We start from the raw sequence: 72,089 nt of genomic DNA, 5'->3' as shown, positions 1-72,089 counted from the left end.
TGAATCTGCCAGGAAAAGGACGTGTGTCTATACTGTCTTAATGCACGGCGAGTATGAAAGTTTGAGTGGCCAAAGACTCTCCAAGGATCACAGATGGAGAATTGCAGAGATTAGTTGAGTCTTAGGGTCAGAAAGCCTAAAAAAAAAATTATCAAACAACCCCTACATCCCCACATGTTGTTTGGGAGGGTTTAAAAAAAAAACCTCCTCGCTCATCCAAAAACAAATTCCAGCAAATGTAATTGTCAGACACGACTGGATCTTCAAACAACACAGGGTTCTGTGGTCAGATGAGACTAAAACAGAGCTTTTTGGCAGCAAACACACTAGATGGGTTTGGTGAACACAAGGATAAAAAGTACCCCATGTGTACAATTTAATATACCATTGGATCTTTAATGTTGTGGGCATATTTTTCTGCTGGAGGTCCTGGACTTCTTGTTCAGATACATGGCATTGTGGATTCTATCAAATATCAACAGATAAAAAATCAAAACCTGACGCCTTCTGCTAGAAATCTTATAATGGGCCGTGGTTGGATCTTCCATCAGGACAACGATCCAAAACAAACATCAAAATCAAAACAAAAATTTGTTGTGGAGCACAAAATGAAGCTTCTGCCATGACCGTCTCAGTCCCCTGAGCTGATGAGTGGGCTGAACTGAAGAGGAGAAGCACCAACATGGATCTGGGAATCTGAAGGATCTGGAGAGATTCTGTGTGGAGGAATGGTCTCTGATCTCTTGTCAGTTATTCTCCAAACTCATCAGGCATTATAGGAGAAGACTCAGAGCTGTTATCTTGGCAAAAGGAGATTGCAAAAAGTATTTAATAAAAGGGTTTCAATAATTGTGGCCAACGTGTTTTGGAGAAAAACATTTATTTCATAATGTGATTTTCCCCCCACTTTCAATTCTTTTACTTCAATGAAAGGTTAGAATTTTGCACATTTTTTGAATGAAAGATCACAAGGATAATCGATGCAGATTTATTTTTTACAGCCCATTTTGATCATATTTACCAGGGGGTTCAATAATTGTGGAGGGCACTGTATAAGAAATTTCAATCAGCATTACTGGCAGTTACTGGAATGTGATTTCAGTAACAGGCTTTCGAACCCACTGTCCATTCTAATGGACAGACACATTTGAAAAAATCCTGATTTAAAACTTGCAATTCTACAATCGTTTTTAACTTTAATTAATAAGTTCAATCTTTCTATTTTACATACAAACTATGAAATACTGGCAAACATATATATTTTTTTTTAAATAAAACCATATAAAATGTTGCTTGCTTCTGTGTTTGGAGTGAAGTGCTGCCATGCTTCTCTTCAATGTAGTGTTTTTTTTAATAATTACTACATGCAGAGCTTTACTGCCATTTGATTGGATGACAATCTCATGGACTGCAGGCTTTAAACTAGGTGAAATGCTCCAGAAGTAAAAAAAAGAAAAAAAAAGAAAAAAAAAGGGGGTTGACATGTGATGTCCATTGTAATAGACCCAGGGCCCTAAAGGGATAAAATGTTAACTTTTGAAAAATTTAAGAATCATACATTTTCAACATCTAATTAAATTGAGCAAAATCAGTGATTTTTTTATTTCATTATTTTGTTAGTTTAATTGATTTATTTTTGTACGGATTATTTTGGCTCTTTATAGCTCAAGTCTGTAATAGTAACATTGCAGTCTTGTTACTCTTGTATGATATAATGGCAGCTCAGAGTCACTACGAATAACTTTCTGAACAGTCTCCCTCAGGAAAGAGGGTGGGATCAAAGGAAAAGGGAAGCTCGTTTTAGAAGGCTGGGCAAATAGCTGGAATTCCGTTTCCGTTCCTGTTCCTGGGATTTTACGCACTCCCTCAGCGGGGGAAATCACATATTATTTACACTTTCTGCCCCTGACTGTTACTGATGGCTTCTTCCCCGCAGAAATCTCCGTCTTCTCCCAAGTCGCCAACTCCAAAGTCTCCGTCCTCCAGAAAGAAAGATGACTCATTTCTGGGAAAACTTGGTGGGACTCTGGCCAGGAGAAAAAAGGCGAAAGAAGGTAGATTGAGCAACAAAAAAAAAAGTCTATTTTGCCAGGAGTGATGTTTTGCGCGTTTAAAATACTGAACAGCTGATCTAGTCATGACCGTTTTGCTTGAAAGTGGGCTAAAAGTTGCCGCATAACTTCAGAAGTCGTTTGTTAACACTGTCAACATCTCTGTTTCTTGTGTAGGCTTTATTTTAAAAACCTCAAAAGAAACGACAACGGGGTGTGTTTAAAGTAGCGAGAAATATAATGTTTACACTCTAAAGGTTGGGCAGCTTTTTAGCGATGTTCGGACGAATCGCTCTTTTGAGTCGGATCTTTTCAGTGAATCATTTCACTAAATCGGCCCTTGCGCTTCTCTAACGCAGTTGAATCGACTCATTGAATCGAAAACCTTCTCTTTTGAACATGTCTAGCTCGTCCTAAAACCGATAAATTGTCAATTGATTTGATTTGGTGGCGAAAATTAAGTTATTTCAGAAAGGCAAATAGCAGAAATGTTAGATTTAGATCTAAGAGTTAGATTATGCACCAGAGTGCAACTGTCAGCTTGCAACAGTAAACATTTGATTTATTTTCTCTGTAGGAAAATGTAATTATAAACAATCAAAGACAAACCTATACTGTGAGCTTTGAGGTTGTTGCTTCTGTTGTAGCTGTCAGACCGCATTATTTCTTATTTTGTAAATAATCGTTTAACAGTGGAATTCCTACTACAATACCCATGATTCTGCAGAGAAGCTCCACCAATCAGAGAATGAAGACAAGCAAACTGCACCAAAATAACTCTTTAGTGCTCGCCCACTCCCTTGAAATTAGTCAGTTTATATATATATGTATGCAAATTTTGCAATAAATGTTACATTTATTGTTTTTGTATACATAACCTTTAAATCAATGGTTTTATATTTATCCATTGTTTTATTTCATTTGTCATTTGCAGTGCTTCATGGGATTGTAGTTCTTTCCATCATTAAAGCTGTTAAGTACACGGGAGGTTATTCACCTCGTAATTCACCTTTTGTGATTCACCTGGTAGCTGTTTGGTTTGGGTTTTGGCTTCTAACTCTTTAATGAAGACTTTTTTTAAACCCCTGTTGGAAAACTACTTCTTGAAACAAGGCCACTGAAAAAGTGAGTGGACGCTGTTGCACTCTACTGTGCTCAAAACATAAACTGATATCATAAATGTGTCACATTCACGCAAAGTGGTTCATTTAAGATTTTAACATTAGTTATTCCGAAATTTATTAGTCATTTTTTATGCTCCATTTTGGCAAGTAGCACTTTAAAGTATTTACCTTGGAGGCATGATTATAAAAAACCTTTCAAAATATTCACCCACACCTAAAAATGACTGAGTCATCGAATCGTTCTGATGAAAACCTCTAAACTACAGTCTTGAGTAGCAATAATCAGCCTTTTTATAGTCTAAAAATCACACCTTGGCACATTATAAAGTGTTCTTAAGCTCTGTCTTCAGCTAACACTCAGCTTTGGCAGTGTTGTTCTAACCATGTAAGGTATTCTGTCTGGACGGGGCTTGAGATTGTTATTGTACAGGAATGAGAACAGTCATCTCAGCCTTGAGACAAGAACAGCTGCGAAACTAGACCGCAATACCCAATAATAATCCTGACAACTTCTGGTGATCCACATCCTTAACAAATAAAAAATATATTAGTTTTGTTGTTGTCCTCTTATCCAGTAAGTAAATTAGTCTCTGTGCCGCTACCCATTACATTCAAGTGTTTCTTCTGGGTTTGCACGATTCCCCGAGTGCACTTCTGTAATGATTGCACGGCATCTATCAGCACTTGCAAGGCCGTTTGAGAGGAAAACGCAGCTGAGCCTTCGGATTCTCTGACTGCCTATTGCTCCGTCTCATATTCACCCACGCATAGGACGAGAACTGTGATCTGGATGGGTAATTGATGTAGGATTTGATTTTTAAAAGAGCTATTTCACAAAATGCAGTGCATTTTATGTTCATTGCTTTAGTTGCAATTGAAAATATAAATTACACAGGATTACTGCTACAACTTAAATGGTTGGTGAATTTTTTGTTAATAAAACATTTAGTCACCTTTCATGTCACTCCTATATACTCCTATATAAAAGAGAGATCTTCTGGTGAAGTTCTTGTTAATGACTAATATTTCTGAAGAAATTGTGGTGCTCATTGTTAAACATCCTCCCAGGCAGTCACCCATGTTAACCTCATCGCTCCCCATAATACAAGTTACATGACATCTTTGTCGTGCCGTTGGATTGGATGCACCCCTCGTGTCAGCGAGAAGAAGCAGCAGGAGAGCAGCTGTGCGTGAGGTCGAGAGGGTGTTGATTAATAGGATATCGTCCTCCATGGGAGGCCTCTGGAATCCAGCACAGGATGTTCGCATCCCCATAATCAGCGCTGTAGACAGTGATGCATGCTGGGTTGCTGTTGGAGCGAAGAGCTGGAGTCTCGGGTTTTTCTCAGAGGATGCTGAGAATGTCGACGTTTTCCTGAAGTCTAATAAATATAGGATTTTTTAAACATTTTCATCTGAAAATGAGCTGTGATGATAGTGTTGTGGGTGGTTGCCAGGGTGTTGCTAAGGTGTTTTTTGTCATTTCTTGGTAGTTGCTTATTGAAAACTTATCATGATGTCTCTAGTGGCTAAATATTATTATTTATAGCACAAACAATAATATTTAATTTAAAGCTGCAGTCTATAACTTTTTTTGTGTTCAAAATGTATCTAATGTACATCATGAATGCGTTTTTCCAAACCGTGTTTTTGTCTTATCCTGAATCACTACGGTAAACCTATAATAAGTGTTTATATTCGGATTTTAGACTGGTACGGGTCGTACCGCTGTGGAGTAGCCCAGTACCTGCGTGACTCGTCATCATAGATATAAACAGAGAGAAGTAGCTCCGGCTACATTGTTTTTCAGCAAGACGCATGCAGTTCTGTTTATTAACTGCTAGAGCGCCAAAAGTTACAGACTGCAGCCTTAATATAGTTTTATTGTATTTATTTAATAGGGTCGTAAGATTTTTTTTTTTATGTTTTCGAGAGAAGTTTCTTATGCTCACCAGTTATGGAAGTAAAATAATGCCAAATGTTTTTGAAATAAAAAAGCCTGTTGAATTGCACTACTTGAAAAAAATAGGCATTGTATTAACCGTGCTTGCATTTTAATGCATTGTATTTTTAGGGCTTGCATTTTTATGGGCTGAAATTCCACATGGTTGAATATTTAAGCTGTGAATATTTCAATTAAAAACATTTCAAACACATTTTCATTATTAAAAATTCAATAATCCATATTCACCTTTCATATTTCACTTCCAAAATATTCAAACTGTTTAAAAATACAACCTATAATATTCAACAGGCAATTTTCGGTCCATTTTCGGCCCATTTTATTTCGCTTTGCAAATTCGCTTCCACAAATTCAGTGGTTCAAATTCGATAGTAAATTCAACATTGACATCCAGGAACTGCAGGAAAAGCAGTAGATTGCCGAGCATACTCTCCATCTGCTGTTAGTCAACCTCACCAGCAGGGGGTGCAAAAGCGTGTGTTGTTGACGAAGACCAGCAACAGTTAGAGCAAGCCATTCATTCATAAAATGAAAATGATTATCTGTGTCAGTATATATGCGGAGGAGATGATAAAGACACAAAAGCTGTGTTTGTTTCATTCAATAACTTCATTGTTACTTTCCCTGTGTATTCTACATGTCATCAGCTTTCTCTACCATGAACAGGATTATAATCGGTTTCCCTCAATATAGGCTTCCTCATACTTGAGGATTAAAATGTTTTTAATTGAAATATTCACAGCTTAAATATTCAACCATGTGGAATTTCAGCCCATAAAAATGCAAGCCCTAAAAATACAATGCATTAAAATGCAAGCATGGTTAATGCAATGCCTATTTTTTTCAAGTAGTGCAATTCAACAGGCTTTTTTATTTCAAAAACATTTGACATTATTTTACTTCCATACCAGTTTATTTGATCAAAAGTAGTAAAAACAGTAATATTCTGAAATATTATTACAATTTAAAACAACTCTTTTCTATTTGAATATAGTTCAAAATGTACTTAAGCTGAATTTTCACCATCATTACTCCAGTCTTCAGTGTCACATGATCCTTCAGAAATCATTCTAATATGCTGATTTGCTACTCAAGAAACATTTATTATTATTTCATCACGGAGACGTCTATTTGATGTGCGTTTACATCTGGAAGACATATTTTTTAGAGTGTTTACTCATCTGCAATATGTCTATAGGACGTTTCCCATCAGATGTCAAATAGACATTTAGAAAATGTCTTTTAAGATGTTTCTGATTTAGAATGTATGTAAAACTGACATCTTAAAGACATCTATCAGATGTTAGTTAACAGCAGATGCTTTCCAGATAAAGTGATCTTTAACAGACATCTTGCAGACTTACGTGTGCTAATATCTGGGATATTATCAATGTTGAAAACATTTGTGCTGCTTCATATTTTTTCAGTATTCTTTGATAAATAGAAAGTTCAAAAAACAATTATTTGAAATGGAAATCTTTTTAAACCTTATAAAACGGCAATGACACAAGGAATAAAACACTCAATTTCATTTCTCTTTTTTTTTTTTTGGCCACTGTATTCAGAAATAATTTTTTTACTTCTCACCCGATGTGTCCTGTCTCCTATAGTATCGGAGCTGCAGGAGGAGGGGATGAACGCCATTAATCTCCCGATGAGTCCCACACCTTTTGAGCTTCATCCTGAGGACATCATGCTAGGTACTGAACCCGTAGCCTGATCGCTCAATTGAGGCTCCCTCAGGTTAATAATAAGCCCTTACACCTTCCTCTCCCTCTTTCTGTCTGTCTCTTTCCCTCACAGAGGAAAATGAAGTCCGTACTATGGTGGACCCAAACTCGAAAAATGACCGAAAACTCCAGGAACTCATGAAGGTTTGTGTTTAAAGCCAAAATGTCAATTCTGTGATCATTTGTTCTCCCATATGTCTTTCCAAACTACACCCATGATTTTGCCTAAATTAGGTGCTTATCGACTGGATCAATGATGTTCTGGTCGGGGAAAGGATCATTGTGAAGGACCTGGCTGAAGATCTCTATGATGGACAGGTTCTCCAGAAGCTCTTTGGTACAAATCTCTGTTTATTTTACTATATGGCTTCTTCTGATTGGTTTTATTTGACTTGACTTAACCAAGTAAGTTCTACCTGGACTCCTTGAGATCTACCCCACATCCCTATTCTGATTTGGCCTTGTGTTTCTGTCCTGTAGAAAAGCTTGAAGGTGAGAAGCTAAATGTTGCAGAGGTGACCCAATCTGAGATTGCCCAGAAGCAGAAGCTGCAGACGGTTCTGGAGAGGATCAATGACGCGCTGAAGGTCTCCACCAGGAGCATCAAGTGGAACGTCGACTGTAGGTCCCTAGAGCTTCATCATGATTTGTTCAAATGATCCTAAATAAGACAAGACAAGTGTTATGTGATGTTAAATATGGACCTGGCTTAAAGTGTCCACTTAGACATGCTGTGGTGCACAAAATGGCTTTACAACAAAGTAAGGTCTGTTTAAAATGCTATTGATGGGTGTTTCTCATAGCTTTGAGTTTCAAAGGCTTGGAAAACACTTAAGGTGATGCAACAGTGTTTTTTAGTGGATTTCAATCACTCTACTTATGTGGAAGAGACACTAAAGAGATTGCAGTTCATTTTATGAGGCAGAAAGATTTATGCGCTATTGATTTTCATATTAAATGGAGGAGAACATCAATCCTGTGTCCTTAAGTAACAATTCACAGATCTAAGGCTACTTCTCAGCTTGTTTCGTGCCAATACTGGTTTTAATACATTCAAGGAATGTTAAGATTTAAAGTCGGCATGAAATGGAAGTTGCGATAGTCTTTTCTTCCCTATTCTTATGGATATCTGAGTGAAATGACTAAAATGTAATAAAAATGTAGGACAGGACTTAATTTTGCCCATCGGGAATTGATTGGATGGTTGTGGTTTTCTAATGCTGTGATGTCATGTGAGTGACAGATTGCTCCACCCTCGCACCTGTAAACGCGTCATTAGAGGGAGGGGAAATTTTGAGCAAATTTTTATAAAATGATGTGCACGGATAAATCATTTATATTAAACAATGCAATATTTCATAAAAAAAAAAAAGAATTATCAGTTGATTTCATGGTGACTTACTTTTGTTTTGTTTTGTTTTTTGCTAGCGGTTCACGCTAAGAGCATTGTGGCCATCCTTCACCTGCTGGTGGCGGTTTCACAGCACTTCAGAGCGCCCATTCGCCTCCCTGACCATGTGTCCATTCAGGTGGTTGTGGTCCAGGTATGTAAACTCTGTTTTAGGCTCTTTTTTCTTTTTTTTTTCTTTTTTACTGCTAATAAATCTTTGTTGTTATTTACGTTAAAAACCCTCCCTGATGAACTTTTCATACAAATTCTTCTCACAAATCTCTACAAAATCAAATATTAGGTCAATTTGTTGATGTTGACATACCAATTATTGTCAATATATTTTAGGAAAGAAATCAAGTCAGAAAAGAAAGTGCAGATGAAAGCTAATTAGCTTTACTTTCATCTGTATTTTGTCATGATTCCTTTTGATATTTTCTTGCTTTACTTCAATGTAACAAATGATAATAGTCAATATTTTCTTGCAATCATTGGATACAGAATTAAATATGGAGTTCTTGTTAATTATCCTAAATATCTAAAGCTAATTAGCCTCAGTAACTAATGCTAGCTTGCTGATGTTGATGCTGTCATTTAAAAAAATAATCATTTGTTTTGCTCTCTGTATTGTCTTCCTTTTGATATTGAGTCAAATACAGATGGTTGCAGTCCTCAAAGTTTCTATAGTCAGTGAAAACTTGGAAATATTGGAAATCTCAGATTTTTTACAAGTTTTCATTGACTATACATATACTGATACTATACATATACAAATATGTATGTATGTGTATATATATGTATGTATGTATATGTGTATGTATATGTGTATGTGTGTGTGTACATAATTAAATATAATTTTTATGATAATGTTACATTTTATATCATATTTAAACTATTTAAACTACTAATTGATTAAATCTTTCTAAATGTGTGTGTGTGTGTATAATCAATAAAAAATTGAAATATAAATCATAAACAATTTTTTTATAAAATTATTCTTAAGAATCAATATACAGAAATCACAAACAACTGGGAAAATCATAGAAATTAATGGGGAAAAAAGTGAGAATCCTGAATGCCAAAGTTTTTTTATTTGCATAATTTTACAGTTCATGTAGGAGAATGGATTATATTAAAATAAGTGGTCTCAAATTGCATCGTCCTGTAATTCTCCCGTTGTGCCTGACTAGAGGAACTCATTGTTTTCCCATTACAGATATTTTGATATCAAACGATGGTGGTTTCTTAAGTCTCCTAGAGAATTCTGATTCTTGGTGATATGATATCCAATCTGTTCCCTTTTTCTTTTCCTTTAGAAACGAGAGGGCATTCTCCAATCCCGTCAGGTTATGGAGGAGATCACTGGCAACACCGAGTACGTCAATGCTGCATCCCTAATTTCCAAATGTCACCCCCATGTGTTCATAAATGTGCCAATATCAGGGTTTAATGATCTTTTGCATCTTTTGTAATGATTCCTTTCATATGTTTCAATCATTGTGCAGTAGATCACTGATTACAAGATGGCGTCTGGGTTAGCCTATAGCGCTGTTTTGTCACCCTTTGTGTGGAAACACACACACATACATATGTTCACAGCTGACTGTAGAGCGGTCCAGCAGGCACCTGGCAGCTGGGGAGATAAGTGTGTGTTTTTGCACGTGTGTGTGTGTGTTTGTGGAATACTTCCTGAGGCTGTTATCACACACACAGTAGCTGCTGCTGCCCAGGCTGATGGCTGGCAGGAGTGATTAGAGAGTGAGAGGGAGGGGGCCTCATGGGGAGAAAGCCCTGTCCAGGGCAGTCCCAGACTTGCCTGATCAATTTGATCACCCTTCCATACACCCAAATAGCAGCTGACTTTTTTTTTCTTTTCTTTTTTTTTCTGGATTTCAGTGACTGTAGCATTACGAAAGATAAATGACCTCCCATGCTGTACAAGAGATGAATGAAATGCATAACATGCAATAAAGCACTGATATTAAAATTCTTGCCAATACCGATAAGCCAATTTATTTTTTTTCTGTTATGACCAAATGGTCGATATTAAAATTCTACGCAATTGTCTAAATAAATTTAAAAAATGCTAAAATTGGATATTCATTTTGAGATTTGCTAAAGATTTCATTAAACTATTAAATCGGTGTTTTTAAAGATTAACTTTAATCGAGCATTTAATGATAGCAAAGAGGAAATGAGCATGAACATTTAAATATGCAATATAAAAAAAACTCCTCTAATATCGGCCAAAGACTGCTATGTTACCTATATAAATATATATATATATATATATATATATATATATATATATATATATATATCCTCTAGAGTAGCTGCAATTATCATGTGATGTTTTTCTAACCGCATGTTCAGTCATAATTTAATAGATGTGTTCTTTGTTCATAGGGCATTATCTGGCAGGCATGGTAAGTATTATTAAAATTGATATCATTTAGATGTTATATACACTACTATTCAAAAGTTTGGAGTCAGTAAGATTTAAAAAATATATACTTTTATTCAGCAAGGATGCATTAAATTGATCAATACTTGACTGTAAAAACATTTATAATGTTTTAAAAGATTTTTCAAATAAATTCTGTTCTTTTGAACTTGAAAAAAAGTATCCTGGTTTCCACAAAAATGTTAAGCAGCACAACTGTTTTCAAATTGTGAATTATAAGAAATGTTTATTGAGCGGCAAATCAGCCTATTAGAATGATTTCTGAAGGATCATGTGACAATGAAGACTGGAGTAATGATGCTGAAAATTCAGCTTTGCATTACAGTGAAAAATTACATGTTATAATAGCTGATATTAAAAGTTAACAGTTCTTTTTAAATTGTAATGTTGTGATTGTAATTTCTGATAGATAAATGCAGCCTTGGTGATGTTATAAGAGAAAAATGAAAATCTTACCAACCCCAAAACTTTTGACTGATTGTGTAAATGTTTCAGTTGTTTTCTAATACATGGATGTATTCTTCCATGTAGAGCGTGATGCTTTTGATACCTTGTTTGATCATGCTCCTGACAAGCTGAATGTCGTGAAGAAGGTATGAAAGAGCACAAGTATTAGCCGAATTGACATCCTAAGACAAGCCTGACCACATATGCATCTGTTTTCCACAGACTCTAATCACCTTCGTCAACAAACACCTGAATAAACTGAACTTGGAGGTTGCTGAACTGGATACACAGGTAATATCCTGTGACTGTGGTAAATTAAAGCGCTAAGCCATGAGAAATCATCCGTTACAGTGATTTTATAAAATGGTAGCAGCAATAACATGATAAAAGGGTATTTGTTCAATAAATGTAATGAAATTACAGATCTGTCATCATTAATCCCTCTTCATGTCACATGCCACAGTCCATTTGGCTGTTCCAGTCGATCTTTTACATGAAACTGTTATGGGAACTGAAGCTTTCAATCTTCAAAACAGACACAAAAGCTCCATGAAAATAGAATTTAAAGTAGCTCATTCAATTTGTACTTTATATTTCAAGTTTTCTGAACTCCTAATGGCTTTGTGTCAGAAATATACTTAAATTTAAGTCACTATTCTTCACTAAATAAAGTAGTTCATTAGATTATATGTAGGCTGTTTACGGTTGCCAAATATTAATCAACTGATAAGATGCTAAAGGATTGCTATGTTTGGCGGTCTGAGATAAAAAAAAAAAAAAAAAATGTAAAAGAAGTCTGTTATTCTCACCAAGGCTGCATTTGTTTAATCGAAAAGACAGAACAGTAAAAAAAATATTTTATTTTCATATATTTTAAAATGTCATTTATTCCTGTGATGCAAAGCTGAATTTTCATCAGTCTTCAGTGTCACATGATTCTAATATGCTGATTTGCTGCTCAAGAAACATTTCTTATTATCATCAATGTTGAAAACAGTTGTGCTGCTTCATATTTATGTGGAAACCGTGATCTTTTTTCAGGATTCTTTGATGAATAGAAATTGATTCACTGTCACACTTGATTCATTTAAACGGATAGTTCACCCCAAAATAGTTTGCCCTCATGTTGTTCCAAACCTTTGAGTTTCTCCCTTCTGTTAAACACAAAAGAAGATATTTTAAAGAATGTCCCGTCAACTGTCTGGTTACCAACATTCTTTAAAGTATCTTTTGAGTTCAAAAGGAAGAAAGAAACTCATACAGGTTTGGAACAACATGAGTGTAAATAATGACCAAATTTAAATTTTTGGGTGAACTGTCCCCTTAATGCATCCTTGCTGAATAAAAGTATTATTTCTTAAAGCAGAACTGTTTTATGTAAATTTGCGATTTGGGGGTGTACGACTGGATTGAGTTGTTCTGACTGAGGCGTGTTTGTAGTTTGCAGATGGTGTGTATCTGGTCCTGCTGATGGGACTTCTAGAAGGATACTTCGTCCCCCTCTACAACTTCTTCCTGACCCCTGAGAATTTTGACCAAAAGGTATGAATTCTGAGTACATGGGTGGTTAACGTGCTTCAGTGTGGAAGGCCATCCTGGTGTGCTGTGTTGAGTGTCATCGAGAGGGAGTGGTGTTGACAGTCAGCCCAGAGTACAGGCTGCTCACCTGGGTCACATCCAGCAGGCCCGGCCCGTGCCAAATGGGCATGTTGCACCAGGATGCATCTGTAATCTGCCTCTGCACAGGAAACGGATAAGTGGTGTGATGTGTGGCTCCCTTCTAATATCCAGTGCTTATGTGTGGATTTCAGAGATAACTGCTTTAGGTCCTTCTACTGTCCAGTTTTGGGAAATCACTTTTCTTTTTTTTTAAATGCGTACCCCATTTTGTACTTCTTCAAGGTGTCAAAATATGGTTGTTTCTTTTTTTTATCTGCAGGTTCATAATGTGTCTTTCTCCTTCGAGCTGATGCAGGACGGTGGCCTGGAGAGGCCCAAACCCAGGCCTGAGGGTAATTATGCCTTTGTTTTCTGCAAATCCTATCATTGTAAAAAGATTTGTCTTGTCAGGGCTGTACTCTGCTACTGATGTTTTGCCAATTCTCAAATGTTGCTGTTTTAACCTGAAAGTTTATTTCTTAAATGCCTCGCATATGGAAGTTTCAGAGATAATTGAAAAATATTTTAAATTACATTAAAAACAGGTGTTTCTTGGGTTGTGCTGTAAATTGAATTTTATTCATATAATCTATATTTTTTTGTTTGCAGTATATCTTATACATAATTTTCAGTTTTTGAATATTATTATTTTTTTATATAAATTATTTTTAAAAGTTTTAGTTCCTTCAGTTAATTAATTAGCACTTTTCTTTCCTTAAGAATAGTTAGTTAGAACTTTTCCTACGCTTAATAATATTTAGTTACTTAGTCATTTTCATTCAGTTAAGAATAGTTAGTACTATTTCCCTCCCGTAACAATAGTCAGGGTATGTTTACACGACAACAATGTACTAAAAACATAAACGTTTTCCTTCGCGTTTTTTGCGTAACGACGACAACATTTACATGGATCCGCGAAAACGATAAAAACCGCTGCTGTATTATGCCGCCAGGCCAGTAGTTGGCGATGTCACTTTGTAAAGAAAATGTATATGCCTATAGACTGAACACGCATGCGCATGACGTCACCATTTTCACAAATTCGTTTTTTTTGTAGTTTACATGGAGACGATAACGGTGTCGTTTTCATAACCCGTTTTCAAAAGTACTATTATACACATACTATTATAATACTACACAAATACCACAATTAAACAGCTCTCTCTATATACTACTATTAATTTATAGTGTATGAAAGTAGTCTTTATACTGTGTGTATGACTGTTTGTGTATGTATTTGAATGATTTCAAGTTAAATGTATAATGCCAGTCAGAGTCCTTGAAGAGTCTGGTACATTATGTAACATTGCATAAATCCACTTCATGCTTTATATCAATTCAAACAAGAACTGGACCTGAAGAAACTATGCACTGAATGTGTGTTTTAGCTGCTCAAGGAGTTCTTCAGAGTGAGACAGAATTGTAACTGTATAAAAGCTTTTGTTCTCAAATGTCAAAATTAGTCTTTTTTTTTGTTCCTCTGTTTTGTTCCAGATATTGTGAATTGTGACCTAAAATCAACACTTCGAGTTCTTTACAACCTTTTCACCAAGTACAGACACGTGGAATGAGTCGAAACGGGTAACACGTTTATGGGATAACAAGTTTTTTATGAGGCTGACAAATAAAATATGCTGTTAATTATTTTGGAGTATTGTATAATACCCATATACGGCTAATAATTGTGTCTACGTGTCATCTTGATGGATGTAAAAACACTAAAGAAAAAAAACACTATGCATACTAATGTTTTTTTTTTAATGAAAGCATTCCATTCCTCAGATGATGCATTGAAGTCTATCATAACTTCGGCTTTTATTTGTGGAAATGTAAAAGCTGTTTAATCTGTTTGAAATGTATTCATTCATAAAATATCCAGCTTGCACTACATTATATCACATAAAACACTATATTCTCTTAAGTCACAGTATTTGCTTATATTATCAAGTGTCTGGCCAAATAATTGTTTGTTGTAATGAGTGTCTGTTTCACTTCATATCTTAATTTGTCATGCTTAGTCATGATTTATTTGCTAATGTTTTTAAATCTGCATCAACAAAAAAAAAAGTTGCCACATAAATTTGTATCAGACTTCAATTAATTTATTTTCTTACGTCTTAAAACATGGTGTCTTGGATCGTTATTGTGGAAAATTTGTATTTAAAATGAAAAACGGATTTAATTAGCGTTAGCTCAACTTTTGGTGGAAGCTACAAGAAAATAACTTTTTATACCTTGTTTTGGTTGATATCATTCAAGTAGCATCATTTGTAAAACTCAATGTTCATGTTTTATCGGCACTTGAAAATGTTACAAAATCTACATTAAACATGGATGAATCATCTTGCCTATTGTGATTGTCAGATTTTATCTTTCCATTCCACGGCTGCATTCTTGAGTGCTGTACTTTAAGCCGTCTTGTCACTGATAGACTCTGTTCACTTCACTCACTGGAACAGATGCTTACGGCGTTCAAAATACCGCAGGGATGACCGGCAGACATGGGCCCTCTTTGTCCTTGTTTAAGTGGAAGGCTGTTTGGGGGTAATTTACTTCCATTCAAAACCATCCACGTCCACATGGGGAACCTGTGCTTGAAAAATCGCTTTAACATTCTTATTGGATTCTTTCAAAATGGCTGCAAATCGAAATGACGGTTTAATTTGATCTTGACAGACTCCATATGCTACAGTGCTTGAGCGCTGTATTTGGTTTTGTGCTTTATAACAACCAATAAATATAACAAATATAAACATTCTAATACGGGATATCAGTTTTGAGACGTCTGAACAAATACTGTTGGTTTAAACGGGAGAAAAATACTCTAATCTTGGATGGATTTTTCTAGTCAGAATGGATGGATTTTCCAGAAAATGACTTTTCTACCTGAAGCGTTGAGATTCTTGTGCCTGCTTTAGAAAACTTCAGATCTTTATGTATAATAAGATTTTGAAATTCCTAAGGAAAATGTGAGTGGTGCTTGTCGAGCACGATTTACCGCAGCAATTGGGCGTTTCTATGCTGTTTCTAGTGGTTTCCTGATGGACAAAATCAAAAGAGCCAAGTCTCTGATATTCTGGCCCCCTTTTAAATGCAAGCTTATATGGTGTTCTCACCAATTTTACGGTCCCCCAGTCAAAGTCTGATCACTTTGAAAAGTAGATGGTCACGTCCGACAAAGAAAGGTCTATTTTGTAGTGTTGGTCAATGTGGTGAATTTTTGCGTGAAAAACCTGATGCTAAATGTGCATGGGAAATTGTTTCGTGGGAAATTCCTAATGAGCGCTAAACAAACCTTGTGATTCGAGGTATCAATTATGTCTAGCACAAAGGGAAAGTTGTTACAATACATTTTCCTTTTAAAATTGTCTTCCATAATGAAGATTCAACAGATAAACAGTGAAAATATAAAATGATTCGCTATATGTAGCTCTGTTTGTTTTAAATATGGGAAAAGAACATTACAAATGAACCATACATGTTCTGACTTCCTGTTCTCCCAAAAGCAGGTGATTAGTGTAATCTAAGGGGGGAAATTACAAAAAGGACGCCTGGGTAATTGACTGATCTGTGTGTAATGTCCTGAATTGGCGTGTTGCTTCCATTAGGTTGCAATTATTTTGCTCTTAAACATTTGATTTATTTTTTCTTTTCTTTAATCACCTTTTTCTTTTCTTTAATCACCTCTCTCTCCATCTTTCTCACCTTTTTTGTTTGCCCATGACGGTTCGGACCCTTAGTGTGTGGATTTTTCAAAGTTACGCTGGCCTGAAATTCAACTGAACATCAAAGGTAGAAGGGCATTCATCCTGAACATCAAACATGCCTCTGAGGACTCCATTTATAAAACATTTACAGGAAAGACATGACCTCAAATCCGCTAAAGAGCGTTAATATTCTTTTCTTATAGTTGATTAATGAATCACATCTGAACGTCGTATCTTAAAATAATTGTCATGTTTGTTATATACGTGCTCCTTCCTCTGTGAATATCATCCTCGGAAAGAGAAACGCACAAGGTCTTCCTCTCTGATTCCTTTTCATGTCGTTCATTGCATCCCTATAGAATGGGAGCAACATTCTGCTAATGGCAGGCTCAGGCATGCTGGCTTGCTCTCATGGGGTAACAGTAACAAGTTAACAAGCTGCTTCATTGCTTGTTCAGATCCAATTATATGACCATTTAATTACACCTCTTCATCTTGCTCCTGCTCGCTTTTCCTGTAAAAGCACATATTGATTTTTAAGGATGTTATATGTTCACCCATTTTGTTCACTGTTCCTTTTTCTTCCTAACCTTTCAAATCAAGCTCCTATTTGCTAAATCAAGATAAAGGAATATGTGAAGGCCAAGTCCTGACTGTGGATGAGAGGAGGAGCTGGGGATGGAGAAGGGTATTAACTCCTGAGTAACGTGATAAAGCTGCTAATAACACTTTATGCTCCATAGGGATGCTGTGATAGGCGTCGCTTTCCTACAGGTAGACGTGGATCAGATGAGAGTCAGCTTATGCCAGCTTGACTGACGTGACCTGCCAGAAGAACTACGTTTGATTTGAACATGGCAAAGTTAAAGGAACACTCCACCGTTTTTTCATATTAAACTAGCCTATGTTATTCCCTTAACTAAGACGAGTTGATACTTAAAGGGTTAGTTCACCCAAAAATGAAAATGATGTCATTAATGACTCACCCTCATGTCGTTCCAAGCCCGTAAGACCTCCGTTCATCTTCGGAACACAGTTTAAGATATTTTAGATTTAGTCCGAGAGCTTTCTGTCCCTCCATTGAAAATGTATGTACAGTATACTGTCCATGTCCAGAAAGCTAATAAAGACATCATCAAAGTAGTCCAAGTGACTACAGTGGCTCAATCTTAAGTTTATAAAGCGACGATTTCACGTAGTAAAACTGCGTAGCGCTTATGTGTTATACACACGCATCACACACATGACCAGCGTCGCCCAATAGTGAGCCTACGTGTGACGTAGCACAGATGCGCTACGCATTTATACTACGTGAAAAAAACTCTAGGCCCAGAGAGAAAGAAATGAATAGTGGAATAAAGTCATTATTTTTGTTGTTTTTTGCGCACAAAAAGTATTCTCGTCGCTTTATAAACTTAAGATTGAGCCACTGTAGTCACTTGGACTACTTTGATGATATCTGTATTAAGTTACCTTTTCTGGACATGGACAGTATACCGTACATACATTTTCAATGGAGGGACAGAAAGCTCTCGGACTAAATCTAAAATATCTTAAACTGTGTTCCGAAGATGAACGGAGGTCTTACGGGCTTGGAACGACATGAGGGTGAGTCATTAATGACATCATTTTCATTTTTGGGTGAACTAACCCTTTAACTCGTCTTAGTTAAGGGAATAACATAGTTTAATATGAAAAAACGGTGGAGTGTTCCTTTAAAACTGATAACAAGCACTTTAATTTATTTTGTCAATTATAAACGAAATGTAGGCTATGTACATACACACACACACACACACAAGTCAAGTCAAGTCAAGTTTATTTGTATAGCGCTTTTCACAATACAGATTGTATCAAAGCAGCTTCACAGTATTAAATTAAAATAATACAACAAAGTTTGTTTCAAGAGGAATTTATTGATTGATAAAATTAAATTAAATATCCCCAAAATATCCCCAACTGAGCAAGCCAAAGGCAACAGGCCTATATATTTTTTTGTCATTTTTTTACGCTACTTGATGGAAAAAATAAACGTGCATACATTTCTGTGTAATTGCAAGTAGATAATGTTACTTTAATGAATCACTAAAGCTTCTGTTCCCCATGTTGTGTAGAAACAAAGCATTTCCTTGACTACAGCTTATGTCTGTTTTTACCACAAGATGGCAATGGTACATATAATGACTGACTGTATTCTATTATCAATGTTAACAACCCTTCTGTGGATCCAGTGGTAACTTTAATGTTTATTTCTGTATTTCCTCATTCTTTTTACACAATGTAATGTAATGTAGCCTAACTCTATTGAAATAAGATGTCTGACTTTTATACGAGAGGGCAGTATATGTAATTGTTTAATACGTCCGTCTCCTCTTGGTAACGTCATCACACCAGGTGGGAATGTAGCAATTTTTGATTGCGAAAAATTGTAAACGTGTAATAATGACCCTCACGACTAAAATGTAAAAACCAAACCGTTAATTTATCTAAGCTAGGCCTATTCTTGTTTTGTTTTTTTTCTATAGTTTTATAATTGTTATGCCTAGCAGTTGACAAAGTATAGAAAGTAAGCCACTTATGAAGCATTTTTAGTCACTTCAAAGATTATTTTTGGTGTTGTTTAAAGTCAACATGAAATCAAAATGGACAACTCCTTTTTTTATGGAATATCACAGTGTTTATTATAACGTAGAGTGGGATGAAAACGTCCCCCTGTTTCCCCCAAATAACCACTAGATAAAGTCAAGATATATTTTTGTTGCTGCTATGGACTACGTTGATGAGAGTGATGTAGAAGTATTCACCGTGAAGCTTACATTGATCACGTACCTGAGAGAAATACGGATTTCACGTTAAGTTAATTTTAACAGTAAGAAAAAAGTGTTTAAAATCTTGTTGTTTCGCAGAATATCACATATATGATGAGTATAGTAAGGCCTGTAGTTAGGGTGAACATGTTATTTAAAGAAAATATAATTATATTTTCAGAATGACATAAAAAAACTAAATCCCCCAATATTTTTTTAAATTCATGTGCCCTAATCTTTAATCAAATTAACTTCTCCCACTTGCAACGAAATCTGAAATCGCATAGCCTACTTTCAGTAGTAGGCTAGGTGAAAAACAGTAGCCTAGCCTATGTGACAAAATAAGTAGCCTATGTCCGAATTCACAGTAGCCTACTCATAAAAGAATAGGCAAAAAGTATCCGGAAGACTTCCAGCGAGATCCTGAAGTCTGCATACGATGGACACTTTACCATCCCATAAGGCCACGGGAGAGAATTTATGAATGGCAGTGAAGCGACATAACTGATGCTGGTAGGTCAGATGATTATGACAACATGATTAATGTAGTAGCCATAGCTACATCCAGATTACATTCATAGAACATACTTTTTTTAGTGGTCGTGAAGCAATTACTACTTATGGCTCAAGAGAGTACTGTAGGCCTATGCGATTTCGGACGCAGCCCATCTCTTAAGAACTAGTGTGGCCAACTAGCAGTTATTTAGGAGTAATACGTCTTACTTTAAGTATCAAATTAGGCCAATCTTTAATGTAACTGACTTTAAAATATTATGAACAGTCTTACAGAAAAAAATTGGATGACCACCTTGTAAGACCATTTGCAGTTTAGGCTATGCAACCGGTCCCAAAAGGGCCACTGTAGCCTACTCAATGGGAAAAAAACGAATCTTTTCAGTCTTCAGTGAAGGGATTCAAAAGATTCGAGTCACTAATGAATCAAAAAATCCTCACCACTTCAGTCACACACACTCAGCCCCTCCCATCGCTGAGGAGTTCTGCGAGTGACGTCACTCTGGCCCCGCCCCCAACGCAAACTCAGTTCTTCGCGTTCATTTCATTCTTGCCCTCATTCCGCGCATACTTCACATCGTTGTTAGATACGCAGAATTGTCGCGCTCTCGCGCTCCGACAAGAAGAAGAAAAAAAGTGATCAGCTGGAAATAAACCAGAGCGTGCGCTCGATCCGATTACTCTGCATCAGACACATTTAAAACACTTGAGGTACGTTTGTGCTTTATACTAAGTTGTTAAAAGCGGTGTGAAGTTATAAACGCTATTTAGATTTTCTATCAAATTGCTTTTAAGTATAAGAATGGTAGATTATTTTTATTTGTTATTTTTTTGCTACTAGTTATACTAACACTTTATTTGTTTTGGGTTGTACATTATGGAGATAAATACTGAGAGAATAGAGGATATAGTTTTATTCCCAGTTCTTAAAGTGCCACGGCAAAAATAAGCAGCCTTTCACGATGAAAACCGGAAAAAAAGACACTGTGCCAAACGGGGTAGGCTAGTTAAATAAAGCGATTAATGTTTTTTATATATATATTTTTTTAATGTTTTTTTAGATTGTGCAAACACCCGCAGAGATTTGCATTATTTGTTGAGGTTCAGAAAACACTTTTTGCTTCTATCTATGCCAACTAGTTGACCACGATCTCGTTGTAACAGTAAGTTCATATTTACTTTAATAGTAAACCTCACGCTGTGATTCATGTTTCTGGCACGACCGAATCAGTGTCATTGATTTCTGGTTATTAACTTGACCTCAGTGACTTGGGGATGTTTAGGCGATTATTTGGTCCGGTTAACACCCCGCTCCCGTTTGCTTTCCTGAAAAACGCTAGTTTTGTGTACATAAATAAAGGATTAGGGAGAAAGTCCATGGTCCAGCCCCTGTTAATAATTAATCTGGACGTTAGAAAGCCCTCAGACTAAAATTAGTCTCTGGTCTAAGACTGTCTCAAAAACTGCCTGACAGCATTTTTTGGGTATCATGTGTCATGTTGATCTCACTTGTCATATTTCCCTCTAAAAGACTGAAGAAACAGTGACATGCTTTATTGCTATTTTCCAATTTTATTGCTATTTTCAATTTTACTGTCTAACATTTAAATAGCATGCATTGAAAATATAGAGAAATCTTTTAAGGGCTAAACTAACTGACCAGACTTGGAAGACTTAATTCATTCTGTGCAATATGTGTGTGAAAAGCATTGTGAAAAGTTTAATAACTGTGTTTCATTGTAAACATTATGTACATGTGTCATACTGTAGGTGTAGGACATAGGCTACTGGAGTACATCAAGTACATGTCTTATACTGTAGTGCATTTGAAGTATTATGTCTTTCTTTTTTGCTGTTTGTTCCCCCCCTCCCTGAACTGCTGTCTGACAGAGGTTTGTTGTCTCAGATGAGATCGACCCCCTTCGCCATTGTCTTGTTGTTTTGACTTGCCAGTCTATTTAACTTATGTAAACAGAGTAGATAAACCCTTTAAAACATTTAAATACATTCTTAGCTCCTAAACACTGTTTTTTGACTTCATATCAGTATTAAAAATCAATATCTGTGACAGTTTTCATTCATTTTTGAATGTAATTTAATCAAAACCTAACAAGTATTTTGAAGTGTAGGAACATATGGCCACTTAAGTGAAACGGAAATCTGAAATTTTTGTTTTCTTCTCTTCTTTTATGAGTTTAACATTGCACTAACATAACCTTTCAGAGGGAGTGAATCAATTAGTTAATTATGCTATTTTCTTTTTTTGTTTTGGAAAAAAGGAAAAAAAAAAAAGTGCCTGATTCACTATAGTCACGGCTTCCTCTGGGAGCACGGGATTGTGGGAAAATGGGGGAAGGGGCCCTTCATTGTTCCTGCTGTTATTGAAGCAGGGGCTCGTGGAGCGGCTGAATTACTCCACAAACAGTCCCGCTCCCATGCTGACATCTGGTTCGCCACTTAAGCGCACCTGTAGGCTGAAAGATGCTAAACTGTGTATTCATTCTGGCGCTGGACTAATTCAGAGGAACGGCCATTTGTTTGACTGTTGCTGCCACTCATCTAGCCAACTCCATTGTTATGCCAGCAACAGGCGATAGTGGTGGAGGCACCATATGGCTTGTGTGTGCCTCGATGTTATTTGGTAATTTAGCTTATCAACACCATTATGTTGTATTTTGTCCTTTCTTTTACATGTCTTTTTATGCAAAGAGGGTGTTTGAGTAAGTTTAGTAAAGGAGGGACTGTGTTTATGTAGCCAAAGTACAATAGTTTGGCACTTGTAATTAATACCTTTGGTTTACATACAGTTTAGGGAACAAATTACTATTTTTTTTTGTTGTTGTTGTTGTGGTTTAATATAATTGCAATATTTGATAAGGGAAATGCTAGCAAAACTGAGCTAAATTTATCATGTGTATAATAAATATTTCCTAAATGTTGTTGAGGTTTTCATTAAAAAAAAATTTTGTTCGTTTTTTTAAATGAAAAAGTAAAAAATAATCCAAAGTTTTTGCTGAGCGTTAAGCCGTTTTCTTGCGTCATGTTTTTAGAAATAAGTTCAGATATCTGAGGTGAAGATGCCAAGTTTTTAAGCAACAGGTGCTTGCATGACTAGCATTGAATGATAATTTTTTTTTTTTTTTTTTTTTTTTGCTTATCAAAAGAGGAGAAATTAGCAATTTTATTATAGTGAAATGGTTTTCAGTGTAGATTGATGCTAAATTTGACCATATGGACTAATATAATGTTCTTTTTATGAGTTACATGTGTTCCTTGCAGTTTCATTTTTTTCTTTTGGCATGCTCAAAATCACAAGTCTTGCATGATAACTGGAGGGGTGGCGAGGGGGGGGGCTATACGAAACCCCAAAAGATTTGTCGGAGCAAACGCGAGAGGGGGGCCTGAAGGGGCGACAAAGGAAAATTCATATGTAATGAAATTTGGGTTGAGAGTTTGTCAGCAGAACAATAGCTCAGTGGGACTGTGTGTAGCAGGGGCACGGGTGGCCGGCTTTGTTCAGGGAACACAGGAACAATAGGGTGTCCTCTGTGGCCCGGGGCAGCGGGAGGCCCACGCCGTGCCCTGAGGTAAACTCTGTTGTCACAAAAGGACGGCTCTCTCCACACAGCCCACCGCTCCACGAGACCAAGGACAGCCAGAGAGAGAGACCCTTACTGGAACTCTGCCACTGACGTCAGCACGTCTGCTCCAGGCTGGGCGCTGGACGGCCTTTTAGCTAGCTTGTAAATGTTGCTGGACTTAGCTTGAGGAAAAGTTTTTGAGTGATTTCAGAAAGAAGAAAAAGAGATACTTGAGTGAATTAGTGTGAAAGAAATAGATAGATACTTGAGTGAAATAAAGAGGGAAAAAATTATCTTCCCTGATATATATAGATATAGACAGACAGACAGACAAACAGATAATTGAGTGATTTTGAAAAAGTTTTATCTCAAAAGAAGATGGAAGGATGGATGGATGGATGGATGGATGGATGGATAGACAAGCAGATAGGTAATTGAGTTATTTTGGAAAAAGTTTTATGAAAAAAGATCAGATAGATAGATAGATAGATAGATAGATAGATAGATAGATAGATAGATAGATAGATAGATAGATTGATTGATTGATAGATAGATAGATTGATAGATTGATAGATAGACAGAGTGTATTAATGGATGAATGGATGGATGGACAAGCAGATAGTTATTTTGGAAAAGTATTATGAAAAAAGAGATAGATAGATAGATAGATAGATAGATAGATAGATAGATAGATAGATAGATAGATAGAACGGTATATAGAACAATAGATAGATAGATAGATAGATAGATAGATAGATAGATAGATAGATAGAACGGTATATAGAACAATAGATAGATAGATAGATAGATAGATAGATAGATAGATAGATAGATAGAACGGTATATAGAACAATAGATAGATAGATAGATAGATAGATAGATAGATAGATAGATAGATAGATAGATAGATAGATAGATAGATAGATAGATAGATAGAACGGTATATAGAACAATAGATAGATAGAACGGTATATAGAACAATAGATAGATAGATAGATAGATAGATAGAATGGTATATAGAACAATAGATAGATAGATATATAGAACGATAGATAGAACGGTATATAGATAGATAGATAGATAGATAGATAGATAGATAGATAGATAGATAGATAGATAGATAGATAGATAGGATAATAGAATGATATATAGAACAATAGATGGATGGATGGATGGATGGACAAGCAGATAGATAATTGAGTTATTTTGGAAAAAGTTTTATGATAGATAGATAGATAGACAGACAGACAGACAGACAGACTGCTAGATAGATAGATAGATAGATAGATAGATAGATAGATTGATTGATTGATTGATTGATTGATTGATTGATTGATTGATTGATTGATCGAGTGGATGAATGGATGGATGGACAAGCAGATAGAGTTATTTTGGAAAAGTTTTATGAAAAAATATCAGATGGATAGATAGATCCTAAAGTAAAAGAAAGAGAAAAGGAAAAAAGAACATCAGAACGGTTTGGGGAATTCACATGATAATGTTATTGTTGTTTGTGTATAGATCATGGCTTTGTGTGGTTTGGTAAAAACCGAAGAGCTTTTCTTTGTGTAGGTTATTTTATTATTATCAAATCTGTTTTTCCTTTAATGTTCCTTCAGCTCAGTGGAAACGTCAGAACAACAGCTTAGGGAGAGTCAGAGTGAAATCAGTCACTTAATGAGTCAGTTCCTGTCACAAACGCAAAGCTCAGAGTTCCAGTTAAACAGAGCATTATTCACCTCCCGTACAGTATTAATCAGAGGTGGTCGTACAGTTTTTCTTTCCTTCCAGTTTACAGTTGATACAGCTGTTAAAATAGCATTTCAGGGTAGAGTTAGTACCTTGTTTATGAAATACATGCTTTTTGATGATAGTGTTTAAAAAAAGAAGACATGCTCCTGAACAGAACTAACAAAAAAACAAAGCACAAAAACCTTTTCCTTTTGGGACAGTAGATTAAAAAAAGACACCGCTGTGTCCTAGATAGATTTAGCCAAGAAAGGGTGAGCAAATCTGTTTTGATACAATTTCTACAGATGTACTGCGAGTTTTGAAAAGACTTTCTTCTGCGTTTATAAGAAGCGTCTGTGTTCTCTGTGCGAAACCGTATCTGTGGTAAATCGGGACGAGAGCGTGGTTCACGGCACCCTTTGGAGTAAATGTATTTGTCCCCTGCTGGATGGTCAGGAAAGGTTATGAGCAAACACTGGTCATGCTTCTCGGGAGCTCACACTTATTTGAGCACGTCGTCTCTTCCATTTCCTGGAGGAGGCATTGTGGGACGGCGTGGGGAGAGTGGCACCCCAGGAAGACATTGGATAATAGCGGGATCTGACTCAGCGAAAAATAGCCTGCTTCAGAAGAATAGAGCCTGTGGAGTGATCATAGAACATGTCTGACCCACAACACTGGAGAGGAAGCCGGTCCACTCATGGATTGTCTTCGAGGAAGTGGACTTTGTACGTGGCCTCTGGCAGTGTAGCCACTGAATTTAATCATTTAAGTAGGACAAGGTCCTGAATCAACCTTCCTATACCAACCAATTATATTTCAGGAACATGAGGGGACATACAATCATGCATACAAACTATCAGGAAATGTTTGTAATATCTGATCCACTAGGGATGCGCAATATATCGGAACCATATCGGTTAGCGGCAGAATTTTATTCTACTTTATTTGAGATTTTTATTTATTTATTGCTGTTGATATTGTAAATTTAATCGTGCATGCTCATTTTTGCATTTAAATGACCTTTGCCGTCATCTAACACTCACTTCAAAATTCAAACATGGATAATTTAACTGTTCAAAATTAATCTTTTGTAAATCTCCAAATAAATATCCATTTCTTATACTGTACATTATCATGTTGTGATCCCTGAATTCACTTGTAGCATTGATTTTATAAAATAAAATATTAATATCGGCCATTTATCGGTTATCGGTTAACACTTTAAAAATAATTTTTTAGTAATTTATCAATATCAGTAGATATCAGATAATTAATGCTCTTTACCGTCATCTAATGCTCACAAAGTTCATTTATTAACACTGTTAAATGATGCCTAAATTCACATGTAACATTTAAAATTATTGAGTGTTTTTTTTTTTTTTTGCATAGAATTTGAATACTAGCCACAACATAATAATCAGCTCTTCTGTATCGTACAGAATTTTAATATCAGTCATTGCTTTCAACCACTTATTGATTTTAGGGTTCTGGTTAGAATAGGAATATTGTTACCAACAAAGGATCAGATTTGATTCTAGACTCATTGAATCGGATTCCATGTTGCTAAACTAGTGATTTATTTGAATGAAAGTGAGTGCAAAACCTTTCTAGCATTATTGTCTTGTAACGCCAGCTTTCTCTACCCACTGGACAATAACTTTCCAGAAGTCCAGCCGTCACTTTGGGTCATTAGCACTTGGTTGAGAGGATTACATAGCCGCGGGGAAAGCAATAACAACGGTGCTTACATACCGCCGCCCCTTAGGAGTCCATGCAGTGCAATTCACAGACATATTTTTTTTCTCTTAGATATTAGCAGGTTCGTATGACCTCCGAAACTGCATTGAATAAAGTCGTAACCTGGGGAGCGAGCGAGCAAAGCTGTGCGATTTCTGTTCAGGTGAATGAAGCCTTGGACATGCGGGTTACATATTTAGATGAGTAAAATGTAATCTCAAGGATGGCTTATATGTTTTGTAAGACCCCCGCTTTAGTCATCAGCGTGACAAATAATTAATTTGAAGTACATGCCAAGTTATAGAGCACAATGCGCTGAAGATGTATTACAAGGCTGTGAATTTTTTTTCTGATTAAAGATGCTTCTTTGCACATGTTTCTGAATAGGATCAACAGCCCATTTCTTAAGGACCCTTCACATTTCTTGCATCTTCAAGACGTCTTCCTCCTATAATGCTTTTTTGGAGTCTAAGGCAAGGGTTTCTTTGAGGAAGGATTCTCTGGCGTGGTTCCTTCGCAGAAATAAAAGGACACGGTTTCATCTAAGCAAATACTACTCTGACAATCAGAGTACAAGATGTGCTGGCCGCTATACAACACATGCCATTGAAATGCAAAAGCCTCTCTCTCTCTCAGAGAAAGACTGAAAGAAGGGATTTTTAGGTCATCCTTAATTGAATTTCCTGGCTGATGACAGAGTAATATAGAGACTAATAGCATTGTGCGTGCATCTCGTGTCACCGCTAGAAATGCACTGGAGGAAGGCTCTTTGCGATCACTTACAGATACTGGATATATGAAAACCCTTAAACCGCTTAATAACTTAATAAGCCTTCTCCGTTATGAAGCTCCTGTTATGTAAGTGGAATCGGTTTATGAGGGTTAATGTAACCATTCTTTTTGATTAAATGAATGGAGCATCTAGTGGCGTTACAACTACGTTTTTTTTTTTTTTTTTATTGTAATTGGATCGTTTTTGTTCTCTATAGTCTTTTTGATACTCTTCAAGTTACTGAGATGAACATTAATTGACATAATTAACAAATATTTGATGTTGTGCTTATGTGACGTGCATATATCAGGAGTTTTTAGTGCCAATGACCCCCAAATATAAGAGTCAGCTATATATATTCATGTAAACTGGCCCATTTACAATGTAGTAAACATGATATAGACAATATTTATTTATTTAATTCATTCATTATTATTATTATTATTGACACAACAGTGAAACAGTGGAAATAAAACAAAAAACTAAATTATAACTATATAAATTATATGTATTTAAAAAAAATAATTTTATGTATTTTTTATAATTTTTTATTTATGTTGGCTTACCACTGTTATATGGCATTTATCTTTTCTTCTACACAAAGTGCTATACAAATACATTTGAATAAAAAAGAAATTGTTTCACTTATCTAATATTGTGTAATTAAAAATATAAATGCAGGAAATAAAGAATAACATATATTAACAGCTATATATATATATATATATAGCTTTAAAGAGCCGTATGTGCCTTATTTTTTCCTCTCTAGACCCCTTAAAAAAACCCAAAAAAAAACCCCTAACTGTTCATACACAGTCCAGTTGTTAATTACCTTTAACTAATCACAGGGCAATTACAAACATATAACTCAAGGTACGACTGTAATTCCCTGTAAACTGTTTCTTTAATACATTTAAACCATCCAAAGCAGCAAAGTGGAGGCGGGTGGAAGTGTAGCTGTTTTCCATCGGTCCGGCTGCCAGCTTCATCAATAGGGAGCCGCTAATGTGCAGACGAGAGCCGGGCGCTTCGATTACAGCTTAATTTGGTAATGAAGTGAGAGCGAGAGGCTCCTGCGAACACTTTAAAGAGCTCAGCGTGATGGTTTTGCATCGAATAAAGCAGATTTTGTGATCTACACTCATGTAATAGAGTTTTCTAGCATTACAACACAAATGGGACCCCACGCAAATACTGTCTGTACTCATATACATATCATTACATTTAATTACAACAAGCTGGCGCTTTAGTGATGTTCTCGCCCCGTGGACATGGACACACACAAGCGTACACATGTATACTGTTATATACCCTCGTCTCCATTGGCAGCGGGTGTAGACCAGAGGGAGTGAGACAGCTGCCCGGGGTGGATGTGTTCCTCCCGGTTTGTGTGGGATCGCACCCATGCCTCTCGTTTGGCCGGCTGAGGCTGCCTGGAGGGTGAAGTGTATTGTAAGTGTGACCACAGTACATTGTTGCATGACTAATCTCGGCCTTCCATCTGCCACCGAGGCCCTGCACAAGCACTGTGCTCTCCAACATCAAGCACTGCCATATTGCTGCAGTCACAACATCTTGGCTTTGACTGGCACTCTGCTTGTGCAGACGCGCCGGGTGGACTCACAGCCGGGAATTATGGGACATTACATGTGCACACATAACGAAACACAGAGGTTTTTTCCTGACGTCCAAAAGCTGACGGCTTGTGCAAATGTCTTTGGTTTGACAGAACTTGAATGTAACGCATGTTATCATGCGTTTAGTTTAAAGGGATAGTCCACAAAAATTCAGCCACCTTTTGTTGTTCCAAACACTTATGACTTTCTTCTGCGAAACATTGAAGATATTTGGGAAAAAAAATAATTTTGGTCCCCATTTACATTTTTCAACATATTTTCTCGCATTTTTCACAATCAAAAAACTCCTATAGGTTTTGGATTGACGTGAGGGCGAGTAAATGATGACAGAATTTTCATTTTTGGGTGAGCCGTCACATTAAGATGTGTCGTACGTTGTACTATTTTTAACTTGACACACCATCTTAAAAGTGCAACGTTGTTGGTGGGATGTTCAAAAAAAACAAAACTGTGCAACGCAAAAACTGACCAAAAGGCCATTTTAAGAGGATAAATTAAAAGATGCAATATTTTTTGAGAATTCTAATTAAATTGTAACTCTAATGGCCATTCACACCAAGTATGATAACTATAACGATAACTATATTAGTGTCCACATAAACGGTTAATATTCTGTTTTTTTTACAAGTGGGTGCTGTAGTCATCTGCCACTTTAAACAATTCGCTCTTTGAAGTCGGGTGCATTCTGATTCGCTGTCAATGTTTTTATTGTTATCAGCTGGAAAAAAACTCTTTCTGAAAGTCATTTCACCGATATTGTTCTTCCGTGTCATGATCTGTGATGTGGACATGTAAAACAATTATTAAAACTTAAGAGTTAGTTATCGGTATAGTTATTGTCCTTTGTTAAAATCAAGATAAACTAGTCAACATCGCTAACCAAGTAGTTGGTTGTTGGACAACTAATCGATTAGTCAGCTGACATCACTCATCCCTGATAGACCAGTAAAACAGGTTATTTATTTATTTAGTTTCTTTCTTCTTTACAGTTTCTCTAGTACTGAGTTTCTCTCTCTTTTGGAGTGTGAAGTTTTGTAAATTACAGGGAGAATGTGTGGTGTGTTGAGAGCCGCCTCTCTCGCTCTCTCCGATTAAACCATCACACTCAGGCTCTCTTTAATCTACAAATGTCCAAACCACCAGCCTGCTTTTGTTGATGCTAATTCAAAACTCATGTAGAATCTCTCAGATTTCCAAGTTATTACCGTAAAAGTAATTATAGCATGTACTTCTGGTTCGGTCGGCTGGTAATGCACAAGATCAGGGAGTATATGAAACAAAACCTTCACATGCGATATATGCATAGAGCTCAACAAAAACACTAAGTAGAAACTCAGATGTAGTGTGCTGAATGTACAAATACAGTATTCGGTAAGTGTTTCCATGATGTGCCAGAAGTGGAAAACTACAGATTGCAGTGTAATTGTGGGCCAAGCCAAAAGTGCACACATGACTGTGCTGGAAGTGATTACAGTTGAGTTCATCTCCAAGTCAGGAAGATGATGTTTAAGAGCCCAAGCATTTAGCAGTTTGCAGCATGCACACATTTTATCACTCTCTTTCAGCAGTACGAGTGATTTTTTTCTTTTCTTTTTTTTGCAATGCCAGCATTTAGTACACAAACACACACAAAACAGTCAGTTACAACTGCAGTCACACACTTGTACACACCCACCCATTTAGCTGTCCAAATGGGGACAGACAATAGATGACAGTTTATTACTCTTATGTAAAGTTAAATATAATCACTACTACTTACTACTTTTAATGCCAAATTAAAAGTTTTACTTTTTTAGTAAAATACTTTTAATTTATTTCTAATATTTTATCCTGCTTTAAAGTAGTACACTTATTTTGATGTGTGAAGTACTTGATTATAATTTTATGTCAAAAAAGCACTAATTGATTTAATGCATTTAATACATGAATACATTTTCATTCAATTGCAAATAACAAGCAATTAATAGACCGAAAACATTATTCAGTATATCTTTTTAAAGTATATTATTTCTGTAATAAGTACTATTCTTTTTAAAAGTGTGCTGAAGTGTTCATTTTCACAAGGGTCCAACACTTTGTACACACACATTAACACATTGAAAAGTGCAGCCTGCTCAAATTTGACAGGAAACACATGCTAGTGGTTCTACAATAGGCAGCACTGTTTTCACTGGGCATTTCCCCGGTTAGCGTAGCCGCTAAGCCAGGCATGACTTGAAAACACAAGTTTGTAGTTAGCAATCACTCTGTGTGATCATTCAGTTGAGATTTGTATTGTTTTAACAACTCATGCTTTACCTCAAAGTTATAAAGTACACACAAGTTTGATTTTGTTGTGCTCTTGGCTGTTTATGTGAGCAGTTGGCTGCACATGGGCATGTTTGTTTGTTTGTTTTGGGGGGGGGGGGGGGGGGGGGGGTTTGTCATTCCTTGATTTCTAGTGTAATTTTTATAATGAGATTGCAATTAGCCACAGAGCTTTTGCGCAAGCAGTTTCCTTTAACTTGAAACGTAATGTGTGGTGCTAATGCTAAACACAGTGACTCGGAGGAGTGTTGCATGTGATTTGGGATAATCACTCTCTCTTAAGCTACGGGATCAACATTTGTCATTCAGCAATCTTCTACCACAAAATGTAAAAGCTGTCCTGACATCATTGCCAGCTTGTAAGTGTTCCCTTCTAAGACAGCAGCTGTTTTGGTTTAGCCTAAGTGCCATTCCTAAATTGGCGTGGCTTATGTGTTTTCTCATTTCCTTTTCTTCATAGGTTTTCAATCATGTGTTGATCTTTAGCTTATGGGTTGATGTTTTTTATGGATGATGAGAGAATGTTTTAATTGTATTTAATGTGGTCAGCATTCACTATTATTTTTTCATTTCCAAACCACAAATAGATTTACTGTGTGAAATTGTAAACAGGCCATTTTTAAAAACGCAGTGACATTGTTTAACATCGCAGTGGCATTCTCAATCCATAGAGCATCTGATTGGACAAAATCTTTGTAGTGCAGGATGAGTCATCAATATATTTGGTCTGTTTTCCTGGAAGATAAATGCTGTTAATTTTAAATGTATATTATCTGCTAAAAGTAAATTTGTCTAAATTTTTACAATTAGCAAATGTATCCAAAGTAACATTAATTGACATAATGAATGAACTCAATTGCCATGGTTTTGAACTGCATAATGTTAGCATTATGGTAAAACTATAGAAATCTTTGAAGTATTTTGGGATATCATAAGAAATACCATTGTAAATGAATATGGCAATCACATTTTCTTCATGTTTACCCCTGCTTGAATTGTTGTGTTGTCAGAGAATTAAAATACCTCTTGGCAGAACTCCTCAGGTTGAACAGACAAATCATTTGCTTTTTTTTGTGGTTGGTCTTCCCAGGTCAGTGCACCTAAAGTTCCCCAGGCTCGGGCTCCGAGATCCCAGCCGTCGCCATGGATCCCAGCAGCTGGAGTGGCAGTGAAAGTGCCGGGGAGGATATCGAGAGGATGAGCGACTCGGCCGATAAGCCCATGGACAATGACGCAGAGGGTGTGTGGAGCCCTGACATTGAGCAGAGTTTCCAGGAGGCCCTGGCCATCTACCCACCCTGCGGCCGACGGAAAATCATCCTGTCCGATGAGGGGAAAATGTATGGTGAGTCAAAAAAGCTTGGTTTGAATCTTGAGTTCACATGAACAAGACCACCGTTTCTAAGTATGGATTGAACCAACCAAATGAGCCCAAATGTGACGTCAAATTGACTTTCAGTCACTTTAAATGCTCTAGTGTGAATACACCTTTAATATGTTGAGGTTATACATCTTAACACAATTTACAATCAGCCCTTTTTCTCAATCTCAGTATTTTGACTGGCTATGTGGAGTTATGACTGCCGTTGGGGGTTGTTTTGACTGCTTGTAATCGTGTGTTGTTTGTTGAGATTGGCTCATCAGAAAGTTCTCAGGGAAGTTGTTAGTTGTTTGTCCTCAGGGTGAGATGATGAGGTCCGTTGGGCCTCTGAAACTGGAAAACGTAACTCCAGCGGGCCAGGCGGTGGAGCGGGTTGGCTGTCCTGGGTTCTGTTTGTAAAGTCAGCGTGAACCATTAGTTAGGAGCAGATGGTCGTGCGGCTGACACCAGCTGCGCTCCCAATCCCCCCCACCTCATTCCCCAAAGCCACCCCCTCCTCCAACACCTCCCTCAAACTCTCGGCTGGGGTGATGTCATGGAAAGAGGGAATACTGCTTTTCTTTTCTCGTAGGATATTAAACATGCTCTTGGCCTTGTCCACAGTGAAGCCTCCTCACTCTGCTTGGACTTGTATCCAGCTGTCTTTATTAGGAACAACTCGGAAACCAAACAGTTGTTAAATCTGGATGCATGATGGAAAAGGTGGATGAGTTTATAAATCATAAAGCCGCTGGGTTTTTTTACTGAAAGTTAATTTTTCCGTGGTAGAATAGCAGTGCACATGGTTGCTGCCCCCATGGGGATGCAGTTTTGAATCCAACTTGCAAATTCTTGCCTTTTCCCAATTTCCTATCCTTTTAAAACATTTTCATGTATGCAATTGGCGCACACTTATTTCCAAAGCGGCTTTGGATTCAGGGTGTTTAAGTCATGCATTAATTCCTTGGGAATCTAAAAACCATGACCTTGATTTTGCGAATTGCATGCTCTGCTTTTTGAAACTTGTCCTGTGAAATCTTGGTAACACTTTACTTTAAGGTTTATAATTTTTAACATTACCTAATGCATTAACTAAAAAATTACAATATTTGACCCGGTGAAACTTATTTTGTCAGAAAATATGGTAATCTAGGTTCATGTGAAATGCTGTAAAAAATGAAATACAACTTTTGTTAGTGTTTTTACTAATGTTGACATATTGAACTTTAATAGAAAAGTTGCACAGTTAAATGGATTGAGGTCTCTCAATAGACACCTGTTTGTTCCCATGGCCACATTGCTTTTTTCCTTCAGGCATTTCCTTCTAAATAAATTGGCTGGTGTTCGTGGGGGGGTTTTTCTTGGGTCGCTGAGGCAAACCTGTCACCTCCTACGCTGGTGTCCGTGTAACATTCCTTAGCCTTGTGCTTTACGTCACCTTCGTTATTTCATCGTCCATAACAACTGCTTGAGATTTATTTTATGTGCGTACCCATCACAGATCCATACAAGTCAAGATCCTAGTCCCCAGTCCTGCCGCTCTCAGGTCTGCAAGCGCCGTGTGGTTAATTAGCAGCCGTCCCTATAGCAACCGCCTTTCACTTCAAAACAATATAGGTTTTTTTCCTTGTGTCGTGGCTCAGCTTATCTCACTGTTTACCTGAGGGGGCTCTTTACAGCATCACAGAAGCACAAAAACTGGAGTCAAGCCAAAGACTCAGAGTTTTTGCTTTAGATGGTTCGTAATGCTGTGGCGGCTGCCGCGTGGCTTTACAGGTGAACCAAGCACTTATTTTTTCCCCATAATCCTTTCCCTTCCCCTCACAGACGTCCTTTTTGACTGTTGTTGCATGATTTTTTTTTTCCCACAACATTGTAAAATTAGTGTGCCCTCTCTGCCGCCTTTGATATTATAAACCATTCAGCTCTGCTTTGCTAGTAGGCTTATTTTAGGCAGAGAAAACATGCCATAAGTAGATTTGACAGTCCCCCGCTGGGTTCAATGAAGGAAAGATCTAATCTCAGTGGTTTCACTTCTAAGGGGATATACTGTGAGGACTTAACATAATCTCAGCCAATTAATATTTCTCAAGTGATTTATATTCCGACATCCACATCCACCTATACTTGAGAAATGTATTGTAGCTTTTTTAAGCACAATCGACAATTCTGTGATCAAATATCTTCGTATATTGACCTCTAAACAGTATAATTGACTGTCGTCCCATAGCTGTGGTCATTTCATGCCAATTGTTTTTTTCTTCTCGCAAAGTAAACTTATTCTAACTTAAATGAACATTTTGTTGATTTTATTTAGTTTAGTTTACTTTAGTTTAGCACCAACACTGTGCATCATTAGTGATTTGCTTCCGGATGCCTGTTTTCATTTTGAAAATTTAATTTTTATTTACTCGTGCAATGCATAGCTAAAATATTTCCTGCCAGATGTTATACCAACATTTAGCACATTTAGCAGACGTTTTTACGAATTTTATAAGTGAGAATATATGTAAATCTGCTTTAATGTGTTTATCTTATGTTCGTAAATAAATATAAGTCCTAAAATACCTATTATTGCTATTCAGTCTTTGACGGGCATTTCAGTGGCGTATTTCGTTGCTTGTAAAATACCTTCAATTTACTTTAATTTAAAGGACATTTTGTGTGCAGCTCTATTCATGCAAACAGAGTCTGAAACATTATTAATTTTACCTTACAGCACCATGTCTTTCTGCATTTTATAATAGCAAATTGTGAGTGTAAAATAATGAATAGACTGGTGTGCTCAGGCAGTGTTGGGCTTTGTGAACATAATGTGTGCCTCGGAGGATTGGAAATTGCAAAGCTGTGTCTTTAACAATAGGATAACAGACCCGCTCCGAGACTGTGGTGCCAGTTTGGGCTACATTACGTTCCGCAGGGGAAACTAGTGGTTATGGGAGTTAGAGTCACTCTGTTCTGGCTAACTAGTGTGCTGTTGAATCTCTGCCAGCAGCAGAAGTACACAACAAGGCGAACCAAATGCACAAATCAAGCCTCCACTCTTTTCTTAAGATTTATTTTCAAAGATGAAAGACAAGCAATGAACATACATTTTTATTTATTTATAGGAACTAGCAGTGTCTCAATGGTCAGTTATTGAGATTGGTTAAGTCCACTGGTTTTGCACATCATTGCTAATAGGGGGCAGTTAGTTCACCCCAAAATGTAATTCATACATAATTTACTCACCCTCAAGCCATCCTAGGTCTATATGACTTTCTTCTTTCAGCCAAACACAATCAGATTTATATTTAAAATAACTTGGATTTTCCTAGATTTATAATGGGAGTGAATAGTAGGCCTACCCTAGATTTTAAAGCCCAAAAAAGCGCTTCCATCCATCATAAAAGTAATCCATACGGCTCCATGGGGTTCATAAAAGCTGTCTGAAACGAAGCTATGTGTTTTTGTAAGAAAAATATTCATATTTATAACTTTATAAACCGTAATCACTGGCTTCCGGTAACAGCCGTACGTGAGTCTAGTTTCGGGGGAAGAGTGACCTTTGACCCGATGCATGACGTATTCACGAACATGGAAGCGCAGAGGATAGAGCAAAACAAAACACCGGTCACAAATTAGAAGACTAAAACTAGTATTTTTTTTGAAAAATGTTGGAGGATTTCCATATAATAGAAGAGAAGCTTGAGTTTGTTGCCCAGACATATTTGTTTGAACCGCGAGAGGCGTCTACTCTCACTTAAGCTTACACTACTCCTACGACCTACCTCAGACGTCGGGTCAAAGGTCACTCTTCCGCCAGAACTCTACTTGATTACGGCCGTTACTGGAAGCCAGTGATAATATTTTGTAATATAACTCCGATTGTGTTTGGCGGAAAGACGAAAGTCATATACACCTTGGATGGCTTGAGGGTAATTTTCATTTTTGGGTGAACTATCCCTTTAAGTTGATTAGAAAAGAGAGGAGTAAATTGAGGAACGAGAAATGTTGTGAGCCAGATTCAAACTCACTTTTCCCATGTGAGCAGCACCACAGCTCAACAGCTAGATGTGATCTCCTCCTCATTATTAAAATGATTCTAAAATGATAAAACGAGATAGTGTAATAATACACCCATAAGTGCTTACTCACTGTACTTACACAGCCGATTATGTTTTAAGTCCTTACAAAATCCCGCCACACCTCTACCTACGGGTATGTTTAGAGTCACACAGAAAGACTTCCTTACATAATGATAAAGGTACAGGGAAGCTTGTCGATGCGAGATGTAGTGTGATGGAAAAGGAGGGATTCAGGTGGGAGACTCAGGTGGGAGGCAGTTGCTATCTGAAAGAAGTGTTTGTAAAATCACATTGCTTTTGTGTTCAGAGTTGTATTGTGCTCCAGAGGAGGTCCCTCGATGTGGGCCGCTTTAAAAAAAGTCTTTACTTTTCAAGGTCTACCAAAGAACTATGTATATTCCCACTCTAAACCTGCACTTTGCTTCTTTTGTGTTGCATAAAATGGGGCCGAGGAGTAATTTTGCCCGTTTTCTTTCCCAGAGGTACAGAGTTTAATCATGTTTCTCAAGGGATGGTGTGTGAATTTGAAAAAGGGGCTTCGTGCAAGGTGGGACTGACGCCCGGAAGACCGTATGGACACAAGAAATGAGTCCTGTGTGAACCGCATTAATGTTCTCATTTGGCTTTGATAGGTGTGAGAGGCCTGGATGTTACCTCACCGAGAGCCAGTTAGGAGACAGGTCACAGCATGCTTCAGCCTCACACCTCTTAACTGTTTGAGACGGATGAGTGATTGAAACAGACACCGATATCATGTTACAGAGAGTCCTTGAGCCGTATAGTGCATGTTATTTTAGTTTGGTGGCAGCTGTAAAGAAGCTTGTGTTCCTCATTAGTGTATGAAATTCAAAAAGTTCTCAAGCGTGAACGATTTTTGAAAATATTTTCACTTATTTGTCTGTGTTATCAGTTAAGACAAGGAAAACTATACACTTTTTCAAACCTATAAAACATGAATATCACCTCACATTGTGCGGTTTATTGAGGAGTGGTGTGCTATTCCCTTTCTGAGCGATCAAATGTACAGTTTTTGTTTTTCTGCTGTTGTAAGCTGTAAAGACCTTTGAAATAACTGAAAATATTTGGCGAAGTGATATGGAACTATATTGCGGTCAAGATCTGCCTAGAACTACTTTAGCCGTGCGTTTCCCTGAAAATAATTGTACACCTTAGAACGTTCATCAACCAATCAGATTCAAGCATTAAATGTATATTGATAGTATATATATATATTGCAGTTTGATTAGTATTAATATTGATTATAAATTTTTTTTTGTATTTAGGAAAAATATAACTATTAAAAAAATAAATATATATTGAACAAAATAAAAAAATGCTATTGTAAATTTCTCTGTACAATAAAAAAATTGTATTTAAGAAAATATAATGAAATAATGTAAAATAAAATTTAGCTGCATTTACTTCAAACCGAGCCGCTCTGAGACACTAAAAACACTATCATGTTATCACTATCACACCTCGCATGTAAATAAACACAGTGCAGCGTTTCACTGTGAAACACGCAGCATATATCGTGATTGTATTTGATTCCTGGTTTCATTTTGGTTAATCATGCAGCCCTAGTTGTATTGTTCATTGGCAGTTACTGTAAAACAGCAGCATGTACAGCTCCATGTCAACTCCAAAATGTTTTGTGATGTTGCTGCAAATACCGAAGTGCTCATTAAAAACAGTATAATTGAAACTTATTTTGTTATTCGTATTTTGACTGATAAATACATTTAATGAAAGTTTCTCTTCAAGGTCATTTGGTTGGCATATTTACCCTGGCAGACAGACAAACTTCATTTTTAGCTCTCCTTTCATAAAGTTTGCAGACAGTGATTTATGAAATGATGGAGAAAGAGTTGAGATAAAGTGTGAGTGAGCGAGAGGTCATTTGGGGTTGTTTGGATTTTTCATGTGTGATTTCCAGCAGGCTGGTGTGATGTTTCCAGCCAGCGCACCATGTTAGGACACAGTCAGACACACACACACACACACACACACACACACACACACACACACACACACACACACACACACACACACAGGAAGCATGCTTAATTGCTCCCATTAAAGAAAACAGCTCCAAACCGACTCCTTCCACTCTGTTTTCCAGTTTGGCTTCGCTATTGAAGGCAGAGAAGCTTTCAGCGTTCTAGAGCTCTCTCAGTACCGGACTGTTGTACGTGTACACACTTTCAGGGCTTTTAACATCAAACATTCTGCACTGAGCGGTTTACTGTGACTCCAGACTAGCAGAGGCAGTAGAAACGGTTCCTTCATTTCTGTGCTTCCTCCTGTTTGACCGTGAAATGCATTCAGAATCCATTTTACATTTAGAATGTGTAGTGAAACATTTAAAAAGAATAAATTCAAGGCAGGACTGGATTTTAGGTTATTTATTTGATTTTTAGCGCATTGTTGAGAGTTTATCGAGTACAAATTTGGGCCATCTGATCATGTCCGTGACTTTCCTATCAGATTTGGTTTCACTAAATAATCATAGCAGATTTGGCGGGATGAGGGGTGTGTGTGTATGGGGGGCGGGGGGGGTGGGTTGGGGTTGTGTCCACTGGAAAAGAAAAGACTGTCCGTCACGGTCTCTTGCCATCTGGCCTTGAATTTCCTCTCAGACCCTCCCTCTGAAAATGATTTGCGGACAGAGGGGTGTCATCGTGTTACGGGCTCTACCCGTCACAGAGGACAGCTGGCTAACTCTAATCAGATGGTAGCAGGCATGTGTGTGCACATAAGCGTGTGTATGTGTGTGTGTGTGTGAATGGCTTTATCTGGCAGGGGGAAAGCTGGCCGCACCCCTCGGTCCTGCTCTCAGGGAAACACCTGCATTGAGCCTGTAGATCATATCAGTCTAAGCTGACTGACTCCCAGAGAGGGGATTGTTCAGACCACCATCTGCTTTTGGAGGCTGACCTTTCCTTGTATCCATATGGCATTTTGTCGTTCCTCACCATGCGTGCTTGTGCGCTAAATGAGCAGGTAGATCATTAGTCTGTTAGTGTGATTGGACCATGTGGAGTGTCAATCAAGTCAGAATACCTTGATTTATCACAATCAAACTTGATCGAATTTGTTCTGAACGGCAGATTTTAGTTCAGTTATTTCCAACCTTAGCAGAGTAAAGTTGCAAACATTGAAGTTGTTCTCTGAATTTAAATGTCCGAGGTGGTTTTTTGAGATAGAAATGATCAAATAAAACAATATTTTGGAATATTATGATGCTTGTTAACTGATCCGTCACATACTTTTGTTTTCAATTTTATTTAAATATATAATTGTAATTAAAAAAATATAAACTAAACCATATTTATTTATAAATTATATTTATAATTAAATATAAAATAATTATTATAATAATATATTTATATTATACATATTTATATTATATAATTATTTGTATAACATACATTTAAATATATTGTATTATAATTGTATTGTTTTATTTTAATTTTGTTTTATTTATATGATAATAACAATCAACTATTGTTGTTATTATTATTATTATCTTTCACAAAACTCAACTTGAACTTATATTGTGTGTGTGTGTGTGTGTGTGTATAATTTTTTTATTGTATTTTATTTTAAGATTTTGATATTTGTATATTTTTTTATATAAGAACAATTGAAGATAACAAATAAAAGAAAACTACAATGACAAAAATACATAAATATGTAATTCTTATATAACATAACATTAGAAATACTTTTCAAAATGTCATGCAAAATTACTTAATTTATGCTTTTATTTATTTATTTAATTATAAGTCTGTTTTTGTGATTTTAATATTTTTTTAAATGACAAGTATTACATTATAATATATTATTAAGTCTATCATTCGATTATGTTGTTATTTTATTGCTGTTACTTAAGGTAATGTAAATCAACAGGTAAATTGTTAATGGAAATCAGCCATAAATATTGCAGTCTCAGTTTAGACCCGTCATTCCTTAGTCATGGACCTCCTACAGAAAGTCTTTGTATTGTTAGTTTAGGCCATTGTGATTGTAATGGCAGCGAGTCCTCAGAGTCATCCATCAGGCCTGGCAGTGCAGCGGAGCCATTGTCCCAAAGATTTGGGGCTTCTACCCTGCCCGTCACCGCCACACCCACGGGCCAACACCCCAATACTTGAGGGTCATTTGAAACGGTCAAAGCTTTTCAAAGATTTGCGAGGAGAACCAAATTCTTTTATCCAATCTCACCACTTTTCTGAGAGTTGACAAGATGATAGCAAAATGATCAAATTGAGTGTGTGAGAGAGAGAGAGAGAGAGAGAGAGAGAGAGAGAGAGAGAGAGAATGTGAGCCACGCGTCAGGCTCGCTCTCAGCTTCTGACATCACCCTTTCTCCTCAGTGACCCATGACATCACTTGCAGAAGACTTGAGTTTGTGTTATCCGAAATCAGAAGAAAGAACAATTTGGCTCAGCATTAAGCTAAAAGTAGTTCATACTAGCAAAGAGCTAAAGTGATTTTACTGTATTATCACAACCTTATAGGGATAATAATTACATTTAAATGACGAATCATCATTCACTCACCCTCATGACTTTACAAACCAACTTTTTTCCCCCTTCAGGACACAAAAGAGCAATTTTGCAGCTTCAAAAAAGACGCAAAATTATCACAACTCATGCACTATATTCCAAGTTAGTGTAAGTAACATACAGTTGTACAGGTTTGGAATGAGAGTGAGTAAATGATTGCACCTGTTGCTTTCCTGAAAAGTCGTGAGAAAAGCAGGCAGGTTTGGATATCACAGCATGTATCACAGCCTTTCATTAGGTTTGGTGGAAGAGACGGATGGTTGAGTAAGCTGTCAGTGCACAATGATTGACGAGCCACATTTTTGGCGCCATGTTTCCCCTCAGAGGGAACGCTGAGGTTAACCCTGCGTCAATGTGAGGTCCATTTATCAGCTCGCTTTTAATTGCAAACAGCGGGTGTTCCTCTTTACTTGCTGATCAAGCTGATATTGTAATTTAATGACCTTTAACCCTCCACATCCTCAATGGTTTTTGTGATGTGACATCCACCAGCATTACTTCAATACTTTTGTAACACCATTAGAAAGGAATGCCGTCCGACTCCCTCACTGGGTTTTGCAGCTAAGTTTAGTCCATCTGTTCAACTATAAGTTTCTCAGTTGTGTTTGCTTTTAACATTTTTGTAATCACTCACTTTTAAGGCTCAGTGTTGAGTAAGTCATCACCAAACCTGAATTAATAAAAAAATAAAAAAATAAAAAAAACACTTCACTTAGTGTTGACTGACATTGCTGAGTCATCAGAAGATTCAGATGTCCTCTTATTGGTGGATCATCAGCCATATATATTAGAATAAATATAATTTATGATTTAATTATATATAATTGATATAATAGTGATTTTATTAATAATAAAACATAAGTAATATATTGAATAAAAAAAGGTCTACATAAGTACTTTAAAATTGTTTTTAATATTTTTAGAATTAATTCAATATTAATATATTAGTAATATATAATGTAATATATATATAATTATATATAATATGTATATATATGTTATTTATTATAATGTATATATTATAATTATAAATATAATATATAATTAATATGTATATTAATATTATATATTAATATAATATTTATATAATATTTATTTTTTATAATTTTATATATGTGTATATATATATATATATATATATATATAAACATTTAGTAAAATATAGTTATATACTATATAATTATATATTTATATAATATTATATTTATATATTTCTGTTCTTTTTTATTATGTTATCACTGTAGTTTTTCAATTGCTAATCGGTCAATGTTGACGCCACATTTGCAAAACTCTTCACAAATTCAGCGAAACAGAAACCAAACCAAACTTTGAATCATTTTTCATTGCTTTTACACAAAAAAGCATTCAGTGGCCACATTTTTCAAAATCCATGAACACTTTTGTCATTCATACTTCACCATTTGCAAAACACAATATATTTGCAGTACATTTTTTTAATGCTAACACAATGCTTTAAAAACTGATAAAAACACATTCAAATCAGAAGGCAAACTCTGAATTTCTGCAGGAATTATATTGAAATAAAATGAGTGGCATAAAATTAAATAATAATTATTACAAAAACAACTAGTTGCAATTTCAGCTGAAAGCCGACCCAGGTGCCCTATTTTTAGTCTATTACAGTAGTAATTTTTTTGCCATCTTTGGGTAAATCAGGGTGGCTTCAAAATGATTTTGTTTGGGGATATGGATCAGGGAAGACGCATTGGTGGGGAAAGAAGAGTGGCTGAGAGAGGGAGGACTAGAACCCTCACACTGTCCATCCATCCATATATTCCATACATTTTCCAAAGCGCTTGTCCTATGTAGGGTTGTGGGGAGGTTGGAGCCTTTTCCAGTATCTCGGGACGGAGGCAGGAAAATACCTTAAGACAGACGGCCGGTCCATCACTCACACACTCTCACACACACACACACACACACACCTTTGGGCAAACTTACAGTCTCCAGTTAACCTGTCCTGTGTGTCTTTGGATTGTGGGGTAAACCCAGAGGAAACCAACGCCAACACAGAGAGAACATGCAAACTCCACACAGAAATTCCTCCTGACACAGCTCCAATACTGCACACACACGTCATTATTGATGTTTTGTTGTTTAATGCTTGTTAGCAATTGAAAAAAATAACTGTAATCAGCTGTCATTCAGTATTTAGTGAACTGATAGTGTTTATCTTATCTCTTGTTGAGAGTGAACCAGTCTCTTTGACCAGTTTATGCTTTGGTTTGTCTACTAAACTCCACGGGGGAGACTCTCAAAACTCAACATTCGTCGACAGGCTCTCTTTCTCTGTCCCTGTAAGTCCCTTTTCTCTCTGGAGGTTGTTTTGCAGGTTTGCCAAGTCCAGCTGAGCATGTTTTCAAGTGACTGAAAAGAATGAATTATGCAGCAGTAAGCATGCTTACAGCTGGCCGTTTGGAGATTCTTTGATCTGAGAGTCGGAGTGTGCATGAATGCCCGCATTGTGAGTGTGCAGAGTGTGTGTGTGTGTGTGTGTGTGTGTGTGTGTGTGTGTGTGTGTGTGTGTGTGTGTGTGTGTGTGTGTACACGAATGTTTGTGTTTGGAAGAATAGGGAGGCCCAGGTCTGGGTTAGAAGAGATTACACTGCAAGCACATTGGGTAAAGGCTAGCTGGAGAAAATACCCTGACTGGCAGTCAGATATTGTCCTTAAAGGAATAGTTTGCCCAAAAAATGAAACTATTTACTCACGTTACTGTCATTCCAAACCCTAATGACATCTGTCTTCCGCGAAACACAGAAGGAGATGTTTTGAAGAAGGTTCACGCAGCTCTTTTCCATACAGTGTAACATCAAAGAAATGCTGGGTTGTTTCAATGGGTCAAATATAGACTAACCCAACCATTGGGTTTACATTTTTCATTTAAAACTTTAAACCAACAGTTGTGTTTGATATGTGACCCAGCATTTTTTTTTGTGTATATTGTGACCAGAGGCTGTCAGACTTCAAAAAGCACTAAAAGCTCTATAGTTCATATTCACATTAGAAGCTTCCATAGCTCCTTATTTCAAGTCTTCTTTAATTCAATAAATTAGCATTGTATGAGGAATGAACAAGTTATTCACTGATAATCTTTGCTTTCACCATATAATTCAAATTGCATTTAGTAGCATACAATTAATTATTCACTTTTTAATTTAATTTAATTTAATAATTAAAAAAAAAAAATCTTTTTTAATCAAATTTATTTATTTATTTTAATTAAAAAAATTTTTTTTTTTATTATTTTTTATTATTATTATTTTTTATTTTATTTTTTTTTTATATGAATTACTGTGGGTTGTAAGCCAGTGACTGGCAAATGTTTAGTTTAACTCTTTTTATTGGTGTTTTAACTGGCAAATGTTTAATATGAAAATAACAATATATTGATTCTTTTTGTCTATTCAGTGATTTATTCGACTGCCACAATATTGTAAATTCAAAGACAATATTTTGCGGTTGCGGTTTATTACATATAAATAATAAATATGCAAAATTAAAATCTTTAATTGTTTGAAAGACAGTTTGTGTTGTGTAATAGTCTAATTGTTCATGTATTCACCTATATCTATGAATGAAGTCACTGAAATAATTTCTTTAAAATATAAATATTGACTGCATATCATTTTGTTGTCCATAAACAAGCATTTCTTGGTTTTCTCTTACAGGTCGTAACGAATTAATCGCCAGATACATCAAACTCAGAACGGGAAAAACACGGACGAGAAAGCAGGTTAGTGGAGCTGCTTCAAATTCTAAGCATGACATGAAATAAATAAAGTTGGTTACCGAGGCTGAACTACAGTTTATTTCCAGTAAATTCACAACAGTGACAGTGACAAGCCAGGCTTTGTTTACAGCTTCAACCAAACGTGGTCTCGCTGGCTTACTGCCTTCCTTAGTTACCGAAGCGTTCTTCAGCGAGCGGACACCTGTTGCTTTGTGCTCTCAGTTCACTGCAAATCTTTACAATTCTACTGTAAAGTCAGTTTGACTTAAACTGAATTCTTAACTAATTAAATGCTGATCGCATGCTTCTTCCTGGTTCCTGAACAAATTATGTGAAAGGTTGTATTAGATGTTCTGTTTGTAATTAAAGTACATGTTTTTTGTGGCTAATGGCAGGGAGCCTTTCATCTCCATGGTTACAAAATGCTCCTTTTGTGTGTGTGTGTGTGTGTGTGTGTGTGTGTGTGACCAGGTCTCCAGTCATATCCAGGTTCTTGCCCGGCGGAAATCCAGAGAATTTCACTCCAAGCTAAAGGTACATGCCTACATCTTGTGTTAAACAGTCTGTGTGTGTATGTGTATTCTCTCTGGCCATATCCGTACTGAACAGTGTGTGTGTGTGTGTGTGTGTGTGTGTGTGTGTGTGTGTGTACGGGTGCCCTGCTGTTTGGCTGTCTGTAACCTAGATTTCCTGCTTGTGACTGCCCTGCTTAGTATGCAGTCAACTGGCTAACTTCTTTTCTTCCACATGTTTGTCCGTTTCCTTCCTGTTTCGCACAAAAGTGTGTTTGTTTTGGAAGAAACTGCATTTTGCCAGGCGTTGCATACACACTGAAAAATGCGTGATAATGTGTTATACACTTGGCTTCAGCAAAGTTGTTCAAGGACAAGCGCATGATTTGAAAAGCAGCATGAAACTCAAAGGCAGACCTTTAGATATTATTTATGCATGTGACAATATATGAGCAACTATCCAATCTAATCCAAAATTTCCAGACTTGTCTATGCAGTTTCAGGTCACTGGTTTAGCCTGATAACCTATGATGCTAAAATATATTTTTTAAATCATATTATTAAATGGTTAAAAAAAAAAATTTTAATTATATTATTTCATAGATAATGACTTTTTTTGGACAGAAGTCTCTATTCTTACCAAAACAGCATTTGTTTGATCAAAAATACATTAATATTGTGAAATGCCTCAACCATTTAATTCAAATCGCATTTTAAATAGTAATTTAGTAAAAAAAAAAAAAAATGACTGTGGGTTATGACAGGCTAATGTTAAATTATTTGACAGTACATATTTATAATTAATAAAATATTGAAAAAATTATATTATTAAATGATTCAAAAAATATATGTAAAATTATGTATACAATTAGTTTTTCAATAAAATATTAAACCATTTTTGGAAATAAGTCTCTTATGCTCACCAAGGTTGCATTTGATCAATAATACAGTAAACCTGTTAAATATTATTAACATATAAAATAACTGTTTCCTATATTATAAAATATAATTTATTCCTGAGATGCAAAGCTGAATTTTCAGCATCATCACTTTAGTCTTCAGTGTCACATGATCCTTCAGAAATCATTCTAATAGGCTGATTTGCTGCTCAAGAAACATTTAAATTATTCATGTTGAAAACAGTTGTGCTGCTTCATATTTTTGTGGAAACAAAGAACAGCATTCATTTGAAATAGAAATCTTTTGTAGCATTATACATGTTTTTACTGTTACTTTTGATCAATTTAATGTGCCTTTGCTGAAGGATCATTACTGACCGCATATATACAGTTATATTAAAATAACTAATACAAAACTTTCATTGTACTATTTACAACATAATGCACATAGTGGCTGATGGTCTGACCTGTAAAGGAGGAGGGGTGTCAAAGGATCCCGCTTTTGAGCAGCTGTGGCATCTGGTGGTTAAACAGCGAATGACAGTTCTGCCATCGACATCATTTGCTTGTATGAAAACACTTTGACAAGTTCAAGTGTGCGAACACTGTCTCCTGCAGAACGATAAAGGTTATACAGCTCAATGCCATTTTCATACATTGTAGACCTAAAATATCGCTGATTATCGCACTGTATTTAATACTTCACACCGACAGTACAAGTCGGCATGAAACGGATGTTGTGATAGTTTAAAAAAACAACAATGTAGGACGAGACTTGATTTTGTCCATCAGGAATTGATTGGATAGTTGCGGTTTGCTATTGGTAGATCTCATGTGATTGACGGGTTGTCCCGCCCTCGCGCCAGTAAACAGAGAAGAGATGTCACTGCAAGAGGGAGGGATTTCATGCTGACTTTAATATGAACAACACTAAACCTGCAGTTAATAAGGTAAAACTTCTGATTAGTCTTTAATTTTTTTTCCCCTGATGCTTTTGCCTTCTTTATAAGCCTGATACAGTGGACAGTAACCAGAAGGGAAAAAAGAGGGGAATAGGATCGGTTACTCATTTGATTATACAAAAGGCTCTTCTTTGAGCGTATGCACTCCAGTACTTGACAGCGTGCTTGACCAGAATGAAACCCATTGATCAGACACTCGCACTGACTGCTGCTTTCATGCACTGCAGCTGACAAAAACAGAGCTCACATTCTCCAAACGAGTAACACGAGCCACATAAGTCTATCACCAGACTTCACCAAATGGTGCAACAGCATGCATACTTAATGTGCAATACCACATAGTTAATGTGCAATGCATGATGGGAGCTCAGAAACTCTTAACAACTCTGATTGCTCGTTATGAGAACATTTGAGGGCATATTGCTTGTCTTACTGTACATTCACAGTAATTCACATATCTGTGATTCAGAAAGCACTCTGTGCCGAATTAAATGTAGTTTCCTTTGTTTTACAGCATTGAGTTCCTCGCATACAATTTACCTCTGCTATATGCGCTTATATAAGGCTACGTTTTATATAAAAAAGTCAATTCATTTTCAGATTCAAAGGTCAATGACAAAAACAATTTTCCCATTTAGCTTGTTTAAAGAATCATGCATCCGTAGAGCAGATTAAATGGGCCTTACCTACTTTTTCACCCAAATTCATTTGAAGAAATGATGAGACCTTCTGGCTTTAAGTCAGAAATACAGGAGCTGACTGATGTTCTCTGTGATGTGTGTCGTTGAAGGACCAGAGCGTGAAGAATGATGCGATCAGCAGGATGGCAGCCATGTCTTCAGCGCAGATCGTCTCGGCCACGGCCATCCACAGCCGGCTGGGGCTCGCGGGACTCCCACGGGCCACCTTACCTGGGTCCACAGGGGTAAGAGATGCTTTAAAGCCATTAGTGTCCATTTAAAAGACGAGCAAAAGAATATATCCATGCGTATCGTTTCACTCTAGTGAATGAGTGTTACTTTTGCTCCCTTTCTAGATTTGGCAGGTGCCAACAGGACAGCCTGGTTCCTCACAAGAGTAAGTATATAGAACTTAAACTAATTCAGTTACACATGGCTGAATTTGTACCTAGTAAAATAATGTATTATGAACTAATAAACAACTTATTGCAAACAACAAAGTGACACCTTGTAATAATGATCTCTCTTGTTCCTCAGTATAAAGCCGTTCTCACAGCAGAGTTACCCCATCCAGACGGCCACAGCTATTGCAGGTTTGTACATCCACCATTGACAGACATTTAGTTGGCATGATTACTTAGATTTTGTATATTTTCAACAAGGATCAATCTGGTTCTTATATTTGATTTGATGAGCCACTCAAAGCTTTTGCCAAAATAGCTTTATTACTTTGTGCACGTTTTTATAAATGTATTGTTTATTACATGAATAATTTTTAAATGTATAATATACATGTGTTTCATAATAATAATAATATTATATATATATATATATATATAGTTTTGTAATATAATTATATGAGAATATAAGAAGTATAACAAGTATATTAGTTGGTGGGAGGATTGTATTATTAATTTATAATATAATTTAGTTTATATAATATAAATAAAATATATATTTATTTATATTATATGATAATTACATTACTTGGTTGAAGAATTGTTTAATATTAAAATTGTATTAATATTATTAATGTATAATATAATTTATTTTCTATGTAATATTAATAAATAAAAAGTATATTTACACTATTATATATTTCACTTTAATTCTAATATAATATTTAAATATATAAATGATATGTATAATCATATTAAAACAATGTAATTCAATTATTTAGTGTATTTAAAAAAATCTAGTATATTTATTATAGTTAAATCACTCTTAAAGGGACAGTTCACCCCAAAATGAAAATTCTGTCATTCATACTCACTCTCAAGTTGTTCCAAACCTGTATGAGTTTCTTTCTTCTGCTGAACAGAAGAAGATATTTTGAGGCATATGGGTAACCAAACAGTTGATGGGCCACATAGTAGGACAAAAAAAAAAAAAAATACTATGGAAGTTAAAGGGGTCCATCAACTGTTTAGTTACCGACATTCTTCAAAATATCTTCTTCTGTGTTCAGCAGCATAAAGAAACTCATACAGGTTTTGAACAACTTGAGAGTGAGTAATTCATTTTTGGGTGAACTATCCCTTAAACGGCTCTGGTCTTATTTCTTTAATCCATCACTGATGTGTGTGTGTGTGTGTGTGTGTGTGTGTGTGTGTGTGTGTGTGTGTAGCTTACGAGTCCCCCACAGCCCTCACAGCTGCAGTGCCGGTGTGGCACGGGCGCTCTATCGGCACCTCTAAACTGCGGCTGGTGGAGTTCTCCTCCTTCCTGGAGCATCAGCGGGACCCAGATTCAGTGAGTCAGCACACACACACAGAACTACTGCAGAAGAGCAGCCTTGACCTGCTTTACCAGCCGCAAACATACTGCTGCTTTACTCTTTAACAAGTAGAGATCAACATCACACAACACCATTAAATGACTTTTGGAGTTTATATAATGTAATAATATTATATATATATATATATATATATATATATACACTTTATTTTTTTTTTGCAGAATTATTATAAAAGGATGTTTCTGGTTTATAGCTAAAAAAAATATATTTAAACAACTATTTTATTCAGTATTTTTAAGTAGTTGTTGAATACACATGCTCAAAAGCATAATGCAACATTTCTAAAGTAAGAAATCTATAATTAAATCATATTATAGTAAATATTACTAAAATTAAATACTCTTTTCGCCAGACGAGTAATATGTGAAATGTATTTATTTATTTTGATTAAAGATACTTTTACCATAAATGCAATGATGGATTTTAGTAGTATTGCATTATTTTACTTGCGTATCCTTGGTGTTGGTGAGAATATAATATAATATAATATAATATAATATAATATAATATAATATAATATAATATAATAATATTTACTTTAATATTTAAATAATGTAATGTTTACTATATTAATTTATTATAAATTTCTTACTTTGGAAATGTTGTATTATGCGTTTGAGCGTGTGTTTTCAACAACTAGTTACACGTCCAAGAAATAAAATACTGAATAAAATATCATAATATAATTATAATATACTATAATAGTTATAATATGAGAATATAAATACAGTAGTTCATTACTTAGTGGTAGAATTGTTTGTCAAATTGATATTATTTATATTATTAAATCATAATATATTTGTTTAATAATGTAAGAATTACATAACTTGGTGAAAGTATTGAGTTTGCATTTAGCCTTGGATCAGCAAGCTTGTGCGATGCTTTAAAGAAATGTAAATGCAGCTGCAGGCCATTTGGGTCTTATTAGAGATGGTCATGATGACCAAGGTCACATCCCGCATTTTTCCTGATCCAATGATAATGATGGAAAACTACAGAAGCTTATGATTGCATTTCTAAAGTAATTTTCAGCTCAAATTAAACCAAAACACATATTTTCTGGTGCGCTAAAAGATCTGAGCCTGCTTATTATGATCTAGTAGTCCTCCAAAAGTGTCTTTAGATCAGCTGACCGATGCTGAATGTCCTATTTACGCACTGATCTGACTGCAGTCAAGACAATGAAGACAAAACAGAATGTGTAGATTAAAACTGAGACCTGGGAAGAACTTCTTGTGACCCACAGGTTATCAAAATGCCTTGTGTCCGTGTTAAAGCAGACCTGTGTTATCTATCATGTTGGCAGGATCTGTATGAAATGCTTGTCCCTCTGGTCTGGCGTGACAGCAGCTATTAATCATGCGTTATACGCAGAACCAGTCGTGTTCTCAATACAGTCGTCCAGCCAAACAAACATTCAGCAGAACCTGAAACGGCTTCACAAATGCAATCTGAAATGCTTCCTTACTGACACAAGCAACATTTGGGAATAGTTCATTAAAAACTCATTGAAAACTCTTTCAATCTTGTTGCTTCGACAACAAACATCTTACAAAAAAAGTGTGTTAGTGTGTATGTTGCAGTGATCTAATGTCCAACTCTTTGTGCAGTACAACAAGCACCTGTTTGTGCACATCGGCCAGACGAGTTACTCGTACAATGATGCGCTTCTGGAGACAGTGGACATACGTCAAATCTACGACAAATTCCCTGAGAAGAAGGGTGGGCTGAAGGAGCTGTTTGGGAAAGGACCTCAGAACGCCTTCTTCCTGGTCAAGTTCTGGGTGAGTCAATTTGAGCGGTCGGGCCGCGGCGTAGCTGTTAGCGCATGAGCTGCTCATGCTAACAATACAAATTCAGTTCAAAACGTTTTCCAAACCCAATTTCTTATTTTTTTCCACATCATTTTATGTGCTACTTCACTTCTCAATCCAATACAAATGCCCAGAAACACCTGTAATAGTGAGACAATCCTTAAAAAAATAAAAATAATAATAATATTCTATAATTTAAACAATGGTGTTATAGATGCTGTTGCATTATAGTGAATATATATATATATATATATATATATATATATATATAGAGAGAGAGAGAGAGAGAGAGAGAGAGAGAATATATTTATGAATAAATGTGAAAAAAAAAGTAAATAATTATTATAATCATAATTAGTTTAATTATTTTTGTGCACATTTTATTTTCACTTTTGGCTGTAATGTAAATAATTTTCATATTAAAAGATATTGTCAATATAAAAACCTAACTAATAAATACTTTGAGTATATATGGGCAATTTAATAATAATAATAATAATAAATAATAATTTTTGTATTATGGCTTTTTATAGTTTAAGATCTGGGATAAGGGTAGTTCTTATAATAAATGATAATAAAGTTAATTTCACTTTTTTGGTCTTTTAATATAATTTTTTTTTGTATTAAAAGATATCATTGTCAATATAAAAACCTAATTTGAATAATAAATAAATACTTTGAGTGGGCAATTTTAAATTAATACGTTTTATATAACAAAAATTTAACAAATTCTAAAATTAACTTTTAAACAACATAAATCATTTTTCCATGATGGCTTTTTATAGTTTAAGAATGAATGAAATTCTGGCCCTGGGTAAGAGTAATTCTTATAATAATTTATTGAATAACTAATAAATACTTTGAGTATGGGCAGTTTTAGCTGAATAAGTTTTATATAACAAAAATGTAACTTTAGTACACTAAAATAAACATTAAACATGATTTTTCTTTTATAGTTTAAGAATGAATGAAAGTCTGGGTCAGTTATTTTCACGTTCGGCTTTTTATTAATACAAATAATTGTCATATTGAAAGCTATCATTGTCAATATAAAACTTAAATTTTTTAAGTAGTAAATACTAAATACAAAGTTAATTTGTAGTTTTGTAAATGAACTTCAAGTGTTTCTTCAAGTATGGGTAATTTTGGCTTCATAAAAAAAAAAAAAAATCCTTTTCATATTACAAAATTTAAACCATAAACTAATTATTTATCCTTTTTTTTTTTACATTTTGAACTTTAATCCTAAAATAAACTTAAAACAATTTATGTTTTATGATATCTTTTTCTAGTTTGGTCTGGGATAAAATGTAAAACAATAAAATCAGACATCAATAAAAAAGACATTAAAAATAAACTCATGTGCCATAAAAGCGCCCACAGTTAAAGAATCCACCATACGTCAGCATTATATCAGCCGTTGAGAAAGCACTAGTGCCCTGCATGCGTCTGAATGGAGGCAGCTGAATTGGTTCAACACGTTGGCGTTTGATTAAAGTGCTGTGTTAAAGCCAGCAGTGGTGTGTTTAATCCCTGTGAAACAGCGCTCTGTCCTTTAATACTGCTGATGCTGGGTTTGATAGGGAGCCTTTATTTGAACACCTGCCGCTCAGAGCGACAGGTGCAAGCGCATGACGGCCTCATCCTGGACAGACTGAAGGTTAACGCTTATTACACTCTTACATCGCAAACTAGTTTGGTTTGTGCTGGCCAAAACGTGCCTGGTTTATCTTTTACTAATGGGTGTTTTTAGGACAACAGCAGCTGAAATTAATAGTGTTCTTATTGTGTTTGATCTCTACACAGTTGTGGCATAATAAATCATGTTTTATAGCCTTGAAATCTCAGAGACTGTACAAAAGATTTTTTTTCTTATTATGTTCTTTCAACGGCATTTGATACACATCGTTTTAATATAGATTTGCAGAAGTTAAATTAACTGCAAATAAGACTCAGTGATTCTAGGTGTCTGTGGCCTTGATAAACTTCACAGAAGGCTCTATTCACAGTTTAAAGTAGCCAAAGAGTTTACTGTTGACATAAAGCACCTTCTATTTTTTTAGCGTCTGACAAATTACTCATTTATTTGCCCAACTGTATGCAAACCCTGCGGTCGAAGTGGCTTTTGTCAATGTTTTCTCTCCATCAGTCACTGAGCTGTTATCTGGTGTGTCCGCAGGCTGACCTGAACTGCAACATCCAGGAGGATTCTGGGGCTTTCTACGGCGTGACCAGTCAGTACGAGAGCTCAGAGAACATGACCATCACCTGCTCCACAAAGGTCTGCTCCTTCGGGAAACAAGTGGTGGAGAAAGTTGAGGTGAGTGCTAATGAATATGATAAATAAAACAGTAAAAACATATCCTATCAAAAGTAAACTCAAAATGTAATATATATATATATATATATTATTTTTTTATATGTTTAACTATCAATTTATTTTTGGCCTTTTTATATACACAATTAATTTTTAAAGTTCAGTTAATAAATATTCAATTTTATTTGTAATCTTGTAATATTTAAAATTGTATATACATGTAAAATGTATGTATATATTTAATTTTATAATGTGTATTTTTATATACAATTATAATATGAATTTTATTTGTATTTTTTACTTTTTTTAAAGTTCAGTTAATATTTATGTGTAAAATGGTATATATTATATGTATTTTTATATACAAATATATATAACATTATATATATATATATATATATATATATATATATAAAGTTTAATATTAACTTAATTTTAAATTATAAAGTTATATATATATATATATATATATATATATAATATATACATTTTAAGTTAAGTTCATATTAAAATGTATATGTAATATTTCATATAAACATGTAAAATTATGTAATGTATTATAGTGTTTTATATATAATTATAACATGAATTATATTTGTTTGTTTTCTTTACTTTTTTTTAAGTTCAGTTTACTTTAAAAAAATTGTTTTATATATATATATATATATATATATATATATATATATATATATATATATATAAATAAACTGTATGAATTCATTTAATTAATTAATTTAAATATCTTATTTGTTTGTCTGTTCTGGTAGACGGAGTATGCTCGGTTTGAGAACGGACGTTTTGTGTACAAGATCAGCCGGTCTCCCATGTGTGAATACATGATCAACTTCATCCATAAGCTCAAGCACCTGCCTGAGAAGTACATGATGAACAGCGTACTAGAAAACTTCACCATCCTGTTGGTATGTCCTACAATTCCCATGTCATTCCGTTATCTAAATCCACATGTGTATATAGTCAGTGGCAAATGGCGATTTCTAAAAGCCGGTTTCTTTCTCTTCCCCTTCCTGCAGGTGGTGACGAACAGAGACACTCAAGAGACCCTACTGTGCATGGCCTGCGTGTTCGAGGTCTCAAACAGCGAGCACGGCGCTCAGCATCACATCTACAGACTGGTCAAAGACTGAGGCTCCCGACTCAACCCAGTCAGTCAGTCAGCGACACACTGCTCACAGACAGAACAGTGGAGACTTTATATTCACTGAGGCTCTTAGGCTACACAGCTGACGTCCGCCAAGAGCGGCAGAGCCTGACGGACTAAGAAAAGCCTTTGAATGACTCACAACCTCATTTTAAGTGGCTGTGCCTCTGTCAGTCCCACCCCAGAAGGCTTTTTGTCACCGTTTTGGGTGAGGTCTGGAATGAATAATTACATTATAATTTGTTCATCACTCGTGTTTTGGTGTTTATTTTTCGTGGGTGAAACGGTACAGTTTTGTTATTTTTGTCTGGATGTCTGTTTAACTCGGTTGATGTTTTAAACCACAATGTGTTTTGAAAGAACGTTGCTTATATAAAGTTGTATTGTCATAGTACATGGAAGCTTTTTTCTGTTGTTCAGCCTTTTCTTCTCACATTTCAAAGGCTTAATTCGCCCCTGGTATTTGTTTTTGTTTTGTTTTTTCACATTGAGTGGATTTAACTTTAATGAAAGAGCATAAAAAGGGTACTGTATTATTTATGTGGAACTACCTGCCTTACACTGCACATGGGCTGTTCCAGTACTAAAACACTAAGAAACAAATCATTTTCTTCATAGAAACTTTAAAAAATAACACAAGATGTTGAAGGCAAATACAAACCTTAATCATTTTTGTTTATTTCTGAATTTGTATTTAAAACTGAAGTATGTAACTTTTTCTGTGTTATAAATAAGTAAAGCCATTTCATGGGTTAACTTTAAACTTTAACCTTTTTATTTTAAGCGACTCGTCTAGTTCTACGCAACAACACTGACTCGACCAATGGCGTGATTTGGGGGCGGGGCTAACCATTTTTTTTTTTTTGAAATTCCGTTAGGAGGCGCTGTTGGGGCAAAGAAATAAATTACATACTTCAGATTTAAGAAACTAGCACGTTATTTCTTCCCATATCAGAATAGGCTACACAATAAAGGGAACTTACATAGCAAAATCACCAAAGCATATTGTGCCTTAGTGTTTATCATCACAGACTGTCTATTTGTGAGTAAAAGTATATAACCTCACTTGATGTTTGTAATTTGTCACACAAAAAAAATGTTCTGCCACATTTTTTTTTTTTCAAGCCAGTCTAAGTAGGTCACATTTCTCTCTTGTACACCAAATAAACATTCTGTCACTTCTGCTCATGCCAAGTGAAAGCTACAGGTGTTGAAAGTGCCTTTTGTTTTTTGTTTTTTCCAGCTCAGAAAATGGTATACGCCAAAAAAAAAAAAAAAAAAAAAAGGTCAGATTTGGATACTATCACCATAATGCCTTTGACATTTTTAAAAAGCTGGGAAAAATAATTAATTGATGGAAATATATTTTTAATTTCAATATGAATCAAATGATACGTCAGAAATTCATTTTCCACCCTGTAAAAAAAGCAGTTGATTGTGGTGTCATGTATATAGGGAAAGAGATTTCATGTACATCAAATGACATGTTACTTACAACGACAACCAGACCGACGATGAGTGACAGTCCAGTGCTTACAGAGCCGTCTTTGTTGTTTTTTTTGTTTTTTTTAGGGGGGGGGGGGGGGGGGGCAATGACTCCTTAATCTGAATCAAAATGTTGATTTCAGTCTTATTTACCACACACGATTGTGGGTTATGTTTTGTTTGTTTGTTTTTGTCATGTTTTACATGTTTTGCAGAGTATCTGTTAGTAAAATGAGCATTAAAACGGAACACTAATGTATTTGATGGCATAAAGAGAGCACTGAAACGCTGAGTTTGGGTAGCTTTTTAATAGGTGGACTCTTGTCAAATAATTGTTTTCAATCGTGTATATTTTCCTTGAGGGGATGACACGAAAAGAAAATGAAAATAAACTTTTAGTGTTTGTACTGCAAACTGTTTTACTGAGCTTCTCTATTTTCTCTGTACTAAATAATTTGTAGCCAAGCATTGACCCTTTTCACATTTCAGGTTTCTCAAAAGCGGAAGTCTTCATAGTTGGGTAAACTTCTATAGCGGTGAATGAGAGACTAACTTACATTACATATATTTTTCGTGTTCCCATTTGCTCAAATACCAAAAGAAATACTCCATTATAGTGTTTTCACAACTTATATATATATATATATACACGCCTAAAAAGATAAAAAAAAAATGCTTGAACTAAGACAAACAGTATTTGTAAATCAAAGCTCACTGAAAAACCTACAACTGCGGCCACCAAAGTATAAAATTTTTCTTATTTAATATACCATAATTTTTTGATGGTATTTTTGAGTTATATCCACTTCCTCTAGCTGTCCTGTACACTTTTGATATGATGACTGTTTGCAAGGGCGTAGGTTTGCGTATGGATGGGTAGGGACATGTCTCTACCAATATTTTGGGAAGACAGAACTGTCCTTCCTAATACTTCAGCTAACTCGATCACATTATTAGACGACCCCAACGAAAACATGATTGAAATGGTAAACAAGTTATAATACACACACCCAAAAAGCAATAGTTTAACTTAGGGATGGGGCCGATCCGATCCAGTATCGGTATCGGGACCGATACCAGCGTAATTCACGTATCGGATTTTCCCGATCCAACCTGCGGAGATATCCGATATCCTTGAGTCATGTCTGCGCTTTAACGTTGTCTGCTGAAATGACTCCAAAAGTGATTCCTGCCGGCTAGTCTGCTAGCTGGCTGCAAACTGCGGAATGGATTTCCTGAACGGAGGCGCGGCTCAATGAGACACAGAGTTATGAGACACGCCACCGCTCAGGAAATCCATTCCGCAGTTTGCGGCCGCTGTGTGGAAATTCTTCACACTGGAAACACCGCAGAGCAAGACAGCAAAATGCAATGTTTGCAAAGCCGTAATTCAGAGCTTGTTGAAGCTCCCTCGCGTCGTACAACACAACGAATGCAATCAAACATTTAAAAAACACCACGTTACTGTGCGTTCACACCAAACGCGAATAGCGCGTCAAATTAGTTGGACGCTTGAATATTTTGAATCCATTCGCGCGCCCAGAGCGAAATTGATGCTCGCAAAAAGCAAAAGTTTGAAGCGAAATTGACGCGCGTCTGAGGCGAAATCCGCTTGTCTGTTTGCAACATGGCTGATGTTGATCGAGCATTCATCGAGAGAGTTACAGCATCGGAGCGAGGATCACCCTTTAGATAGTGTGTGTGTGTAAGATGTTTACACTTGCACTTTTCTTATATTTCAAGACTCAAGTATTTGACATTTTGGGAATGTAATAAATATTGACATGACCTACAGTTGCATATTTGTTTTCAGAATGGGATTTTTCCTGTTAACAGGATTTACTGTTTTTCTGACTTCCTTTTCTGACCTTATACTTACCATACATGCATAAATATGTAGGCCTACATATCATACTTGCCTGTTGAGAGAGGAGTTTATTTCAGCATCATATAAAATAAACAATAATGATAATAATAATATTAAAGCAAACACAGCTCTGGTATCGGAATAGTATCGGTATCGGCCGATATCCAAATTCAGGTATCGGGATCGGATCGGAAGTGAAAAAATGTGGATCGGTGCATCCCTAGTTTAACTTTATGTGCCATGTTTTGTTTTTGTAGAATTTTGTTATTTAAATTATTTTATTAAAAAAAAAAAATCATTTTTCTTTCCATATTTTTAGATTCTACATTGTTTTAGATGTACTAATTTACAAATATATTCATCTTTTATTTTCAGGTACAGTGTGAGAGCTGCAATAGATGGGCACATTTTAAATGTTGCAACTTCAATAGCCTAAATGTGTTTGTGCAAAAAATGTGTGGTATAGTTTGAGTATTTTCCCTTGTCATTTGCATTGATAACATTATGCAGCACAGTGTGGTTTTATTTATATTAATAACTAATTTGATTGTTTTACTTGTTTTGTATTGTGCCTCTGTGTTGCATGATTTTGAATTTCTGAAATTAATTTGATTAATAATCTCTTTTCTATATTGTTCTGCTTGATTATAAATTATCTCAATAACTAATCTTATTTCAATTTACATCATCAATTTACATTATAATCTGTTTTATGGTGAGTTTGTAACATCTGTCCAGGAACTACAGATAAAAAATTTAGACTGTCAAATCATCCTACCCGTTTATTTCGCACTGGTAGGACATCTGAAGTAACGTTACTTTGTACTGTAAAATCACCCTACCACGGTCTAATGAGAATCTTCGGTAAAGTTACACTGAAGTATTTTATGTGGTCACAGACGCGAAGTAGGATTTTATGATGTGGTAGGATGAACCGATAAATATGGCTATTATTTTGCGCTACGGTCGAAAAATCTGACAAGGTAGGACAGATGTAGCCTACTTTGTCAAAACAGCATACCAGTGTCTGTGAAGGGTATGCTGTTTTGATAGCCCCTGGTTTAATAAAAATACAGTTTATAAAGGGGTATGCTGTTTTGATAGCCCCACTTGCTAAAAATAATATATTGAAAACGTCTGTCAACATTTCTTGTGATTGTACAAGGCATGCAATTAGTTAATGTGTATATAATACACCAACACTTACCGCTTGTAATCTTAGGTATGCTGAAATGATGGTTTAAATTGAACGCACGCGCAATTCCACAAATTTCACTGCTGCGCATGCGCATTAACCGAAGGTATCCCATTCTGATGGGTATGGTGTTCCGTCAGAACACCGGAAACAGTATTATCGGAGAGTGGCTACATAGCGACTTAGCCGAATAGTTCCAAGTTTAGGTTGCTAAGCAACACTGCATCAACAAACCATAGACTAGGGCTGGGCGATATGGACCAAAAGTCATATCCCGATATATTTAGGATGAATATCGAAATACGATATATATCCCGATATTTTTTCCGCAAAATGAGAGCAAATGTTCAGTCAAAGTCAAAGCCAAATATGACATGTCACAAGTAAGCAATAAGGTACGAGAGGCAAGTGCTGTATCATGAATAAGTAACGGCTGAAGGGCGTTGTTAGGCACGATGCGAAGCGGAGTGCCTGCAACCCCTTTAGCCGTTACTTATTCACGATACAGCACTTGCCTCGAGTACCTTATTGCTTTATTAAACGGTTACCACACAATATTAAAGTAAAAAAAAAAAATTATTAGTGCAACTTTCATGAAGTTGAATAAAATAGTCCCTGACCGTGAACAACAACGTTCCAATGTGTAATATGCATGAAAGCTCAAATAAAAACAACAAACCGTTCTCAAACTTTGTCTCATTCTTTTTATTTTTTACAACACAATATTTGTGAAATTCTCACATAAATAGGCATAGCTTATCTCTCAGCATGAGAAAACGTTTATTTTTTTTGTTTATTCCGTTATTTTCTCTCTTCACTAAACTAAATATTTACATAGCCTAAATAAAAACACAAGGGCACATATTTTGATAGATAACAATTAGGTCTTTAATCTATTTTATTAATGTTATTAATTTAGTTGCTAAAATGCCGCCTAACAAGAGATACTTTTTTTATTGTTGTTTATTTAAATTTATTTGAACATCTCCGTTTATTGTGCACGCATTAAATATTTGTCTCATTTCAATCGGCTCCACTGTGGCGACATTTAACGCGATTCTCTTTAGTTGGGGCTCAGCACTGTCAGCAGTGATTTCTGTTGCAGCAAACCACATTTCACGATACGAAAAAAAGTACCTGGAAGCGGGTACAGGTACAACTTTTATACAGTGGAAAACCAAACAAAGCCGAGTCGAGTCGAGGCGAGCTGGTACTGTAGTGGTGTCCCAGGATGGTGTCACAGACCTATAGAGATAATAAAAAAAAATATATATGTAAATGTAAGGCCTGGAGTAGGCCACTTATGGCGCTTTTCCATTACCAGTACCAGCTCAACTCGACTCGACTCGTCTCGGCTCGCTTTTCGCTCCGTTTTCCATTGCAGATAGTACCTCCACAATAGTACCTGGTCGTCATAGCGACGCCGCAGGAAACTGCCGTGACTTAATCTTTAACGCGAGACGCGTGAGATACACCCGCTACCCACACACACAGGACAATGGAGGAAATCGAGTGTATGCTGTTTTTGGATATTTTTTGTTTTTGCTTTTTTTTATTCAGGATACTCCGTCTGGCGCGTGCAATGATGACGCAGTGAATAGTGACGATTCTCTCTGACCAATCAGCAGTCTGCCTTGTTTTCACGTCACATTTTAGTATCGCCTCGGCTCGCTTGGAACCTCGCCGGAGGTGGTACGAAAAAAAGTACCTGGAAGCGGGTACAGGTACAACTTTTACACAGTGGAAAACCAAACAGAGCCGAGTCGAGTCGAGTTGAGGCGAGCTGGTACTGTGTAGTGGAAAAGCGCCATAATTGTCACTGTTGCAATGACTTCCAGAAGAAAAATAGAACCATTTGAGTTTTTGTCCCATACAAGTTTTTGGTGGCTTCATATCTCATTTGATCATTTATTTTTATGTTGCCAATTTATTATTTTTGGGATGCTGTTGTATAATATTAAAATTATGATTTTTGTAAGGATTTATACCAAACAAAAAATGTTTTCTTGAGTCTATAGAATATGATATGTGGGCAGGACATCTCTGCAGCACAACAATTATGTAAAAAGGTATTTTGACAGATTTCTATAACAAACTCACCTCTGCTGCAATCCTTTCACGGTCTTCTGGACTGAGCGCGCGGCGCCTCTTTGTTGGCCGAGAACCACTGCTTTGCTCACCAATGGAATGGAGAGAGTTTCTGCAAAGGACAAAGATAATTTATTATAATATTGGCAAAAGAGAGAGTTAATAATGAAAGAGAAAGCAAATAATGATCATATTACAGGAATACAGTTACCTGATCTTTTGTATTTCCTGTTGGAACTGTTGGATGCTCACTTTGATATGGACCGAATCAATGTTCTTCTTCTGGAGCTTGGCATAGAGGAAGTCTACATGTGGCATGATGTGGTGATAAAGTTCCAGAAAGAACTTAAAATCCTGATCCTCCAGTAGCATGGCCAGGGCTCCTGCTTCTCTGACAGTATTGGGGTCAAAGTCACCTGAGTCTTGTATGCTCTCAAAACAGTGAATGAGATCCTCTCTGTGCTCAAAAACAGTATTGATGGCACGGCTATGAAAGTTCCATCTGACGTTGCTGGATCTTGGCAGTCTATGGGCAACCACTTTATCCAGGAAACATGTCCGCTTGGGTGACTTGGAAAAAAAGCTGGCAAATCCACCAATGTTAGAAAAAAAAAATGTCTCGCCTTTGATATGTGAGAGGTGGCCTGTTGCATTATCAGGTTGAGCTGATGTGCGTAGCAGTGGATGTAGTGGATTTTTGGGGTACACATCTTGTATTTTCCTCTGAACACCTGCAGTGGCACCCCTCATCACGCTGGCCCCATCATATGCCTGGCAGATGAGCTTACTTTTCTGATCCTCAGGAAGAATAGAAGCAATACGCTCTTTTAGTGCAGTAGCAATGGACTCAGCTGTAGCTGACTGCAGAGGGATGACCTCAAAAAATCTTTCCAGCACGTTATTTTTGTCCTCGATGTAGCGGAGCACAAGCACAAGTTGGGACTGTGTGGCAATGTTGTTTCATCTGTCTGGATTGATTAAAACAATCACTTGTCTGGACTTCTTTGATTAATTTTTCTCTTGTAACAGACAACATACAGTCCAGTAGCTCGTTCTGTATAGTTTTTGACGTTCCCTTAAAGGGTAACTAAACCCCTGGTCAGAGCCTGACTCCACCCACTGGCAATATTTGAAAAATGCTGGAAATGTAGGCAGAGCCCAGTGGAGAGGGGGCGTGCATCTGAGATGTATCTCTCTGTAGGCAAGGGCGTGGTTAACTGGTACCCTCTGACGTCAGAGGGTACCACAACTTCCAATAGGAAAATTCAACTGCAGTAGCCACTGTTCAACCTGAAGAGGGCAGCACTCAGACGTTTTTACACCATATTTTGTCAAATTAAAACACTTTAAACACAAATGTCAAAAAAACTACTTGAATCAATGAACAGCACTAATAAAGCCCCATCCTTACAGATCATTAACTAAAAAAAGTTGGTTTAGGGTTTAGTTACCCTTTAAATACAGTAGCACTGTCAAGGTGCTCTTTCAATGCTCCATCAAGCAGAGGCAACAAAATCCACCAACCCGCGAAATATCCCGGGGTTATCTGAGCTCTCACTCTCATCATGGCCACGTAAAGCCAACTCAAAGGCTCCACAAAATTTCACAGTCTATTATTCTGGACAGTATGTGTCGATTTTTTGTCACCTCTATGTTGTGCCTTCTAAATGCCAATCCTGTAGCCTTCATAGTTGTCCAGCAATGCTAACTCTGCCCAAAAACGTTAGTTTCAAGCTATTATCAAGATGGCTGCGGCTACTGTCATGACGTTTGCATTTTTCAGTTAACAGTTAGCAGATGTTTGAGGTCTCTTACCCCCGTTGTTGTCCACAAAACTTCAGTGCCGATTCTTTGAAATAAAAGACAGGGAAAGCAAAAAAGGGCATAGCTCAATTCACATCACACATTTGGTTTAACTGCTGCCATTATCTCTCCGAAAGTGGTCAGCCTAGCAAGGTTTTGGCGGAGTCGGAGTGACGGTGTCGCCCGCGCACTCGCAGTAGTGGCAAGAGCGTTAAGTTGAATGACAGGTGACGAGAACCAATCAGATTGGATAAAATAACATGTATCCAATTCTGATTCGCCAGAGACGCAGCGACCTGCGTCCGGAGGAGAATCTTTCAGAAACCAATTAGAGACCAGCTTCAGGTCACATGCTGCCCGAAAATTTAAAGACTGAAATCAGCTCCGTAATACGCCCCCAGCGGACATCGTACTACACCGTTGAAAAGCGTCGGAAGCTTCGGAAGCGAGTAGAACGGTTGATTTTGTCAGAATGTACAATTCTGTACGATCTCTCTGATGAGGGCATGGGGTCTGCGAATCTCCATAGGAAATGAATGACTTCCGGTCGTTTCGAAGCCGTATCGGAGCTGATTTCAACTGCCAGTGTGAATGCGACGTAAGATAGACATCCATTTGTCCGGCGTCCCTCTCCCATGAAACCGCATGAAACTTATTGAAAAACATAATAAAGAAAATAGTTAACCGATTAAAGCCAGTTTTTATTAAATGCTGAGGCTCTTACTCTACCAGACGGTGAGTAAACTATTTTATTTTTATTTCATTTTTGTATACATGTATATTTCTGGAATTTTGATGGGGGCGGCGCCCCAGCGCCCTCTATTGACAAGCCACTATTACACACACATCGAATCAACATACAATGACCAAATCACTCAAATACATGATACTTTGGTTTTTGCAATTGACATTTACTCTACAGTTCAAAAGTTAGGGCTCAGTTAAATGTTTTAATGTTTTTGAAAGAAGTCTCTTATGCTCACCAAAACTGCATTTATTTAATTAAAACTACAGTAAAACAGAAAAAAAAGTGCATTTCTCTGACCTAAAAATGTGAATTTTAAGGTGTTTGAAGGCCAAAAAATTCGATAACAAAAGCTTTAAAAGCATTTTTTGTAAGCAGATAGCAGTTTCTTAAACATGACAATGAGGATAAATGTTGAAGTGAATGATCCACACTACAAAATGGAAATGCAGAATGTTTCTGCTTATTGTTGACAATATACAATCAAACAGAAATGGCCTTAAATGAGAAATCTTTCAAGGATTATTTTGCATAGATGTTACATTTCAATCAAACACCAGTACAATAATTGTATTTTGTCCAGAGGCAAATGAGCAATTTATATATTAGCATTAAAGATTGATTTCTTTAATTCGCATTAAAGAACTTGTTATTATCAATGTTGAAAACAGTTCTGATGCTTTATATTTTTTGGGAAACCATGATGGATTAGAGTTTTTGATGAATAGAACGTTTAAAAGAACAGCATTTATTTGAAATATAATTTATTTTATGTAATTATAAATGTCTTTATTGCCACCTTTGTTAAATTCAACGTGATCTTGGTAAACGAGTATTAATTTCTAAGTTATTAGTCATTTACAATTGATTAGATAATGATTAACTAATCATTTACAAAACATGACTATGTCTAAATCTAATCCACTTTTGCAGTGTAATTTGAAATATTTTTCCATAGTTTTTAATGCAGAAATAGCATACATGTATCTGAAGCATCGCTTTCCATAAAACATAATGGTACCATGTAATTTGTTATTTTTATTTAGGAGTAATGCAGTAATGAAACAGTTCCCTGCACTGCAGTCTTTCATATTCTGTGCATCTTTCTTTATTTCTTCAAGGGAGTTGTGCGTATTCACCTGGTGGAGGCCGACAATCTGGCTGCGATGGACACCATTGTGTCTGGTGTGTCTGCAACATACGCACAGTTCAGAGTCAGGGCACAAACCTTCAAATCCCAGCATCTGGACAATACACTCAATCCCAAATGGCATGAAATGTATGGGGTGGGTGTGACACCACATTGCAATGCTTTTTCTCGTTGGTTCTCGTTTTGACTTCTGCTCTGTATTTTCACTGTGAACTTGTGTATTTATGAAGGAACGGCTCGCTTTAAAATATAATATAAACTATAATATTAAAACATCTGCTTACAAACATTAGAATCCTCCTGATAACTTTTGTTAACTTTACATTAAGTAAATCCACTTCAAAAGCTAATTACTTCTGGACAGCAATGCCATAGAAATATACAGAGTGGCTGCAAAAACGGAAGTTCAAAGACAATATTCTAAAGATGGCGGCGCCCTCGTTTCTCTGGCGCATAAGGTCTATACAGGGGGGAGGGGATCAGGCCGTGAGTGCAGAGACGGTATTTACGACAGTAATGTTAAATACATGTACATGTAAAGCGTTGTAGGAATAATTCCGGTTCGCATGGCTACGCGGAAGCGGTGAAAATTCTGTTTTATAAATTTTAAGGCCAGACAGGTGGTTTGTTGAGGGTTGGTTTGTGGGGAAGGACTACACACCTGCACACATATATTCAAACGCACATACCTATGGACTGAACTCGTAATACGCATGTGCAGGCCATCAGCGTTCTCACAGGTTCGCGTTTTTAAAGTTTGAGAGAACTTCAGAGTTTTCTGTTAACATGGTGTCATGTTAGCAGCCCCTAAGTTAATAACTAATGATCGTTGCGACGGTAGTGAATCAATCAAAACTAACTTTAGCTGGACAATAACTTTATTCTAGAACTGCCGTAAAGCCAAAACAATCTCTGTTACTTTGATTTTCTATTATCACTGTAAAGCCGCTTTGGAACAATCTAAATGGTTAAAAGCGCTATATAAATGAAGATGACTTGACTTGTTTGACAAAAACAGAAACTGCATAGTATGCCTTTAAATGTCTAATCATTTATGCCGCTTTTTGTCATTGATTACCCACGCTGTAGGTGTGTCTTTGGTGTTTCATGCATGAGTGTGTGTCTGTCTGTCAGGTCATCGTTCATGAGGCGGCTGGTCAGTAGAGGTGGAAGTGTTTGATACAGATTCTGATCGAGATCATTCCCTGGGCAGGTACCGTATCCCTGCTTTTCATCTCCCGTCATTCCTTTTCTCATTTATTCTATCAAAGGAGGAATATCTTTAATGTTTTAACATTATAAGCGAATAATCCTTATAATGTTAGTCAAGATTTCTTGCACTAAAACAATTTATATTGAGGATATCTTGTTTTTTGAAAGTGTTTCCATAGTGGATTAAACTCTTTAATTCCAAAAGTTTCTTAAAAATTTACTTTTTCTTATAAAAAAGTCCTACCATAAACCACCATTACCATAAACTCATTATTTGTGTTTTTTACTGTTTGTTTTACTGATCTGTATTCTCATCCTTGCGTTGATTCTCTTTACTTCACTTGTGTTCAGGACCATACTAAACTTGGGGATTGTGAAGAAATCTAAAATAGTTGATGAGGTGAGAAGATTTAGATAATATATGTGTGTGTGTGTGTGTGTGTGTGTGTGTGTGTGTGTGTGTGTGTGTGTGTGTGTGTGTGTGTGTGTGTGTGTGTGTGTGTGTGTGTGTGTGTGTGTGTGTGTGTGTGTGGTTAACTTGATTCGGTTTGCAAGTGTGTGCATAGCTTTCACAAGTAGACATGAAATCTACAAGCCACTAGCTTTGCACCAATTAGCTACAAACCAACTAAAACCATTGTGTATTGCAATTAAAGCTGCAAGCAGCAATGAAAAGGGCCCTCGCACCCGTGCCATCGCCACCCGGCGCTACTATACTATAACTGAATATTGGCATGTAGATGTCTTCAGGACTGGACTCTTATCAAACATGTGAAGTTTGGGGCAGATTGGACATTGTATGCCTGAGTTACAACAACTTAATGTTTCATGGCGTTAATCGCATAAATTAGCACTTAGCCAAGTGTTGCATGATTTAACTTGTTTCTATCATGTTTGGTACTTCATGGCATATTTAAATATGTTTCTGGGAGTGAATTACAGTGTAAATCATGTAATTTGCTGTTGCCAGCAGGTGGTGCTATGACTAGCTGAATATTGTCATGTAGATGCGTTCAGGACAGGACTCTTATCAAACATGTGAAGTTTGGGGCAGATCGGACATTGTATGCCTGAGTTACAACAGCTTCCTCTTTCATGGCGAAAAATCAGAGTTTGTCAGGCCGCCACGGACACACGCTTCAGCGAAAACTCAAGATCATCACAATTTACCACCGCTGAGGCCTTAAGATTAGACTGACCATATATGATGTTTATCTGGTTAAATCTCTGGTTAAGTCCATTCATGTATTTTTCATGTTTTGATGGTTGTTTGTATTTGCAGTATGCCTGTCTGGATAACGCAATGCCTCGCCAGGAGGTGTATTTGCAGTGTTCAAGAATAAATAAAAGGGCCATGGAGCTGCTGGTCCGTCAGGTACGGCTGAGGCGGTGTGCGGAGCAAACACTTGCTCTTGCGAAAAAGGAAACTCAAGAAATAAAGAGCCAACTGGGCAATACTCTTCAGGAGCTGGAGGTTGCCCAGGCTTCATTTGTGTGTGTATGTAATGGTAAGTATTTCGTTTGGTTTTGTATGTTGCCAAAGACATGACTGTCATGGTATAATTGTGTAATAATATTAGCAAAAACCCATTAGCAAAAACCACTCATCAGAGTGTGAATATTCACATTCACACAGATCAGACTCAGTATGAATACTAAAGTAACTGATTGAGTTTTGAGGTCACACTATTAGTAGTCACTACAAAGTATGTGAGATATACGATTAAAGGTGTCTTTAATTAGCTATTTTACCAAAATCTAGGTTGATCATGTCACGTGTTGTGTTATTTCATCACACCATTCTGCTACACTAAATCTTAATTTCCCTTAGGATTTTATTCCTGTAACTCATACAGTACAGACTGTTTAAAAGGAGCTTGACAGTAATAAACAGGAAAATAACTCAAATATGAGCCGAATTCAAATTCTCCTGTAAAGGTCAATTCAGATTATGTAGTTGAATCATTCTGGTGCTTTTTAGTGTAATTAAATTAACAATTTTTCAACATGTTTTACTTTTAACATAGCTGTCATTCAATAATGATTATTCGGTAATAACAAGCCTATTACATTATTTCATGAATAATTATCAAGCTTACAACGGTTGTAGTGATGATTACATTCACTCACGTCAAAAAAATGCTCTATTAGTTTCGGGTTTGATATGCAGCAACTGACTGTGATGTGTCTCCCCTAATGTGAGCTAGAGGGCGCAGTATGCGTGTGTGTGTGTGTGTGTGTGTGTGTGTGTGTGTGTGTGTGTGTGTGTGTGTGTGTGTGTGTGTGTGTGTGTTTAAAGGTGCTCTAAGTGATGTTGGGTGATGTCACTTCTTGTTGACGTTTAAAGTATTGTCAAACAAAACGGTGGCTAGCTAGACCCTCCCTCCTCTTCATCTGCGCACTAACCCCGCAAACTCCACCCCTAAATCATTCCTGTCGGTTATTGGCTGGAGCAGTTTGTTATGTTTCGTGGTGCAGGTTAGCCCAGTTTGTTTCTCTTGCCGTTTGTGGAGCCTGTGTTGTCTACAGAGACCGCGTTTTTTTACATTGTGTTCAGGGGACAGGCAGCTAGCGGATGGTGAGGAGATGTTTGCTGTATGTGACAAAAAAAAATTTGGCCTAAAAAACGCGCAACATCACTTAGAGCACCTTTAATGGGTCGGCTCAGTTCTGCTGTTCTACTCCACCCTCACTGACAGTCAGCAGGTACACACACACACGCTCGCACTCTCTCAACTTTAAACTTCTCCAGCGTTCCTACTGTTCGGATCAACAGCACTGAGACTTTATTTCGGGACAGCGCGTGCGGATTCTACACATGAAGTGACTGGATTTCTCGACATGGATCTGTGGAGATTGATCTTAATTCATTTAGGAACATGGAAATGAATGTTCAGAAATAGCTCTCTCTCTCCTGACAGTGCTTTCGATCTCTCCTGCAAAGCTAATCATATTTTTTTCCCGTCGCATTTTATATGTAGGTCCATGGTCCTCACGGGAAACATCTCCAGGCGTTCACACTGGGATTATAAACTCTTCTGAATATTTGCTTCCGCTTTATGAGCGGAATAACTGATACATTGTTGCATTGATGGAGACGGTGATTCTGTGACGACCTGTTACATTATGGAATGTTTGGAATCCTTTGACGTGGACGCGGCGTTTCGCATAATAACGTCATCATGACGTCACCTTATCAATCACGACGCGCGGGAATCGGTAAAACTATCGATCTTTAGGAGATCACATCAAACCCTTTAAAGTTTTGTCACTTAAATCAATGCTCATGCCAGAAGTCAGTGCGCTGTCAATCACTGGCTCTCATTTCACCACCTGTCAATCATGTTCAGTCAGCAATACAGACCAGTCAAACAGCTAACATTTAAAGGTGCAGTGTGTGGTATTAAGCGGCATCTAGTGGTGAGGTTACGAATTGCAACCAACAAAAGTTCCGGTGGCCGACAGGAAAATATGTCATCGCCTGAGACAACAGAGAGTAGCCAGTTCAGCAATGAGGTTTCTTTACAAAGATAAATTAAGAAATTATGTTTACTTTATTATTCAGTAAAACGATATGTTATTGCGAATATTATTGTTACTTGTTCATCATTGTGTCAGTGTTTTATTCACTGACTTTAGCTAGCTTCCTTGCACGAAGAACAACATAGTAACGAAACGCGTTTGTCAGTTTAGGGCTACTGTAGAAACATGTCGGCGCATTTCAATATAAGGGGACCCGCGGTGTATGTAGATAGAAATGGCTCATTCTTAGGTAATAAAAACATAACAGTTCATCAAGTAAGGTCTTTATACACCACTGAAAACATAGTTATGTATATGATATTGCATTTCTGTCAACAGATCCTCCTAAATATTACACAATGCACCTTTAACATTTAATAATTTTTAATATGTTCCATTTGATTAGATTTACAAATAGTTGTTAATAATAGTCTTACATTTCACATCACAACACAACAATCCACTCTAAAAGCCATTGGATTTTTGTTTTTGTTTTTTTGGACAGTTTCAGTGACCCCTGAGGATTCTAGTGTTTGTTTGTCTTTTGCCTCATGGATAGCTTTGTGGACAGTTTTAGTGACCCCTGTGGATTCTAGTGTTTTTTCTTTCTTTTCTGGACGGATAGGTTTGTGGACAGACAGTGCATAATGTATGGCCGGAGCTGGCCGCTGCAGCCGGGACAATGAGGGTTCCTGTGCGGCACTGGGCCGGGCTCTGGCCATGGATGCTCATGGCTGGCCTGGAGGTGGTGTTGGGCCACACGGGAGATGCTTTCAGAAAACTTACATTGCATATTATGAATATATGCTTTGGTTCCGCTTTTGGATGAAAGCATGCTAAATGCATAAATGTAAATGACACAAGATCTGTGAGGGAACGCTGATGTGTGTCTTCAGTCTTGAAGGCTTTAACTGGCAGACACTGGCCCTGAACACTGTCTGAATGTCATTGCATTAGATATTAGATTAAAGAAAGTGTCATCTACTGTAAAGAAACGGCACACTTCTTGCAAAATAACAGCAGGGTAACACTTTATTTGACAGATGTTGCATGTACTACCATAGTAATACATTATTCATATTTACATAAAACTAACCCTCAACCAAATTCTAATCCTACCCTAACCTTATAGTAAGTACATGTAGTTAATTAATATTACTCAGTTCTTACATTTATAATTACACTGTAAAAATGACACATTCAAATGCAGTTACATTCTGTTTTTTATTTTTATTTTTGGGGCCACTGTAGATATTGTCATACACTCTTAAAAAATAAAGGTTTTCACAGCGATGATGTAGAATAACCATATTTGGTTCACCGAAGAATCTTTAAGTGAACATTCTTAAAATAACCATTTTTCTTTCTTCTTGATTCTGCTCAAAGTACGCCCAAAGATGTTGGATGAATATATTTAAATATATAATGTATGGATAATCTTATGTACTGGTAATGTGGTTTATGAGGTACATTGTCCTAATGAATTCTCCTTCTTTTTGCAGGTCT

At 36.4% G+C, this 72,089-nt stretch overlaps 2 protein-coding genes and 2 long non-coding RNA genes across 5 annotated transcripts; 3 read left to right on the top strand and 1 right to left on the bottom strand.

Annotated features, from left to right (window-relative positions):
* Positions 1–1,762: 1,762 nt before the first annotated feature.
* Positions 1,763–15,175, top strand: parvaa (parvin, alpha a). Its single transcript, XM_082159942.1, has 13 exons — positions 1,763–2,054; positions 6,749–6,838; positions 6,942–7,012; positions 7,103–7,205; positions 7,349–7,489; positions 8,297–8,412; positions 9,575–9,633; positions 10,665–10,684; positions 11,254–11,315; positions 11,392–11,460; positions 12,610–12,711; positions 13,109–13,181; positions 14,323–15,175. Exons 1-13 carry the CDS (start codon positions 1,919–1,921, stop codon positions 14,397–14,399), a joined length of 1,119 nt encoding a protein of 372 aa, XP_082016068.1. The 5' UTR covers positions 1,763–1,918; the 3' UTR covers positions 14,400–15,175.
* Positions 15,176–20,401: 5,226 nt separating this feature from the next.
* Positions 20,402–57,415, top strand: tead1a (TEA domain family member 1a). Of its 2 annotated transcripts, XM_082159439.1 has the most exons (13): positions 20,402–20,566; positions 20,917–21,018; positions 32,714–32,968; positions 45,314–45,378; positions 45,847–45,909; positions 48,539–48,673; positions 48,785–48,825; positions 48,966–49,021; positions 50,056–50,180; positions 51,837–52,010; positions 54,220–54,360; positions 55,125–55,277; positions 55,389–57,415. In XM_082159439.1, the coding sequence occupies exons 3-13, from the start codon at positions 32,767–32,769 to the stop codon at positions 55,500–55,502; spliced, it is 1,269 nt and encodes a 422-aa protein (XP_082015565.1). In that variant the 5' UTR covers positions 20,402–20,566; positions 20,917–21,018; positions 32,714–32,766; the 3' UTR covers positions 55,503–57,415. The 2 variants fall into 2 exon arrangements, with proteins under 2 accessions (XP_082015565.1, XP_082015564.1); XM_082159438.1 differs by lacking the exon at positions 20,917–21,018 and having other exon boundaries at positions 20,403–20,566.
* Positions 43,187–45,302, bottom strand: LOC309490337. Its single transcript, XR_014202670.1, has 2 exons — positions 43,391–45,302; positions 43,187–43,256 (listed from the first exon to the last, which is right to left on the bottom strand). It is a non-coding gene; the product is annotated as an uncharacterized lncRNA (long non-coding RNA).
* An 8,418-nt stretch (positions 57,416–65,833) lies between the features above and the next one.
* On the top strand, positions 65,834–67,461 carry LOC309490151. The gene is made up of 3 exons (XR_014202605.1): positions 65,834–65,985; positions 66,984–67,062; positions 67,413–67,461. It is a non-coding gene; the product is annotated as an uncharacterized lncRNA (long non-coding RNA).
* The last annotated feature ends 4,628 nt before the right edge of the window (positions 67,462–72,089 follow it).

This window comes from Leuciscus leuciscus (genome assembly GCF_965113295.1).
Source record: "Leuciscus leuciscus genome assembly, chromosome: 25".
Lineage (NCBI taxonomy): Eukaryota > Metazoa > Chordata > Actinopteri > Cypriniformes > Leuciscidae > Leuciscus > Leuciscus leuciscus.
The sequence above is the reverse complement of the archived record's forward strand: the minus strand, read 5'-3'. Positions and strand labels throughout refer to the sequence as shown.

Bases quoted from the DNA above. Each gene is read 5' to 3' on its own strand.
- parvaa (XM_082159942.1), top strand. From the start codon at position 1,919: ATGGCTTCTTCCCCGCAGAAATCTCCGTCTTCTCCCAAGTCGCCAACT. The intron at 8,413-9,574 runs GTATGTAAACTC...CTTTTCCTTTAG, and splicing joins TTCAGGTGGTTGTGGTCCAG to AAACGAGAGGGCATTCTCCA. The intron at 12,712-13,108 runs GTATGAATTCTG...TTTTATCTGCAG, and splicing joins CTGAGAATTTTGACCAAAAG to GTTCATAATGTGTCTTTCTC.
- tead1a (XM_082159439.1), top strand. From the start codon at position 32,767: ATGGATCCCAGCAGCTGGAGTGGCAGTGAAAGTGCCGGGGAGGATATC. The intron at 32,969-45,313 runs GTGAGTCAAAAA...TTTCTCTTACAG, and splicing joins CGATGAGGGGAAAATGTATG to GTCGTAACGAATTAATCGCC. The intron at 49,022-50,055 runs GTTTGTACATCC...GTGTGTGTGTAG, and splicing joins GACGGCCACAGCTATTGCAG to CTTACGAGTCCCCCACAGCC.